We start from the raw sequence: 68524 nt of genomic DNA, 5'->3' as shown, positions 1-68524 counted from the left end.
GAGAGTGATGGTCGCTTACGACTTGGAAAGCGCGGCCATATAAGTACGGGCGGAACTTCGCAACTGCCCGAACGACGGCCAGACACTCCTTCTCCGTTGTTGAGTAGTTGGACTCGGCGCGTGTCAACGTTCTGCTAGCGTAGGCAACCACTCTCTCCACACCATCTTGGCAGTGGACAAGAACAGCACCTAGGCCCACATTGCTGGCGTCTGTATGGATAGCTGTTGGTGCATTCAAGTCGAAGTGAGCGAGGACAGGTGGAGTTTGTAGACGCTGTCGCAGCTCGTTGAATGAACCTTCTTGCTCTTCACCCCATACAAATGCAATGTCTTCCCTTGTAAAGCGGGTGAGTGGAGAGGCGATGTGTGCAAAGCCTGCTATAAATCGCCGGTAGTAGGCGCAAAGACCCAGAAAACGCCTGACCGCTTTCTTATCAACAGGCCTTGCGAACTTTGCGACGGCTGCTGTTTTATCTGGGTCAGGCTTCACACCTTCGCGACTGATCACGTGTCCCAGGAACTGGAGTTCTTCGAAGCCGAAGTGGCATTTTTCCGGTTTGAGTGTGAGTCCAGCGGACCGTATGGCTCGAAGGACTGACAGTAGCCGCTTTAGATGCTCTTCAAACGTGGCCGAAAAAACGATCACGTTGTCGAGGTACACAAGGCATGTTTTCCATTTCAGGCCGGACAGAATGGTATCCATTAGTCTCTGAAACGTGGCTGGGGCTGAGCATAGACCGAAAGGGAGGACTTGGAATTCATAAAGCCCGTCTGGCGTCACGACGGCGGTCTTTTCTCGGTCGCGCTCATCTACTTCTATTTGCCAGTATCCACTTTTAAGGTCCATTGACGAGAAGTAGCGTGCATGCCGTAGCCTGTCCAAAGAGTCATCGATCCGTGGTAATGGATAAACGTCTTTTTTTGTAACATGGTTCAGCTTACGATAATCGATGCAGAAACGCAAGCTGCCGTCTTTCTTTTTCACGAGTACCACTGGCGATGCCCAAGGACTTTTTGATGGTTGGATAACGTCATCTTCTAGCATCTTCTTGACTTGCTGCTGGATTACCTCAAGTTCTTTCTGAGCGACGCGATAAGGGTTCTGTCGGATATGTCTTGCTGTGTCTTCCGTAATTTACGATGCTTAGTCAGAGGCGTTCGACCCACTCGTGATGTCGATGAGAAGCAGTCCTTGAACTGGTCGAGCAGCTCCATAAGACGGCATCTTTCAGTCAGTGTTAGACTCGGACCGATATCAACTGGTGGTGTATGTGGAGGTGATTGAGCTGTGGCTTCCCATTGCATTAGAAGACAGTCGTGAGAGTAGTCCAGCTCTTCGAGGTACGCCACAGCCGTGCCTTTACCGATGTGCCGGCGCTCATTCGTGAAGTTGGTCAGAAGCACGTCTGCGCGCCCATCCACTAAGCTGACAATACCGCGAGCGATGGCGATGCCTTGGTAAAAAAGAAGGTCAGTGATGCGTTCGACTATGGCGTCTTCATTACAGTGCACGGCGCAACACACGGAAACAAGACTACACGTAACACCCTGGGTTCTTGGTCTGGATCAGTGGTCACAGACTTGTCAGCGGCAAATGTGATCACACCATCGCGTATGTTGACCACAGCACCGTACTCTCTTAAGAAGTCCATTCCCAGAATCATAGGTTTGCAGCACTCCGGTAGGATCAGAAATGTGGCTACAAAAGCCACATTCTCAATAGTGAGCCTTGCTGTATATTTTCCCGTGGGAGTCATTATCTGGCCTCCAGCACTTCGGATATAAGGGCCCGTCCATTCCATCCTGACTTTTTTGAGTTCATCTGCCAATCGTTCACTCATTATGAAGAAGTCTGCACCCGTATCGACTAAGGCCGTCACTTCAACGCCGTCAATCGTCACAGCAAGGTTGGCAGTCACAGCTTTTTCGGCGAAGTCTTCATCGTCGTCTCTCACGTGTTTCGGCAGCATTGGCGGTTTTTCGGCAATTCCACGGCTTGCAACCTTCCCCCCAGAGGTCGCTGCTTTCATTTTCCCCGCCGTGGGCTGGGAGACCGACCTCTGACGGCGTCAGCAAAACTACGGCGGCTTGGTGAACCAAAGCGAGCCGGTGATGGTGACCGCGTCCGGAAGGTAGAAGAGCCTTCCCGCCTGCCAGCCTGGTCTTCGTCGATGGGGGCACGGCTTTCGTCGAACTGTCGGCGCGTAGCTGTAGGTGCACTACCGCGGTATTCAGCTCGGCGATGTGGGCAAAAACGGCAAATGTGCCCTGGCTCTCCACAGTTGTAGCAGAGTAGTCGACGATCCGCAGTGCGCCATATGTCGGTCTTCCACATATGGGGTCGCCTGACAGAATCCTGCTGAGCCCAGGCTGCCACAGGATACGGTTCGAGGTACTGCGGCGCTGGCATGGGCGTGGGTCGACGAATAGCGTCTGCATAGCTGTATCCGTTCGGCTGGTACGATACTTCTGGAGCCAACGGACGACGCACAGCATCTGCTTAGGTATACGAGTTTGGACAGTGCGGTGGAGCGGAATATTGCTGAGGAGAGGCAAACGCTTGTCGAAGTACATGGCGAACTATTTCAGCGACGGAGGCTACCGTGGACTCCTGCTGCGGGGGCGCCTGTGACTGCAATGTGTATTTTGCTGTCTACTTCGCGATCTCCTCACGCACGATCTGTCTAATCAGGTGGCGTAGAGCAAACTCGTCGTTTGCGGTAAGTGCGGCGGCGCCTGCAGCTGCGCCGGTGGCCGGGCGATCAGACTGTCGGTACCGTTGCTGTAGCGCACGCTCTATTGCGCTGGCCTCCCTGGTGAACTCGTCCACTGTTGTCGGCGGATTGCGCACAAGACCAACAAATAGCTGCTCTTTGACGCCCCTCATGAGATGTGTTAGCTTTCGAGCCTCGGGCATGTTGTGGTCCGCGCGGTGGCACAGGCGCACCCTATCCTCAGCAAACATGGCGACGCTTTCATGCAGCTGTTGGGTGCGTCCTTCAAGAAGACGTTGTGCGTTTTCGCGTCGGTCCGCGTTACCGAAGGTGTCAAGAAACCGACGACAAAACTCTTCCCATGTCGTCAATGTTGCCTCCCGGTTTATAAACCATGTCTTCGCGCCGTCTTCAAGGGCGAAGAATACGTGGAAGAGCTTTCCATCGAGACTCCAGTAGTTCGATTTAGCTACCCGTTCAAACTGCTCAAGCCAGTCTTGTGCATCTTCGTTCGGCCGGCCATGAAATGGTTCAGGAATGCGCATATTCTGGACCGTCACCTGTGCAGGACTCTTTGCCATTTCTTGAGTAGGGGTGGTTGTCAGAAGTGTTGCTCCCTTTAAAAGGCCAAATTCTGGTTCAAGACCTTGGAGGCGACGGCATGAGCAGTGCACAGGCGTCTCCACGCGTGGCTGTCTCGTAGGGCTGGACTCGGGGCTTCTCACAGGGGTGCTGATCATGAGGTGGTAGTACCCAGCTCCTCCACCAGTGTCGCGGGTTATAAATGACAGGGGGTTTATTTAAAAACACGGATAGTAGGACTTGTAGAGACGCTCTCAGAGAAGGCCGCTAAATTGTCGTCTTCTTCACTCTGCTGCGCTGCGCCTCTCGAGCAAATTCGCGTTCTTCGTTGTCGTCGCTATCTCGCCGCTAAATGCAGCTATGCACGCGGCAATATGGCTAGTCGAACATGTGGTCTTGCATGCATTCACTATCTGCTTTTCATCGATTTCTGATGCCGTCGCCGCATTTGCCGCGTAAAACTCCAGGCCAGTAAACCATCAAGTAACGCTCGCGTTCGCGTCTTCCTTTGCAGGCAGATATTTACGTTTTTTTTCACTTTCACCTTGGTCGCTGATGAAGGGCATTTGGCGACGAAAACAAACGAGCCGACGAAGGCGTTCCCTGTAGACACTTGTAGTGTTGCGTAGCTGTGGCACAAATAAATTTTGTGCAACTTGCCATTGGGTATTCTTTCTCATTTTCAATGACACACGGAACCACATCGAAACTCGCTCAACAATTGCAAAAAAGTATTTCGCTTTAATAATATAGACTGTGACAGATTTACTGTTGGTGCACGTCCGTCCTTCTGTCTGCCTGTTGGTCCTGAACAGTGCCGTATATGTGTATTAAACAAGTCAATTGATGGCCCATAACTCAAATATGCTTTGTGGGAAATTGGTGCTCTGTTGTTATTTTTGTCGTTCCTTTGTTTGATAACCAGTCAAAAAGATGATTAGATATCATGAACTCAGGTTTATTTAGTGCTTGTACAAATAAGATGTATGGACAGCGTATATGTTGTTAAGGCCATGCATGAATTTTCACCTTATTGCTTTGTTGTAGGCTATTGCGAGGACACAAGCTTCCAGCAAAGGAGGTAGGACCGTTTGGAGTAATTAAGGCCAGATTCCATTTGGATCCTGTTTGGAATAAAATCTCACCTGGAGAATCTTCTTTGCTGCTCTTCTCTGCTTTTTTGTAGCGTAATGTATTGGCTTGGGGGGGGGTTCATATTGTTACGCAAGAAAACAGACGCTGTATCGACGAGGCCGAGGATGAAATATATTTCAAATCAGCAGGAGCGGCGTGAGCGGTTCACTAGTCACCGAGTGGATACCACCCTGCGTTCTCTCCGTCCGGCACACACGTGTATCTTCCCACAAAATGTCAACATGCATGTAGCATAATCCGCGGTGGCAGAAGTGCCGTCTCGGCGCATCTAGATGTCAACGTCAGCGGGAGAGTGGTAACGCTTCAAGCATGCTACATGTATAATATCGGTTGTCTGTGGGGCAGTTGAAGGCGATGAGGCAGCAGGGGCGATATCGTATGTCACAGGAGTAACCTCATGAAGGACTCGATATGAACCTGTGTAGCGAGAAAGAAATTTTTCCGACAAGCTGACTTGACGGGCCGGTGACGACAGCAGCACCAATGAGCCGGGCAAAAAGCGCAAGTCGTGGTGGAGTTGATCCTACAAACGCTGCTGGTTCTCTTGAGAGGCTAGAAAGCGAGTGCGGCGATTTCGCATGCGTGGGCAGCCCGATTGATAGCGTCAAGGGCATATTCGCTGGTCGGTGTCATAGTAAACGGAACGACTGTATCTGGGGGTAATGTAGGCTCTTGGCCGAACAACAGAAAAAACGGGGAGTAAGCGGCAGTTTCATGTTAAGAAGAATTATATGCCAATATCACGTATGGCAAAGCAAGGGCCCAGTAAGAGTCGTTGGAAAAACGTACTTCGCAAGCATTTCTGTAAGTGTTTGATTCAGACTCTCCGTAAGTCCGTCTGTCTGCGGGTGGTACGACGTAGTGAGCTTGTGATTCGTTTCCCATGACTGAAGGATATCGGCTGTAAACTTTGATAGAAAGGGGCAGCCAAGGTCTGTAAGCCACTGGCGTGGAGCTCCATGTTGCAAAATCGCGTCCTTGAGGAGGAAGTCGGCCACATCTGTGGTGCAGCTTGTTTGAGGTGCTCTTGTGATGGCGTAGCGCTTGGCGTAGTCTGTGGCCACAGCTCTCTACCTGTTGCCAGAAGAAGACAAGAGAAAAGGGCCCAGGATATCTAAGCCAAGGGGGAAGAAAGGTTCTGGCGAAATGTCGAAAGGTTGAAGGTGCCCCTCGGGAAGCCTTGATAGTGTTTTACGGAGCTGGCATTTATCACAAGCCGCAACATTTCTTCTGACTGAGCGTGAAAGCCCTGGCCAAAAGAAGCGTCGACAAATCCCGTCGCAAGTGCGTGACACACCAAGGTGACCGGCATTTGGAAGGTCATGGAGTTCGCGGAAAACTGCCGAGCTGTGGTGTTTTGGAAGGACAAGCAGCTGGGCTGGTCTATCTGGGTAAAAGTTCTGGTGGTATAGGTGATTCGAGATGTTCGATTATAGCACGAAAGTATGCATCACAACGATGGTCGTCACCGATACGGGTTCGTTGCAGAACGGAAAAGACGCAAGTATCGGAGTTGGTGTCAGAGATGGTGCTCAGTTGATCGAGCGGGTAGCGGTAGAGGCAGTCTGCGTCCTGTTGTGGGCGTCCCGACTTGTACTTGACTGTATATGTGTATTCTTGCAGCCATAGAGCACAGCACCCAAGCCAGCCAAAAGGATCTTTCAGTGACGAAAGCCAACATAGCACATGGTGGTCCGTTGTTACAGAGAAATTTGTGCCATTAAAATATGGGTGGAATTTCATGACTGCCCAAACAAGTGAAAGGCATTAACGTACGATTATTGAATAGTTGTGCTCGGCAGCTGTAAAAAGGCGGCTAGCGTATGCGATAACTCGGTCGTGCCCCAACTAGCGTTGGGCTAGGACGGCTCCAATCCCGTGAGCACTTGCATCAGTTCGGACTTCTGTCGGAGCGGATGGGTCAAAGTGGGCCAATATAGCTGGAGTGGTGAGGAAGGTGATGAGGTGAGAAAAAGCGGCAGCTTGAGTGGAGCCCCACGTAAAAATCACGTTTTTTTCAGAACGTTGGTGAGTGGTCGAGCGATCGTTGCAAAATCTTTCACGAACATTTTAAAATAAGAACAGAGTTTCACAAAGCTCCGGACATCCTTGACAGACCGGGTTACAGAAAAGCACGTGACGGCACGAAATTTCTCCGGGTCAGGCTGCACACCTGATGCGTCGACGAGATGGCCCAACACCGTAGTTTTCTGGTTGCCGAAGTGACATTACGACGAGTTTAGTGAAAGGCCAGCAGTGCGGAAGATGTCGAGAACCACTTACAAATGCTGGAGGTGTGTCTCAAGTGTAGGCGAATCTACAAGGGCATCATCCAGGTAGCACAGGCATGTTGACCACTTGAACCCTTGTAATAGCGAGTCGATCATACGCTCAAACGTGGCTGGGCGTTGGATAGCCCAAACAGCATAACCTTGAATTGGTATATGCCGTCGAGAGTTACAAACGTAGTTCTGCGGAAGTTCTGCGGCAGTAGCAGCAAACATGGCCAACTCAGTGACAGTGGAAGCAGATTGGCTTGTTGTTCGCTGTTCTCCATTCCGTCAGATTGTGAGATCTGGGCAGAAAGTATGGTTCATAAGGGGTGCGTTCGTTGGCATCGGTCTGTAGTCCAGTCGGCAGATGGAGCAGGCGACAGGAAAACGAAGGTTAGTAATTTCTTGCCGGACGACAACTTGAATAACTGACACCACCGGAGGTGTTTGAACGGTGCCTTGGTCGAGTAGAAGTGGATAAAATGGCACCGGACGGACCGCCTCAAACTTGCGCCGAACGATGCATGTAACATTCTAGTGCATGGGTGGTGTGGCACCAAGATTGGTACAGGTTGCCCCGCCGCGGTGGTCTAGTGGCTAAGGTACTAGGCTGCTGACCCGCACTTCGCGGGTTCGAATCCCGGCTGCGGCGGCTGCATTTCCAATGGAGGCGGAAATGTTTGAGGCCCGTGTGCTCAAGTTTGGGTGCACGTTAAAGAACCCCAGGTGGTCAAAATTTCCGGAGCTCTCCACTACGGCGTCTCTCATAATCATATGGTGGTTTTGGGACGTTAAACCCCACATATCAATCAATCATCAAAGATCGGTGCAGGTTGACGTGACAGCCGTATTTGGGAGCAGCGAAAATTGAGGCGATACTCGGCGGTTTTTGGACATTTCGAAGCAGTGGCATTCTTTAATTATGAGATCGACAGTCGAGACATTGTTGTACACGAACAAGTTGAAAGCGTCCGCGATATCATTGAATATGTGGCCTACCTTGTCACTCTCTGTCATTTGCTCGTCCACTTTGCGGCACATCGCGAGCACGTCCTGTATGTACGAGACATACGACTCGGTTGATGACTGTACACGGGTGGCGAGTTCTTGTCGTGCAACCATTTGTCGACCGGACGGCTCCGCTAAGATGTCGGGTAGTCGTTCCTTGAAGATGTCCCAGCTGGTGAGCTCGGCCTACGAGGGTCGAACCATACACGCGGAGTGCAATCCAAGTAAAAGATTACGTTAGCGAGCACCATGGTAGGGTCCAATCGGTGAGACAGGCTAACGCGCTCGTACATACGGAGCCAGTAGTAAACGTCATGGCCAGGCTGGGCGGCGAACATGCCAGGATCACGGGGGTGGGACATCGCATGGTACGTAGAAGCTGGCGCTCCAGCTGAATGCGGTGACGGGTTGTTATCAATGGAAGCCATGGCCGGAGGCTGGACGGTGCAGCCACTTGAAGCTCTGTGGTGAGGACGGGGAACGTTCCACCTTCACCAAATATGTTACGGAAGAAAAGAGACGCCGTATCAACGAGGCTGTGAATGAAATATATTTCAAACCAGCAGCAGCGTCATGACTGGTTCACCAGACACCGAGCGGAGACCAACCTTTGTCCTCTTCGTCCCGTACACACGCGCATCATCCCACAAAATGTCAACATGCATGTAGATATATGATTGAATTCCCTACTATTTTCTGGCAATGCTAACACCTTGTAGGGTTTTTAAGCAGTCCATTCTACAGACTCGTTCTCACAAAGTACACTATCTGCACGAAATTGTATTATGGACAAAAGCAATGTTTAAGGTATGAGAAACAGGCTAGGCTACTTAAGTGGTTTACAGAGAATATCGCGAGCTACCCGGTTGTTTGATCTGGCTTGCCTGTCGCTATAGGTACCGTCATATAATACAGCATTGTCTCGAGCCTTGCACTAAAAAACCTTCGAGGTGTCTGCAGTGATAAGGTGAATTGGCCTCAGGAATGCCGCGCACACACTGAAATCGGTTGACAGTGACATTGAGGTTCTCCTTCTCGCATATATAGGCTACCGAAATATCCTAACTCGGCCAATGCGGTGGGTGTACCAGCGGAAAGAACGAACTGTTTTAAAAGTATTTTAAACCAACTCCAGTCAAGGAACACGCTTTTCCTGTTTTACAAAACGGCGGGTCACTTCAGAAAACAACCCTCCATCTTTCAGAACTTGCTATATATAAAAAAACCTTCTCTTCTCGTTGAAACCCATGCTGCCCTCAACGTGAATCAGCGACCTCCGAAAACCAACATGGCAACCCGTCAAGTATTCGGCCGTTTTAGCCTGTTGAAAGCAACCATGATCGAAGTTGTCACCACCCTAAATAACAGAGACGCACGCACATGAAGGCTCCCTACTTAGGTGTGGGCTGTCGGCACACGATCTCTCTCAGCACCACTGTCAGCGTGTACTCTAATTTGGTAGGAGACCGCCATTAATAGCACTGGCTCTCGGCGCGCTTCCGTTGTCTTCCATCGGACATCACTAATTGCGCGTCGACAACGCTACCCACTTAGAACACAACAGAAGCCTAAGTTGAGGCTCGGAGGTTTCGACATTCGACTGCAAGGCGGGCTCACCATGAAATTATTAGACATACGTGCATTGTGTCACAATATATACTCCGATGAGATCACTCGCTGGGTTCCAGGATAAGGTTGTGATGGTCCCGTCAAGTGAACGTTACAGGCGGAAGTAGACAAAGTTCAGTAGTACTGATGTGACCCACCAGGAGCAAGTGATGTGATCTGAATTCGGGCAATTCCGGCGGTGAAAGGCTGCAGGGCGCCGGAGTGATCGTATCTGGTAATCGCGCCATGGTGATAGGCGCACCAGCATTGCTTGGCTCTATTCGGGTGTCTGGTAGAATCTTCTAGAATGTTATTCCGAACTACGAGAGAGAGAGAGAGAGAGAGAGAGAGATAAATAGAGAGGAAAGGCAGGGAGGTTAACCAAGCTTGGCTCGGTTGGCTGAAGGCAGGTAGAGGAAAAAGGACACTGCTACATCAAATGACAAAGACCAACTGCCTTAGTACACGGCCTGCGTGTACCTCCTCACGCCTGCACGGACTTTGTCTTCGTCACTGTGTAGGCATTGCCGCAAGTGGCTAGACCAAGCTTTTCTCTTGGCGACGGAGATCACGTTCGGTACACTCGGAATAACTGAAAAAGCTCTAGCGTGTTTTGCTTGTGGAAGCAGGAATTTGGGGTGCTTAAGCTGGCAGTGTTTAAAAAACTCGTGAAAATGAAGTCATGCATTGGAGTTTTGCTTGAAACCCGTATGGTCTAGCGTAGTGGGATCATTTTGGACTCTTCGGCTTTTGTTTGCTGATATTTACAGCCTGTTTCACAATTAGCAGAAATATCGGAGCGCATTACACGTGGTGCGGCCAACCATATAGTGGTGTGCAGCTGTAGCGCATGACAAGGTCCAAAAGTACGCCCCTCAAGTGTCTGCGCACGCGTGAGCTGCTGCCGACGTGCGACTGCAGTGCCCGTGGCACACCGTGATGTTATGCAGGCTTAGATTTCCTTTGTGTGAGAAAGACTGTACATTGATTTTCTTGTGAACTGCGAACCATACGGTGATGTGAAAAGCATCAGGGGGCACTTGCTTGAGAATACTCGTCCTTTGTTTCCAGGTTAAGCAAAATAGGCCTACATGGCTGATCTCGGGTCGTTGAAGGTGGTTGTTCATAACTATCACTATGTCAAACTGTTCAGCCACTACCACTTTGATATATAGTATAGTAGTGGCCAAAGAGGTGTGTTTGTGTGCGTGAATATGTCGTGGGTTATGCTGAATTTAGTTTTTTGAAATAATTAGAACAGGATGCTGTCACGACTCCCGAGGATGAAGGAACATTTCTGCAAATGTGCTTTTCATGGTTATGGAAAGCTGAGTTTTTATGGCGTCCTGCAAGGAAAGTGCTTGTTGCCTAAATTACGTGTCATAATCAGCTCAAATTAATATTTCAAAATTATTATAACAGGATCTTGTACATGACTCCCAAGGAGCAAGGAACATGTTTGTATGTGTGCTTGACACGGTTATAGGTAGCTTCTTTTATGGCGCCCTGCAAGGAAAGCGCTTGTTGCCTATTTCATGACGTATTTCTAACCGATCTACAGTTGGTAGGCAACATTTTATTCCAACTTTAGCATCACATTTACCGTGGTTATATTTTGCTCGCATACTGTTGCCATGGTCTAGCCGCGGCTTTGTAGCCGTCACACCAGGCAGTTTGGGCGTGGCAGATGCGCGAAGTGTTATCTTCGGTAGGCGGGGCTTTGCACTAACTTTTTTTCGTTGCTCCTTCTTTGGCGCACGCGCAGTTCGTCAAGGTTGCACCAAATGGTGCACAATGTGGTTTGCTTGCTTGCTAGGAAACAGAGCGACGAGCTTTTATGTAGACAAGGAAGGTTTTGATTCGTTACTTTACATAATCGATGTAATACAAGGTTGTGTTTGTCTATAATGATTAGTTGGTCTTTGATGCCTGTCTCTTGCCTTCTTCTTTTTAAGCGTTTGATCAGTGTATTGAGGGATGTGACAAGTTTTCGTGAGTAATACCAGTAAATAATACTAGCTTTTTTAACTGATCTTGTAACTGTTCAAATATAAATAAAATAAGCATATCATCTAGTTAAGATGGTAAAATACTGGTGGGAAAATGCTAAAATTAAAAAAAGACAATTCAGTGCATTCCGTGAAGTATTAGAGCATGGTTCTAGCTATTTGTGACAAAGCAGCTGAATCACATCTGAAGCATATGGTTTTGAAACGTTAAACCCGAACAATTATTATTGAACATAACTGACGTATTTTCTGAAGTTAAATATAATCATGAACACACATGCGCGGCAAAAAAATGTATAAGTGCATATGTACATATCAAGGAAGCACGCAGATGATAAGAAAATGGTTGCAAATAAATTTATTGAGAAAATGTTCTTGTTAACAACTACTTATGTTGTTTGTAAAGAATGCGTGACGCTGTTTATGCTATTAGAATTAGTTTACCCACACTTGCATGGCAGTCTTCAATGTTGTAGCGTGTAGCGTTCGAAACTTTGCAATGATTTTGAAATTTCTTTGTGCAGAGGTGGACTTCTTCAGGTTTCCTTTCAAAGAACTTGTAATTCACCCATAATTCGCAGACGTTGTTGGGTCCTGTGAAAAGGCATTCACTGATGAAATATTCTCTAACAAATAATCGCGTTGTCGCACTTTATGCTGCGCCTCGGCTAATTGGGAAGCACAGGCAACACTGTATGGTGTATCCGTGTCTTCTACAGCGCACTGTAAACAACAATCTGCTGTGTAGCCCAGTGACTTTCTGTACATTAGGAACATGGGCAGCACAATATTTAAATCGGGGCGGCTGTGTGTAAAACTTTTACACCGTATATTTATTTAGCAAGGTGTCTAGTGAGTTCACTCCCGGCAGAAGTGCGCCAGAAAAATATATAAAAAATTGCACAACCGAACACGAGGAGAGCATTGATATACCCCTTGACAAATCAGGGCACGAAGCAGTGCGATTCAAATTTCTCTGATGTAACGACACTCATAAGGGAGCATTTCTCGCAATGGTGTAATAATCGGTTCATCAATAAAGTTAGAGAGGAATTTTCTGGCTGATTTTTTTTTGGGCATTTGTGTTCTTGGAAAAGAAAAGTATTCAAATCAATCGTTTAACCAGCTTCATTCCTGCAGTATTTTCTTTAATGAAAACATACATTTGTGCGCTGTCTCGTTTTGGTAATATATTTACGATTGTTAATTTGTATAATATGCATCGCGTGCTGCTGGGTTCATCACTTAAGAAATATTTAGACATAATACCATATTTCATGTCTAATTGATTGATTAGTGGAGTTTAACGTCCCAAAACCACCATATAATTATGAGAGACACCGTAGTGGAAGGCTCCGGAAATGTCGACCACCTGGGGTTCTTTAACGTGCATCCAAGTCTGAACCCACGGGTCTATAGCATTTCCGCCTCCATAGAAAATGCAGCTGCCGCAGCCTCAATTCGATCCTGCGACCTGCGGGTCAGCAGCCGAGTACCTTAGCCACTAGACCACCGCGGCGGGGCATTTTCATTTCTAACTTGTAACTAATATATAAGAATAATTCGATGAACATATCTTCACAGATTCTCTAAAGAGCAATGACGTCATTGCTTTTCGTACAAATCACCGCAAAAATGCAATAAATCATTGACAAAACACAAAAGCATCATTATCTGCCTCATATTTGAGATAAGTCTACCCTAGCACTTCAAATATGCACGTGCTGAACAAACATGCATGAATGTAGCCAGGGGGAATTTACCGAGGTGAAGACAAGCGTGCTAACATCCCTCAGTCTTTACGTATTCAGCCTCATATTTGAGCACATGAATAAGCACGTATGATTTTGTTTGAGACAGCTATTCTCAAGACTACATTCCAAGGTTTACGTACAGGGCGGAGCAGTCTTAGCATGCCAGTGTATCGCTATGACAATTGAGGAATACTGTTGAGTATCTGCATATCCATACTAAAATGCACTTGAAATTTTTTGTCTTAGCACTGAAATACTTTTACAATGTATCAATTGAAGTGTGACACTATGCAGGACACAGATATAAGTTTATACTTTATTCGTCTCAATTAATTTGATATCTCTGCTAAAATTCACACTTTTCTTTGGAGGCACCAACGATGGGTTCCCCACTCGCACACAGTGGCTTATGTGGTTGTGCACTCTACGACGTTGACGGCACAATCACAGTAGCAGTATTGTCCATATAAGGGCTGCCATACTTGGCTACTTTACGCCAGACTGGCTACTTTTGAAAGGCCGCGTTGACAGCAAAATGAAGGTTGCAGCTTAGTTACATTTAAAGAGGATAGTCTTTCTTGGCGACCTTCTACTCAAAACTTTTGGTCTGCCTGTATGTCTGTACATTTGTCTGTTTGTCCGCACAGAAGGAGCGATACTTATAGAGTAACTTTTTTTTTTTCACAGACCACACCCAGACGACGTTCTGGGAAGTTGGAAGGAACTCAAGTGACCATTTTGTTTTCTCTCCGAACTATTCTTGTCTGTGTTATTCAATGCAATGAAGCAGATGGTTGCCAAAATGACTTGAACGTTTGGAGATAAATTATCGAGGTATAACGTAATGAAGAAAGCGCAGGTCCATATTCATAGTTGGAATAATAGGAGAGGGCCTTGCCGTGTAGGGGCCTTAGTGAGTCTGATAATGATGATTGCGACAAAACAATGCATTGCGAGATTTTATTTTTATCTAGATTGTGCGGAGGCGGGCTGATGCCAGCTTTTAGAAGGCTAGCACGAGAGCAGTTTTCTGCCTACGACAAAAAAAAAACTTCAACCAAGCAAGTCATTCTGGTTTTGGCGCTTTTCAGTTTTGGCGGAGGATCTATTTCTCTTTCTATTTCACATGCATGACTTCATGTGTGTATGTTAGTAGAGAGAGAAAATGGCTGATCACTCACACTTCGACCCAAATACTATTGGGTAGTTAGAATTTGGGACTCTTCCTCTAATAACTGCATGATTGCTCCTATAGTTCATGTGATAGAGAGAATTGCGCCTCTAGTTGGACGCCTCTCTCACGAAGAATGTGCACCTTTTTAAGAGCTGCTAAAGGAATGTAACCGAAAATAAACCTCCCCTGGAAACTTCAATAACAGTTACAACTTGGCATATGCGGCAACTAAACGTATATGCATAAAAAATACTTGATATGGGTGTTTACGTACCTCGACTTGTATTTGTTTGCTTCTTTATAACAGCGCACTCATCTAGTACGTATGGGAATGTGTACATTGTGTATTCATTTGTTTCTGAAATGCAAAAATTATGATGAAAACTGAGCCGTTGCCACACTGCCTAAATGTCAGGCCAGCATGAGTGATCTAACTGCAGAGGCCAAACAGCAAGGTGCGGGTTCCTGGGTTCTCCGTTTTTCTGCATGGTGCCTATTGATACAAGAACCCACATCCTAACACTCGAGTCAGCTAATGTGTGAAATGAAAAATTTTGTAGTACGCTGTGCCTGCGTAATAGTACGGTTGACATAAACTACTTCATTATGATTTACACAGTTAATAAATTCAGTATACAAGCAATGAAAATTTTTCTACATTGGAAGAAAATATTTTTAAAATATTCCGGTTTTTCTGGGTGTTTGAGATGCTTCACTTTGCACGAAATGCAATATCTAGCTTTAGACCAATCAAGTACGCGTTCTTGCAACACATTTCACAACTATTGTACAAAAATACTTAATACTTGATGAGAGCAGTAATGCTTTTGTAAATAGTCGTTTTACACTTTGTAAGGTTATGAATAGCAAGGCAGCCATTTTGAAAACAGACCTTGAGTTCTTATAGAATTCCTTTTAAACAACTATTGCGAACTCTCGTTATTTAAAACTCGATGATGCTAAATAACTGGTACAAATTTTTACCAATAGAGTGTAGTTTGAACTAGCAGATAGGTGCTACAATGAACAGAACTCGCATCACTGCGAGTGCAGAAGCCAAAAAAAAACGACTTATGGCTCTCTAACGTGTAATAGGTTCTGCTACAGGTTGACAGCGTGGTGCACTCCCAGGCAGCTGGACTCGACTTGTTCAAAATAAACCACGTTGTAGTACATGTAGTGTGGCCGGAACGCCGAGAGGGGTCTGCGCTGAACTCGAATAGAACTAGCCATCTCTTGCAAATGCCTTGTATAACTCATTATCGCTTTGCACCACTTTGTATAAACAGGGCCAGCTAAGAAGCGATCAGCTCCTCTGTCCGTAAATCTTTGCGCCGCTAATGGAAGGGGCCCTCGCATTTTTTTTCACTTTAAGTTGAGTGTAGAAATTGCAATGCAATAATACAGATAGCCTTGTGCGAGCACTCCGCAATATAGGTTGACCTTGGCGTCATACTAAATTTCATTTGATGCTTCGTTTAGCACCACTTTTTTACGTGAACAATAGACATGCCTTCCTACGGCTGTAGAGAGACTATTGCCCTATCACATATAATCATATGGTGATTGAGCATTCATCGTTTAAAGTAAGTATTCTAGCTGTCATACTTTGAGTAATTCCAATCTGAATAAATTGCAAACTTGCCTTAGCCCACTTATGTTTTAACGTAGTTGTTAAGTTATGTTTTCTTTAGCATGCTGTCAGCTTTTATAGTTGGCATATAGCTTATTAGGTACTTACGTTATGCCACGCTTTCATTCAGGTTGGCCTACATTTATTTTTATTTATTTATTATTTATTTGGGCATAACACATACAGGGTTTGCCCGCGAGGTAAGGCAAAAGGAAGACTTAAACCCCCTCACTAGGCCGTACCTCGCTGGGGCAGCAGAGACAGCGGATTCGAAAGTTGCAATTTCACAAGAACACAATAAGTCAACATGAACATAATCACTAGTACAATAAGAGGATGCTCGCTAATTACAGTAAGAACGTAATGAATGTAATGATATAATAACAGCAAGAACATAATCACTAAGCAACAAGAACATAACAATGCGGTGACCAGTAATGCTTACTTACAGTAACACTTATTGCCAATGCTGATGCAGTAACCAAAGATATTAACATTTACACAACACATCCAATTCCCAAGCAAGAAACATGTTCATTATTGACTGTTTAAATTCATGAATTATTCTACAACTTCTTGCTAATTTAACAACATTAGAATACATCTTACATAAAGACATAGTTTCATACTCAATAGTTTGCATAGTATAGTTTGTCCTGGCCTTCTTCATTACTATTGATGTGCGGCGTAAACTGTACCCTGTGTCTCAACTGAGGTACCGGTTTGAAAATGTCTCAAAGTAGCTAGAAACTTTTTTAAACAGCCGAATGCAAATCTTCGATCTGTAAGAGTTTCTAATGTCAAGGATATTGTAGCGCATCATTAATTTAGAAGACCCCATGTATTGATTTGAAGAGTTAAGCAAACGAACAGCTCGACGCTGTAGTACTGCTAGTTTTTCTATATCGGTTTTGTTTCCGTTCCCCCATACTAATAAGCCATAGCTAAGATGCGAGTGTACAAGTGAAAAGTACAGTTGTCTGATGAACTTGACAGGCAGATAGCATCGGATCCGTCGTAGTAGACCAACAGAGCGTGCTACCTTGGTGCGGACCTTATTTATGTGCTCTGGCCAGCTTAAATTTTTATGAAATATAACACCTAGAAAACAATGGCTTGTCACATGCTCTAGTTGTGATCCACACTATAAAAGTTTTACATCGTAGCTCATTTCTTTATTCTTTGAACAAAAAACCGTAAACTTTGTTTTCTTCGCAATTAGGTTTGGCTGATTTACATAGAGCCATTGGTGAAGCTCTTTTAACCAAGAATTTACAGTAACTTCTAGTTCCTGAAGGTCAGCACCAGAAAAAAAAACACATTAGTGTCATCCGCGTACAAGATCAATTCATCTGTGAGTGGAATGTTTACTATATCATTTATATACGTGATAAGCAATAATGGCCCTAAAAGTGAACCTTGTGGTACCCCATATTTAATCGAGCTTTTGTCTGAACTGTAATCCTGCAGGGAAGTATACTGCAATTGAGAATCAAGGTAACTATTCATAAGTTCTAAGGCTGCGCCGCGAATGCCATATACGTGGAGCTTGTTAAGCAATATTTCATGTTTTATAGAATCGAAGGCCTTTCGGAAGTCTAAAATTATACCAATGGTGAGTTTTTTTCTTCAATATTACTTATAATTGTATCTCTAATTCTTAATAATGCCATTTCAGCTGACTTATTCTTTTGAAAGCCATATTGTTTATCCGAAATAATACCTTTATCCAGTAGAAAGCTATTAAGGCACTTATATATAATACGCTCAGCTATTTTTGAAAATAATGGGAGTACCTAAATCGGTCTGTAGTTGTTTAAGTCATTGTGATTCCCACCCTTAAAGATTACTGAAACACAAGCTAGCTTCATTTTTTTCAGGGAAAATACCAGTGGAGAGTATACTGTTGCAAATATGTTCCAATGAACCGCATATTATGTGAGCAACTGCTCTAATAGGTTGAGCTTTGATGCCATCCTCTCCAGCGGCTGACTTGTTACTCAAGGAGATAATAATGGAAGAATCTCACTTTCAGATGTAGGCGTAAGAAATATTCTCTCGCCAACACGATTACCAATGTAACTTTCATAACTTCGATTTTGGCAAAAACCAAATATAGAGGTTGGAGCACCAGCATTGATAAAATGATTATTAAAGAGATGAGCTGCATCATTACCGCACTACTTAACATAATTTACAACAACCTCTGTCGGCGCATTTTGCGAACAGGAACCTATTAGCTCGCGGTATATGTTCCACATTATACGACCATCACTCATAGAAGTTTCAAATTTACGTGTACAGTATTCAGATTTTGCTTTCTTCAGATCACTGTTGAGTTTGTTTTGGACTTGTTTGAATTTTTTTAATATTTGGGGGTCTCTTGTCTTTAAAAAGTGACTGAATATATTGTCTCTGTGTTGAATTCTTTTATATAGTTCATGATTTACCCATTCTTTTCTAGCTCTTTTAGGCCGGACCACAGAGGAGAAAGAAAATGCTACATTGTATATTTCTTTCCCTTTGGACACAAATAGATCATACGATGCTGAGGGATTTGCTTCCGCATAAACATCAGACCAATCTCCAATGGAAAGTAACGTTTGAAATAACTGTATACTTCGTCTATTTATAACACGCTTGAAGTTGTGATTTCTATCAATGTGCATAGAGAATTGTAACGCAGCAAATATCGGCAAATGATCACACATGCCAGAGCTTAGCCCTCCAGAAGATGTTTCGTTTTTTCGTGAAAGAAGTAAAACATAAATCAATCAATGTTTTTGAACTCGGGATTATCCGCGTAGGAAGTTCTATAAGGTTTTCACGACTATTTGTTAACATAGTTTCAGTAAGTTGCATACTTTCATTAGTTTTCGAAAGTAAGTCATCATTGAAATCACCAACAATAATCGAATGAAATTTCTTCATGTTCTCAGTGCTAGCAAGTTCAAGCACTGAGTCCATATAATGAAGTAATCCTGTTAGCGCACCTTGCGGTGGGTGGTAGACAGCAACAATCAGAATGTTTCTATAAATTACAGCAACACATTTAAAATCATCGGTCACACACGTGAATTCAGGCAAGATTTCGCAATCATGGCATTCGCGAGCAAACAGAGAAACGCCACCGCCTCGTTTTCTGGAGCGATAAACGGAAATGTGCTTATAACCCGAAAATGTATGACTTCATGCTCAGCCACGTACCACGTCTCTGAAAAAGCTAGGAAGTCGAAGCAACAATTTAGTTGCGATAGGTATGTCTCCATGTCAACTTGCTTATTTCTTAAGGTTTGCGTATTCACATAGAACAGTGTAAGCCCTTTGTCACAAAAGCAACTATTCTTCGCTACCAAGTTGTTAAAAGATGCAGCACTGTGATAGGATTCCATAATTGTGGAAGTAGGCGGCGTTTTATAGTCATAAACAATTTTTTCTAAGTCACCTTCCGTGGCGAGCCTATTGCGCGAGCATTCGTCTGCTTGCGCACATAGATAGTTCCCTGTGAACTCCAAACGAATTGATAGTTCCATTCCCTTGCCCGGTTTCTCGCAAGCCATAGTAACCGCTTGTTTGTAGGAGTCAGGTTATCCAAGAATTTATTACCTTGTGTTTTGCTCCCGAGATTTTTTTCTTTTCGAACCACGCAGTTTTTAATGTTCTTGTGGCAAAGCGCACAAGAACGACAGGGTCCCTACGCTCTTTTGCTCGCAGACGGTGCATTCCGTCAATATCTTTTTCAGATAGTGACGGCAGGTCAAGCTGCACGGCAATCTTATTTATTTCTGTTAGCAGGTACTCTCCTTCTCGTTGAGCTAGACCGTGAATTTCTATGTTCTGTCTGCGGCTGTACTGCTCCAGAGTGTCCATTTGTTCTTTTAATTTTGAAAGCAATGTCACGTCTTGCGACTGTTCAACAGCCTCTATTCAGTGGCGTAATTCACCCATACCTTGTTCCTGCCGATTTACAGCATCTTTAAGGTGATCGTAGGTATCAGACAAATGCTGCACTGACCTTTCGATGCTCTGCACCGTTTCTTGCAAGCAAATCAGTTTATCCAACTTTGCTCCTAGCGCTTGCATTTGCGACAGCTTTTTGTTTATTTCAGCAAGCTCAGTTTGAAGGTTCACAGATTGGCCTGCTGTGTCAGTGTTCCCTTGAGCAATTTTACATGTAGGACATCTAAGTGACTTTTTAGTCGCATCTTTCATCGTCTTAAACGACCTAGCTGTGATGCCACTACATGTCCCGTTGAAGTCACCGCTGCAGTCAACATATCGCATGATGACACCATTATCGCTGAACGCTGTTTTACAAAAGAAACAAGCCTTTGCAGTCATTTTTGCTCGAGGGAAGTGATACACATGTGAAGACAATTAAAACAGTTTTCAGGACAGAAGCAGCAGCGGAAGTGGTGAGTGATAAATAAGAATGCAAAATAATATTGCAGACACTTTCTACTAACCTGCAAGAATATCAGGCGTGCGTTTAGACGGGATCCACCTACGTCAAACGCTACCGCTGCTGCCCGAGTGAGTCCCTTGGCCAGATTTCGATCCTTTTAAGGGCTCCATCAGTGGTAAGGTCACGTATTTCGGTAAGGGTCGCGTGCCTCGGCAATTCGTAGTGGCAGCAGTCTGTTGCGATGCAATTCGATCTGGTAGCGCAAAAACATCCAGCGATAATCACCTGCAAGAACATCAGGCGTGCGTTTAGACGGGATACACCTACGTCAAACGCTACCGCTGCTGCCCGAGTGAGTCCCTTGGCCAGATTTCGATCCTTTTAAGGGCTCCATCAGTGGTAATGTCACGTATTTCGGTAAGGGTCGCGTGCCTCGGCAATTCGTAGTGGCAGCAGTCTGTTGCGATGTAATTCGATCTGGTAGCGCAAAAACGTCCAGCGATAATCACCTGCAAGAATATCAGGCGTGCGTTTAGACGGGATACACCTACACCAACCGCTACCGCTGCTGCCCGAGTGAGTCCGTTCGCCAGATGTCGATCCTTTTGTAGACTCTGTCAGTGGTAAGGTCACGTGTCTCGGTGAGGGTCATGTGCCTCGGCGATCCGTAGTAGCAGCAGTTTATTGCGATGCAATTTGATCCGGTAGCGCAAAAACGTCCAGCGATAATCGTCTGCAAGAATATCAGGCGTGCGTTTAGACGGGATCCACCTACGCCAACCACTACCGTTGCTGCCCGAGTGAGTCCGTTGGTCAGATGTCGATCCTTTTGTAGGCTCCGTCAGTGGTAAGGTCACGTGTCTCTGTAAGAGTCACGTGCTTCGGCGATCCGTAGTGGCAGCAGTTTGTTGCGACGCAATTTGATCTGGTAGCGGAAAAACGTCCAGCGATAATCGTCTGCAACAATATCTGGCATGCGTTTAGACGGTATCCACCTACGCCAACCGCTACCGCTGCTGCCCCAGTGAGTCCGTTGGTCAGATGTCGATCCTTAGTAGGCTCCGTCAGTGGTGAGGTCACGTGTCTCGGTAAGGGTCACGTGCATCGGCGATCCGTAGTGGCAGCAGTTTGTTGCGACGCAATTTGATCCGATAGCGGAAAAACGTCCAGCGATAATCGTCTGCAAGAATATCAGGCGTGCGTTTAGACGGGATCCACCTACGCCAAACGCTACCGCTGCTGCCCAAGTGAGTCCCTTGGCCAGATTTCGATCGTTTTGTGGGCTCCATCAGTGGTAAGGTCACGTATTTCGGTAAGGGTCGCGTGCCTCGGCAATCCGTAGTAGCAGCAGTTTGTTGCGATGCAATTTGATCTGGTAGCGCAAAAACGTCCAGCGATAATCACCTGCAAGAATATCAGGCGTGCGTTTAGACGGGATACACCTACGCGAACCGCTACCGCTGCTGCCCGAGTGAATCCGTTCGCCGGATGTCGATCCTTTTGTAGACTCTGTCAGTGGTAAGGTCACGTGTCTCGGTAAGGGTCACGTGCCTCGGCAATTCGTAGTGGCAGCAGTCTGTTGCGATGCAATTCGATCTGGTAGCGCAAAAACGTCCAGCGATAATCACCTGCAAGAATATCAGGCGTGCGTTTAGACGGGATACACCTACGCCAACCGCTACCGCTGCTGCCCGAGTGAGTCCGTTGGTCAGATATCGATCCTTTTGTAGGCTCCGTCAGTAGTAAGGTCACGTGTCTCGGTAAGGCTCACGTGCCTCGGCAATCCATCGTGGAAGCAGTTTGTTGCGATGCAATTTCATCCGGTGGCGCAAAAACTTCCTGCGATAATAGTCTGCAAGAATATCAGGCGTGCGTTTAGACGGGATCAACCTACGCCAACCGCTACCGCTGCTGCCCGAGTGACTCTGTTGGCCAGATGTCGATCCTTTTGTAGGCTCCGTCAGTGGTAAGGTCACGTGTCTCGGTAAGGCTCACGTGCCTCGGCAATTCATGTGGAAGCAGTTTGTTGCGATGCAATTTCATCCGGTGGCGCAAAAACTTCCTGCGATAATCGTCTGCAAGAATATCAGGCGTGCGTTTAGACGGGATACACCTACGCCAACCGCTACCGCTGCTGCCCGAGTGAGTCCGTTCGCCAGATGTCGATCGTTTTGTAGACTCTTTCAGTGGTAAGGTCACGTGTCTCGGTAAGGGTCACGTGCCTCGGCGATCCGTAGTAGCAGAAGTTTGTTGCGATGCAATTTGATCCGGTAGCGGAAAAACGTCCAGCGATAATCGTCTGCAACAATATCAGGCATGCGTTTAGACGGGATCCACCTACGCCAACTGCTACCGCTGCTGCCCGAGTGAGTTCGTTGGTCAGATATCGATCCTTTCGTAGGATCCGTCAGTGGTAAGGTCACGTGTCTCGGCGATCCATAGTGGCAGCAGTTTGTTGCGATGCAACTTGATCCGGTAGCGCAAAAACGTCCAGCAATAATCTTATGCAAGAATATCAGGCGTGCGTTTAGAGGGGATCAATCTAAGCCAACGGCTACCGCTGCTGCCCGAGTGAGTCTGTTGGCCAGATGTCGATCCTTTTGTAGGCTCCGTCAGTGGTAAGGTCACGTGTCTCGGTAAGGCTCACGTGCCTCGGCAATCCATAGTGGAAGCAGTTTGTGGCGATGCAATTTCATCCGGTGGCGCAAAAACTTCCTGCGATAATTGTCTGCGAGAATATCAGGCGTGGGTTTAGACGGGATCCACCTACGCCAACCACTACCGCTGCTGCCCGAGTGAGTCCGTTGGCCAGATGTAGATCCTTTTCTAGGCTCCGTCAGTGGTAAGGTCACGTGTCTCGGTAAAGGTCGCGTGCGTCGGCAATCCGTAGTGGCAGCAGTTTGTTGCGAAGCAATATGATCCGGTAGCGCAAAATCGTCCAGCGATAATAGTCTGCAAGAATATCAGGCGTGCGTTTAGACGGGATCCACCTACGCCAACCGCTACTGCTGCTGCCCGAGTGAGTCCGTTGGTCAGATGTAGATCCTTTTGTAAGCTCTGTCAGTGGTAAGGTCACGTGTCTCGGTAAGGGTGACGTGCTTCGGCGATCCGTAGTGGCAGCAGTTTGTTGCGACGCAATTTGATCCGGTAGCAGAAAAACGTCCAGCGATAATCGTCTGCAACAATATCAGGCATGCGTTTAGACGGGATGCACCTACGCCAACCGCTACCGCTGCTGCCCGAGTGAGTCCGTTGGTCAGATATCGATCCTTTTGTAGGCTTCGTCAGTGGTAAGGTCACGTGCCGCGGCGATCCGTAGTGGCAGCAGTTTGTTGCGATGCAACTTGATCCGGTAGCGCATAAACGTCCAGCGATAATCTTCTGCAAGATTATCAGGCGTGCGTTTAGACGGGATCCATTTACGCCAACCACTACCGCTGCTGCCCGAGTGAGTCCGTTGGCCAGATGTACATCCTTTTCTAGGCTCCGTCAGTGGTAAGGTCACGTGTCTCGGTAAGGGTCACGTGCCTCGGCAATCCGTAGTGGCAGCAGTTTGTTGCGAAGCAATTTGATCCGGTAGCGCAAAATCGTTCAGCGATTATAGTCTGCAAGAATATCAGGCGTGCGTTTAGACGGGATCCACCTACGCCAACCACTACCGCTGCGGCCCGAGTGAGTCCGTTGGTGAGATATCGATCCTTTTGTAGGCTCCGTCAGTGGTAAGGTCACGTGCCTCGGCGATCCGTAGTGGCAGCAGTTTGTTGCGATGCAACTTGATCTGGTAGCGCAAAAACGTCCAGCGATAATCTTCTGCAAGAATATCAGGCGTGCGTTTAGACGGGATCAGCCTACGCCAACCGCTACCGCTGCTGCCCGAGTGCCTGGGTTTTGCCTGGGTTATTCGTCGTGAGCCTTTTTTGTGATTTTTATTTAGAAGTTTGAGGTTGAAATGACTTTTTGTAGTGAGAAATAAAATTCGTACAATGCCTGCATCATTCCTACATGATGAAAATACGGAATAAGCTTTGGAATTAAGGTACTTATACGTTTCGCTCAGTCACTTCTTGCTAGGAGCTTTCCACGTTTGTTTTATACATTCCATTGAGACTGTATATATTTTACTTCTGCTATGGTTACTTGAGCCTTTGTATAGATTTCTGGATGAAAAGTTCAAGAACGCACACCACACATATATTCATGGAACAAGTCGGCGGTAGCTTGACTTTTAAGCAGTGTGTGGAACGGTATAAATTTATTGAAAACCTCCACACGGCTATGCTCTACGTTAATGCTCTGGATATTTTACGACACTCATTCAACATGCTGTATGCATCGTAAGAAAAGCGCGCCTGCAGCAGGTATCCTCTTCCGCTGATACCTTGAACAGCAAATTCAAAGCGACTGTGTACCGTCCTTCACGGCTTTCCTGTTTTGTGTCGCAATAACAAGCGTACGATATAAAGTGTATAATCTTGCAGGGGTTTCTCTGAAAAGTTAGTGGAAATTAATAAAACCGAATCTTGCTATCTGAGTTAGGTCACCCTTCATCGGTGGGATGAATGCCCTGAACACTGATCGGTGGAGGTGATGACAATTGTACTGCACGTAAAAGTAAAAAGCTTGTACCGTATGCGGCCATTGCATGCTTCATCGAGTTTTGTTTACTAATAAAACAAATACTTTAGTGGTAATTCAAGGCATGCACACACTTTTTGTTTTTGTTATTTGCGGCGGCGGAGGCCGTGCTCACGTTTCGCCGCCGTTTGAATGCAGGGAAGTGAATCCACCGCTGGCAGTGCCAACAGACCCCTATTTGAACGCTGAGAAAAAAAACAAATACTTGTCTCCGTCGCAGCCTAGCCGCTTTGGGTGCGTAAAATACTAGTTCAGGTTATGCATGTTTGTTTTTAAGCAAAATAGGTCTGCTTGCTAGGATTTCTTGTCCTACCAGTAGATTGCGCCACATCGCTGTTGAGTGACGCTAGCAGTCTTTTTCGTCGAATTGCGGCATTAAGTTGAAATTACAGCTTCTTTTGTAAAACAAAAGCACGCTCGTTGCCGCCGATGTGATGAACGATCTTCTCATTAGTGTCACATTTTGAAAAACAATTTTTTGAGCGGTAGAAAGTCTTTTAAGTCTATTCGATTGCATTGAAGTGGAGAGCAGTACCTATCCAGCCTGCTAATTCGGGTATGCTATTCCGTGATTTTAGTGTAGTAATACGATGACTCTCAATTCTTTGCCAGTTCTCGTGCAATTCTCACTCAAGAAGCTCGGGAAGGCAGGCGCTTCGAATATAGCTTCATTGCTTATCAGTTTTACTCAGATACGTTTTGAATACAAATGAATGCATAAATAAATGAATGCAAGAGAATAGCAGAACCCATTATTTGTAGCATTGAGTCAGCGCTTCAAACCCCTATTAATACTGGCCCCACAGAAGCAGGAACGTTATATTGCCACATTGAATATGCAGCACGAAGAGAACAACGAAGAACACGCGCAGCGAGTGAAGAAGACGAGGTTCTCTTCCGATCAGTTTGCCAGTATTCTAATACAATAAAAGTGAGTTTCCTGGATTCGACTGCTGCTGTTTCTGCATTGTGACACTGGTGGAGGCGCTGGGTACATGTTCGGGACGCCTGACAACAGCCCCGCATCTGGTCAAGAAAGACTTCCGCGCATCGACACCCCCGTTCACCGCGGCAGCCGGCGCCTGTTAGGCCTCAGCCCGGAGCTTGGTCCATTTTCGGAAAGCGTGACTGTGCCAGAATGCATGACGACGCCTGCAAGCACTGGCCCCAACATGTCCAGCCCAAGCACGACCCAGGTAACTGTTTTGAACCCTCGACTTCCGGTTGACTTCCACGGAAACGCATATGAGGATGCACATGACTGGCTCGAGGAATTCGAGCACACAGCGAATGTTAACGGTTGGAACACCACACAGAAATTGGGCTACGTTTATTTTCCGCTTCAAGACGGAGCCCGAACGTAGTTCACGAATCTCGTGTGATCGTCTTGGGACGAGTTCCGGCAGAAGTTCCTCGACACGTTCGCGAGCACTGAAAGACGAGAAATCGCACAGCGTCTCCTCGAGTCACGGATTCAGAAACCAAATGAATCCGTTACGATGTTTGTTGAGGACATGGCGCGGCTATTTCGTCGAGCAGATCCTAATATGCCCGAAGCCAAAAAGGTTAGCCACCTCATGCGGGGCGTTAAGGAGCAGCTGTTCGCTGGCCTCGTACGAAACCCGCCTACAAGTGTGGATGAATTCTCCAAGGAGGCGACATCTATCGAACGCGCACTGCATCTACGTTATCGCCAGTATGACCGCCCAACCCACAGTGCACCGATCAGCGTGGCAGCCTCTACCACAGCAACAACACCCGACGAAGGTTCTTTGCGCCAACTAATACGAGAAATCGTACAAGAAGAGGTCAAGAAACTCGTCGCCAAACCGAATGACTGCGCGATCGCCTCAGTAACGGAAGTTGTACGCCAGGAGACCAGGCAAGCGCTCTCGCTTCCTGAGCCGAACACGAGCACTCCCAGGGCAAGCTATGCAGACGTAGTCCACCGACAGCCAGCGAACGTGCCGACACCACATCAGTACCACCAGCAACATCAGCCGACAGCGCCTTGGTACTACAGAGAAACTTCGATGCCTAGGCGGCCACCACTTCGCAAAACTGACATCTGGCGTACCCCTGATCATAGGCCCCTGTGCTTTCACTGTGGGGAAGCAGGCCACATCGTTCGGTATTGCCCGTATCGCGCCGCAGGGTACCAAGGGTTTCCTTCTACGGTTCCTCGGCGCCATTTCAACGGAACATCTGACGTCGACACGAGTGTCATGACCCCGCGGGATGTTCCTCCTGGGTTTCGGTCACGCTCACCCTCTCCTGGGCGTTATTCTCCATCCTCTAGACGGAGCATCACTGACATGCCAAGAGGGAGATCTCCTAGTCCACGCCGGGGAAACTAAAAGCAGCGACCTCAGGGGGGAAGGTTGCGAATCGTCGAAGTGCTGAAAATCCCCCATTACTGCCGAGCGAAGAGAGACACATTTTCAATGAATTGACGAAAGATGGGGTTGTTACTGCCGAAGTTGCAATTACGATTGACGGACATGACGTCATGGCATTGGTCGACACTGGCGCGGACTTCTCAATAATGAGTGAGAGTCTGGCAGACACGCTCAGGAAGGTTAGAATGGAATGGACAGGACCGCAGATTAGAGGAGCTGGAGGGCAGCTACTCACACCTACCGGAAAGTGCACCGCAAGAATGAAGATAGGGGATGCATCCTTCGTCGCAACTTTTGTTATCCTTTCTGAGTGTTCCAAACAGGCAATCTTGGGGATGGATTTCTTGCGGGAATATGGTGCCATCATCAATATTCCGGACGGTGTACTGACCTTTTCAGCGGATCAAAGCGCAGCGCTACACCGAAAATCCCTACGAGTCATTGACGATGTGACCGTACCTCCGTTATCGTGCCGCCTTGTTTCAGTCACGTGCAGCGAGCAGAATACTGGAGAAGGAATCGCTGAACAAGTATTGACGCTCCTACTATCTCGCGGTGTTGCAATTGCCAGAAGTATCGTCAACGTTGTGTGCGGTGAAGCAGAGGTTCTGTTAACGAATTTTACCAACGAGCGACGACACATTACACAAAGCACTACAGTCGCCTACTTCGACGAGATCACCGAAATCCGCGAGTGCTGTGTAGTACAGCAGGACGAGTCGCAAGCCACGTCAGCCCCACCACCTATTTACGTAATCTCGGATTTGTCACCAGCGCAGAGACAGCGTCTAGTAGATCTTCTTCACCAGTTCAAAGACTGTTTTTCATCGACCTCGAGGGTCAGTCAAACGCCACTGACGAAGCATCGGATAATAACGGAGGAGAAGGCAAGGCCAATACGACAGAACCCATACCGCGTAGCACCGAAAGAGCGTGAAGCAATCCAGGAACAAGTGAAGAAAATGCTCGATGATGACGTCATCCAGCCGTCAAGAAGTCCTTGGGCATCGCCGGTAGTGCTGGTTAAAAAGAAAGACGGAAGCTTGCGATTTTGTGTCGACTACCGCAAGCTGAACCGTGTGACAAAGAAAGACGTGTACCCATTACCGCGCATCGATGATTCACTCGACAGGCTGAGGTATGCACGCTACTTTTCGTCAATGGACCTCAAAAGTGGGTATTGGCAAATTGAGGTCGACGAGCGAGATATAGAAAAAACGGCTTTTGTAACGCCTGACGGGCTTTATGAATTTAAAGTCTTGCCATTCGGATTGTGCTCAGCCCCCGCAACATTTCAGAGACTGATGGATACCGTTCTGTCAGGCCTTAAGTGGCAGACATGTCTGGTCTATCTGGACGACGTCATTGTTTTTTCAAAAACATTTGAGGAACACCTGAGCAGGCAGCTATCGGTATTCAGGGCAATAAGGTCTGCCGGCCTGACACTGAAACCCGAGAAGTGTCATTTCGGTTTCAAGGAGCTTCAATTTTTAGGCCATGTGGTGAGCCATGAAGGTGTTCGACCTGATCCCGATAAGATTGCGGCCGTCAGAAAATTTCCGGTACCAAAAGACAAGAAAGCAGTCAGGCGTTTCCTTGGCCTATGCGCATACTACCGAAGGTTTATTGCCAATTTCTCCCACATAGCCTCGCCGTTAACACGACTCACAAGAGAAGACGTTTCGTTCACATGGGGCGACGATCAACAGGTGGCATTTGACGATCTCCGACAACGCCTGCAGACTCCGCCTGTGCTTGCTCACTTTGATGAGGATGCTCCTACCACGGTCCATACAGATGCCAGCAACGTGGGTTTAGGCGCTGTACTCGTCCAGTGGCAAGACTCAGCCGAGCGTGTGATCGCATATGCTAGTAGGACGCTTTCCCGCGCCGAGTCCAACTACTCCACAACGGAAAAAGAGTGTCTTTCTGTCGTATGGGCGGTTATGAAGTTTCGTCCGTACCTCTATGGTCGTTCATTCCACGTAGTCAGCGACCATCATTCCCTCTGCTGGCTGACCAACTTGAAAGACCCGCCTGGTCGGCTCGCACGGTGGAGCTTACGCCTCCAAGAGTTTGATATTGCCACATGGTTTGCTTGGGTGAGATCGAAGAGTGAAAGAAGACAAAGACGATCTCTCTGAGCCGCTGCTTGAGTAGTCGACTAAACGAGCCCATTTTTTATCAAGTTTGTCGAGAGTAACGTGACAAGACTGGTGGAGTTGCTGGGTACAACGTCTCGCAATCCACCCGATGCCCAAGACCCCGTCCAGCAGCCGGAACACAAGCCCTGCACCCGTGGACACTCCTGTTCATAGAGTAAGCCGCCGCCAACGAGGCCTACCGCCTGAGACACCAACCACTGACGCAGCGACTATGACTTCGACACAAGATCCCATGCAAGCTCCGACACCTTCCACGCCGATCTACTGCACCGTCCAGAACCCGCTCATGCCTAGCCCCTTTCACGGAGCGCAGCATGAAGATGTTGACGACTGGCTGAGTGAGTTCGAACGTGTCGCAGCGATCAATTACTGGGATGATGCCGCGAAGCTCCGGAACGTGTACACGTGCCTAAAAGACGGTGCCAAGACGTGGTTTTTGAACAGGGATGATGTTCTGACATCTTGGTGCGAGTTCCAGCGTCGCCTCCTGGAGACCTACAGGAGTCCCGACCGCCGCGAACGGGCGGAGCGTGCACTTCAATCACGCATCCAGATGCCCAACGAGACCGTCTCGATGTACGTCGAGGACATGACACGGCTTTTCAAGCGAGCGGATCCTGCTATGGCAGAAGAAAAAAAGTTGCGCCACCTCATGCGTGGTGTGAAGGAACAACTTTTTGCTGGTTTGGTGCGTAGTCCCCCCAAAAGTGTTGCTGAGTTCCTTACTGAAGCGGCAACAATGGAGCGAGTACTGCACCAACGGTCTGCCCAGTTTGACCGTCAAGTGAATGCTGCCTCAACTCCCGAGATTTTCGCCACCCCTGGGAGCAAGAGCCCCGAATGGATTCGCGAGATCATTCGATCTGTCGTCCGGGAAGAAATGGAAAAGATGTACGGGACAAGGCAAATCGATGTTGGGTCTATCACCAGTGTCATCCGCGACGAGGTCCAGCAGGTGCTGCACGCCCATCGTTTTCCGCCCACGTCGGTTGATCTGGAAACGGCTCCTGTGTCTACTGACAGTCGCCGTCGTACGTACGCGGAAGCCTTGCGATCTGCCACTCCTCTTTCGGGTCAAGGAGTCCCGATCCAGCCAGTGCCGCACGTCCCGATCCAGACAGTGCCGCACGTCCCGATCCAGACAATGCCATACGTCCCGATCCAGACAATGATGCCGTCAGTCGCGATTCAGTCAGCGCACGCTGATTTGAACATCGGTAGTCGCCGTACAGCGACGCGCAAGTCTGATCTCTGGCGTACGCCAGGCAGACGACCCCTCTGCTATCATTGCGGTGAGGCTGGTCACATTTACCGCGAATGCCCATACCGGCAACTTGGACTGCGCGGATTTTCCGTCAATTCCCCTCGTCCCCGAATTGGTCAAAGGCCAACGGATATCGAAGAATATCTCGCGCAACAGCGTGCACCCTTTACACGACGGCAATCGCGGTCACCATCTCCGAGGAGACCCGCAGCCACTGGGCCACGTTTCGGGGTGACGGCACGGGAACGCTCCCCGAGCCCTCGTCGGGAAAACTGAAGGCAGCGGCCTTCGGGGGCAAGGTCGCTGGGACTCAAAGTGCGGAAGACCTCCCATCGATGCTTGCACGCAGCGCCGAAGGCATTTCGTCAGAGAATAATCGCAGTGCCGAAGAAACGCCGACATCCGCATCTGAACTTAGTGACCGCGTGTCGCTCGACATACCTGTGCTGGTTGACGGTCTTCTGGTCAGTGCATTGGTAGACACTGGTGCAGACTATTCGATCATCAGCGGGAGGCTAGCGAAAGATCTCAGAAAAGTGATCACGCCGTGGAATGGAACGCGAATTCGAACAGCTGGAGGACACGTTGTAACACCGCTGGGTCGCTGTACCGCAAGAGTGAAAATTCGTGCGTCAACGTTTGTGCTCAGCTGCCTCGTTCTCCCCGACTGTTCGCGTCAGCTGATTATCGGCATGGACTTCCTTCGGGAATACGGTGCCATCATAAATCTCCGTGAGCGCATCGTGACCTTCTCGACTCAAGGCGCAACAGATCGAGACGCCGATAACTGCCGTAGACTTGCGCTGCGTGTTGCTGACGACAGTGTGACGCTGCCACCTCGAGCAACTGTTCCCATCGAAGTCACTTGTGAAGACTTCCAAGACGGCGACGTGGTGGCTGAAAGCAACTTATCACTTCTGCTGCTCCAAGGTGTATGCGCCGCCCGAAGTGTAGTGCGCGTCCGTGACGGACAGTCAACGATACTAGCTACGAACTTCAATTACGAGCACCGGCATCTTTTCCGTGGAACCACCCTAGCCTATGGAGAACCTGTTGCCGACGTCACGGAGTGCTTCGCGTCCGAGGAAACGCATGAGGATAAGGAATTTCTAGACCACATCGACATCAATTCGACGCTGTCAGACGAGAGAAAGGCTGCACTTCACGACCTTTTAAGGGAGTTTAGATCTTGCTTCGCCTCTTCTTCTAAAGTCCGTCAAACTCACCTCACGAAGCATCGAATTATTACCGACGATGACGTCCGCCCCATCCGGCAGCAGCCTTATCGCGTTTCTGCCAAAGAACGCGAGGCTATTCAGACACAAGTAAAAGAGATGCTCGATGACGGGATTATTCAACCATCCAGCAGCGCTTGGTCCTCGCCAGTCGTTCTAGTAAAGAAAAAAGACGGAACGCTGCGATTCTGTATTGACTACAGGAAGCTTAATAGCGTCACAAAAAAGGACGTCTACCCGCTTCCACGAGTAGACGACTCCCTCGACAGGTTACGACGTGCGAAGTATTTTTCGTCCATCGATCTAAAGAGTGGCTATTGGCAAATTGAAGTGGATGAACGAGACCGAGAAAAAACCGCGTTTGTGACTCCAGACGGACTTTACGAATTCCGAGTTCTTCCCTTCGGCCTCTGTTCTGCACCAGCCACTTTTCAGAGGATGATGGACACAGTTCTCGCTGGCTTGAAGTGGCAAAGCTGCCTTGTCTACCTCGATGATGTGGTCATCTTTTCCGAGAGCTTTGAAGAACATCTGAAGCGTCTGAGAAAGGTTCTGGAAGCCATTCGCACAGCTGAACTTACGCTGAAACCCCAAAAATGCCATTTCGGCTATGAAGAGCTGAAATTTCTGGGACATGTCATTAGTGCAGATGGAGTGCGACCTGATCCAGACAAAACTGCTGCTGTCGCCGCCTTCCCTGTCCCATCAGATAAAAGAGCAGTACGCCGTTTCCTCGGCTTGTGCGCGTATTATCGCCGATTTATCGCCAACTTCTCTAAGATAGCTGAACCTCTTACGCGACTCACCCGAGATGACGTACCCTTTACTTGGGCCGTAGAACAAGATACAGCGTTCACAGAGTTACGACAGAGAATGCAAACAGCCCCTGTTCTTGCCCATTTTGATGAGGACGCTGCTACAGAAATTCATACAGATGCCAGCAACGTCGGACTTGGTGCTGTCCTTGTACAACGACACGGCGGCGTTGAGCATGTGATAGCTTACGCCAGTCGTACTCTTTCTCGAGCTGAGACCAACTATTCTACGTCAGAAAAAGAATGCCTCGCAGTCGTGTGGGCGACGACCAAATTTCGGCCTTACCTCTACGGTCGTCCCTTCAAAGTGGTGACTGACCACCACTCGCTCTGCTGGCTGGCAAATCTCAGAGATCCATCCGGCCGTCTCGCACGGTGGAGTTTGCGTTTGCAGGAGTTTGACATTACGATTGTGTACAGGTCAGGGCGCAAACACGAAGACGCCGACGCGCTTTCTAGAGCACCTGTGGGGAACGCTGTCAGGGGCTCCGAAGATGAAGATGCCTTTCTCGGAGCAGTTAGTGACTCCGAATTTATGTCAAAGCAGCGGGCAGACGATGAATTACGCCCAGTCATTGATTCCCTGGAAGGCCGCAACTCTAAGGTCCCTCAACACATTGCTCGCGAACTGTCCTCTTTTTGTCTAAAAAGAGGCATTCTTTACAAGAAAAACGCCCGTGGTAGCGACAAGGCTTTCCTACTCGTTGTTCCTACCGACATGCGTGATGAAATCCTTCTGGCGTGCCACGACGAGCCCACGTCAGGACATTTGGGCTATTCGCGAACTCTCGCCCGAGTACGCCAACAGTATTACTGGCCGCGACTATCAACTAGTGTACATCGATATGTGAAAGGCTGCCGTGAGTGCCAGCGCCGCAAGACTCCGCCTGTGAGACCCGCGGGCCTGCTCCAGCCGATCGCACCACCACGGACACCGTTTGACCTCGTGGGAATGGACCTTCTCGGGCCCTTCCCTTTGTCGTCCTCTGGGAACAAGTGGATTATAGTTGCGACAGATTATCTCAGGCGTTATGCTGAAACAAAAGCGTTACCCCGTGGCACGGCCTCTGAAGTCGCGCAGTTCTTCGTGCACCAAATCGTCCTACGGCATGGTGCCCCGTCATGCGTGATTACGGACAGAGGGACGTCGTTTACAGCACGAATGATGGAGGACATTTTTAAACTGAGCTGCACAAGTCATCGAAAAACAACGGCTTATCATCCGCAATCCAATGGACTGACAGAGAGGCTTAACAAGACCATAGTGGACATGCTGTCAATGTACGTGGACGTACAACATAAAACCTGGGACGAGATTCTTCCATACATCACGTTTGCTTATAATACGGCAACGCAAGAAACAACGCGATTTCCACCTTTCCGACTTGTTTACGGACGCAACGTGCGAACCATGCTCGATGCTATGCTTCCGTGCGACGAAAGCAATGAACTTGCTCAAGATGCTGAGCAATACACTCAATACGCCGAAGAAGCTCGTCAGCTAGCTCGCATAAACACCAGGCACCAACAAGATGCAGACGCGCGACGTTACAACCTCCGCCATCGAAATGTCACCTACCACCCTGGGGACCGAGTGTGGGTGTGGATCCCTGTCCGGCGACCAGGCTTATCCGAAAAACTCCTAAGCCGTTATTTTGGACCGTACAAGGTTCTTAGACGAATCACAGATCTTACCTACGAGGTATTTCCGGACGGCGCAGCGTCTTCTCGTCGACAGCTTCGGCCCGAAACCGTGCATGTCCTTCGGCTGAAGCCCTACTTCACACAGTAGCCCTTGTGGTTTGACGTGCTACGACATGCCGTGACATTGCGTTGCCGCTGCTGTTTGTGTTCTCGTGTGTTTTTGTGCCCTTTCTTTTTGCGCTTGGCGGAAGCGTTGGCGAAACTTCCTCATTTGCGCTGCGAGTAGTGGCACTCTCCCTCTTTTGGTTCTCTATATCTGCGTGTGTATACCTTCATTTTTTTTTTATTTACGAGCATCGAGTCGATGCTTTCAAAGGGGGGGACTATTGCCACATGGTTTGCTTGGGTGAGATCGAAGAGTGAAAGAAGACAAAGACGATCTCTCTGAGCCGCTGCTTGAGTAGTCGACTAAACGAGCCCATTTTTTATCAAGTTTGTCGAGAGTAACGTGACAATATGACGGTCGTGTATAAGTCCGGACGGCAGCACGCCGACGCCGATTGCTTATGAAGGTCACCGATAAAGCGCGACGATGACACAGAAGATGACAGCATGGCGTTTGTAGGAGTCGTTGACACCACTACGATTTCGTGCAAGCAGAAAGAAGACAGTGAGTTGCTTCCTCTTATTGAATTTTTGAATGGCCGGACAACAACCGTCCCTAGAAGATTTGCAAGGAGCCTGCCGTCATTCTGCTTACGTAGTAGTGTTCTCTATAAGAAGAACTTTTCTCAGAGAGGAAGCACCCACCTACTGGTCGTTCCGACGTCACTTCGTGAGGAGATACTTTGTGCTTGCCACGATGAGCCAACGTCTGGTCATCTCGGATACACACGCACATTGGCCAGAATCCAACAGAAGTACTACTGGCCAAGACTTCCAGCTATTGTGAAGCATTATGTGCGCACGTGCCTCGATTGCCAACGACGAAAATCGCCACCGTTAAAACCAGCTGGACTATTACAACCAATTCAAGTGCCCATGGTACCTTTTGCCAAATTGGAATGGATCTCCTTGGACCATATCCGACTTCCCATGCTGGCAACAAGTGGGTAATAGTCGCCACTGATTATCTTACGCGCTATGCCGAAACAAAGGCTTTGTCAAGTGGCACAGCCATTGAAACCGCACGATTCTTCGTAGAAAATATCGTCCTGAGGCACGGTGCTCCAACAATCATAATAACGGATCGAGGTGCCGCTTTCACAGCCGCGCTCCTGAAGACAGTGCTTGAGCTCAGTGGAACCGCCCATCGGAAAGCCACTTCCTATCATCCACAAACCAACGGCTTAACAGAACGCCTCAATAAGACTATTGCCGACATGTTGAGTATGTACGTTGACGTGGATCACAAGAACTGGGACGACATTCTACCGTACATCACGTTCGCCTATAATACAGCGCAGCAAGAAACTACACGAAGAACGCCGTTCAGTCTCCTTCATGGCCTTGAAGTGACGACGATGCTTGACGCCATGTTACTGCACGACTGCAATGACATCGATTTGGACGCTGCATCTTTTATCCAACGAGCAGAAGAAGCGAGGCAGCTTGCGCGCGTCCGAATCACCCAGCAGCAAAATTATGACGCCCAACGTTATAATCTGCGACACCGACATGTCGTCTATCGGGCCGGCGACAAAGTCTGGGTATGGAGTCCTATCCGCCACAGGGGACTGTCCGAAAAATCGCTGAAGAAGTATTTTGGCCCCTACACAGTTTTACAACGCCTGAGCGACGTTAATTACGTGGTCGTTCCTGACAACCTCTCGACAACTCGCCAGCAAAAACCAGAAATCGTGCACGTTGTGCAAATGAAGCCCTACTTTTCGGACTGATTTACACCATACATCTACTACTCCGTCTTTTGTACAAGAGCATCGGGACGCTGCTCTCTGGAGGGGGGCAAATGCCACATTGAATATGCAGCACGAAGAGAACAACGAAGAACACGCGCAGCGAGTGAAGAAGACGAGGTTCTCTTCCGATCAGTTTGCCAGTATTCTAATACAATTAAAGTGAGTTTCCTGGATTCGACTGCTGCTGTTTCTGCATGGTGACAATATGACGTTGTCTGCGAATAGACCTATCTTTCAGCCCTTCCCTAGGAGCAACAAGGTGGAGGCACCTGGCTGTGCATATATTGTGCTGAATAAACAAGGTGCGGCCTTGAGAAGAAGGAGTGCCTCTGCTTAGTATTTGGGTCAAGCAACCTTTTCTTTTGTCTGGAGTTTTGACCACAAAGGCAACCCTAAGAATTTGTAAGTTTGAGATGCATATACAGATTGACCAATAAGTTATTTTGATGTCAAGCATCGTTTATAAAATGCTGACAGCTAATAATTGCAGAACGATACCACACGGAGCAAAAAAATCCAGCGTCAGTTTCGTATGTACATGCAGGAGTTTTGGTGTTTATTTCAACATTACATCTCTGCGTCCTAAATTGCTTCACCTATAGGTACACAAAGCCTACACGTTAAAGGGTCAAGAACCATTCAACCTCAACTTGTAGAGACTAGAGTACTACACGCAATATTTATTTTATATAGCATGCTCATCACAAAATCATCAAGGTATTTTCTATAAGTTATGTTTATGGTGACGTCTTCTAGTAGAGGAACATACGGCAGCTGTATTTTTGGCCTTACTTTCAATTTATTTTGTTCAATTTATTAAAATTTTCCCATTGTTGAATATTAACACCTACAGGAAACATTGTAGAAGAAATGCTGTAAAATTTCCCTAACGGATATATCAAAGAATAGCGCAGCCACGAGTCTGCAGTTCACGGTCTTATGTGACTGCTAGCTCTAATCTGCCCATAAACAAGGACAGCAAAATTTCCTGCACTGTCTTTCCATACGAATTTATTGATCATGATTTCAAGTGAACTTGGTGAGCGATAGGGTGAGCGATAGGTTGATAACCACGAAATATTGCTTCAGTTACCGTAACTAAAGATAGAAGTACAAATTGTACATTCGACCTCAAACTCTACATACACCAGATTACTACGCCAGCAAACTTCGTTGAATAAACGTCTGAAATTAGAAATGACGTAAATTTAGATAACATACCGTTGTTCACCGATGTGAATCTTTTCACCGGTGTATTGTTTCTCCGTATTTGTGTGTAATCCACACGTTTATAATCCCTTGATCAGGAGAAAAAACAAAATTCATGGTCATGTTATGTTACTTGCCACTTAACTTTAAAATCTATTTGGAAAATAACAAGCATACTTGCGCTAATGCCATACGTTCGGAATAATTAAAAAAGCATACTTGCGCACGACTGCCATACGCATGAAGTTCATTTGTAATTATCAACTCATAAAGCAGGACTACACAGCACCCTGTACTGGAAAAAACATTTTTTTCTTGCGCTTCCTTTTTCAAGTGTATCAGCGGATACGCGATTATTGGTAGAAGCTTACAGAATGCCTGGCTGGTGTTACATTTCAACCCATCAATTTATTGTGTGCCGAATGCAATTACCTTTCTTTATGCATGCACAGCCTTTCTATCACATACGCCAAAGATCTCCTTGTTTAATATATAGCATGGTGCAGTGTTTGATTCAAAATGTGCGTAGACTGTTACACCGCCCAAATAAATAAAGGTCAATCTTTCGAAAACTGTTAGTAAACGACGCTATGACAACACAATGCAGTCACGCACTTCTTCGACTTGTCTTGTCTCAGCGTGAACGCGTTAGCAAGAAATGTAACCCGTGATTTTCGTGTTTTCTGCATCAGTCAACATACTGGGCCCTACTCGACACAATGAATCTGACTTGTTCTTGAAAGACATGATGTTTTCGTGAAAGTACGTCTGCACTTCTGCTTTTAATCACAGCTAACAGCGCACACAAATCCGCTTCACGAGCTTTTCCCGTAGCTACGTAGTTGAAACGTGATCATCTGACTTGTTCAGTAAAAACTGAACATTTTATAAAAAAGTAAATATGAATAATGAGAACAGTAACAATAATAATATTTAAAAAAGAATGATAGTAATAGTTAAAATAATATCATTATTATCAACAACAGCTACAATAACAACAACAATCTTTTACTGACACTGCGAGAGAGCTGTATTGCAATACACAAAATTTAACTGCCAAAGACTCCTGTGTTTGAAAGGCAGAGCTGACAGATGTCAGACAAAAATAAATTATTCATGGTAGACTACGCATATGCGGATATTTCTTTTCTTTCGCATGTACATGCTAAATATGAACGCGAGTAGACAGCCAGGCACGAAGAAATAAAAGGTCCCCTAGCCTTACATTTGCTCATGCAATCGCAAAAACACAGTGATAGGACACAATCAAATTTTGTTGACTAAGAAAAAAAGTGGGGCAACCAAGATAACAATTTGCATGACAACACCTTATTTCGTCATTCATACACGAAATAAAATAAAGAAAATTTATTATATTCTTTTTTCTCTGGTAAACTAAGAACTATGCGTAGCCTTATGCACATTGAAGCCTTAATGTTCTGATACTGCAGAAGAATTTACTGAAAGAAGAGAACAGATACCAAGAAAGAAAAAATATTAACGAGACGAAGGAGTACCTTCAGTCTGAATTTTTTCTTTTGAACGAAAGACCATTGAGGTTAGTTAACTAACGCAAGCCGGTGCATATCGCACATTTCAGTGTTCTTGAAGGAAATGAATTCCATAACACCGTACGTGGAAACTTTTGTGGGCTCGTAATGTGCGCTTCTATAACTGAACAATGCCGGACTGACAATGCCCTAAATAGGGCGCTTTGCCCACTACCATCAAAGCACCGCAATGTATCCTGCGAGAGAAGTTTATTGATTCTAGGGTGTTCCTTCTCCATGATAGACGTACAGCGAACGACCTGTGTGCGGTCTCGCGCCTACGTAAAGGTCAGTGCTACACCACCTGTCTTTGCGCATTTTAGTAAGTGGCAGCACACTGCAGGCGATTTGCTTGTTGACCAATTTCAGACCTGATTGCCCATCACACGACTTCGAGGACTCTATTAGGTTACTATACTGTGCTATGCAAGACTAATATGGTGTACATGTGTCTTCCTGTCTGCACCGCATACATAATGTGAGCGCGACAAGCGAATGACTCTTTATTCTCTTTGATAACATCATTGTCTGTAGATCTTCTTCATCTGTAAATATTATCACCAGCGTGATTTCGCTCGATCCTGGCTGAATAAATCGGTTCCTCACAAAATATGGATAAGCCTTCTTCTACGATTGCATCCGATGTTTGCGGCACCGATAAAAATAACGAAAACCTGCTGCGCCACTGTCCTCCATTTGACTCAGACAGACAAGTACTTGCTAACGCATTGTGGCTACTGGATGATCGAACATTTTCTGAACAGGTGCTTTTATAGCATTTTTCATATCTCTCGACAGGGACAGCCCTTTTGTGTTTGTGGACGACGGGTTCGTTTGAACGCCTCTCATTTATGGTGTGGTCGTACACGCTGCAGTGAATTTACTATTTGTTTCTTCCCGTTATTTTCTTTCTCTTTCCACTTGCTCAAATTTGTGGTTCTCTTCCCTAAACTATTGGCGGAGGTTACCCAACTGGATGTCTTTCTGGTTAATTCCCTTGCGTTCTCTCTTTGTCACCTTCCTTCCTTCTTTCAAACCATCTGCGTCCTTTTGCTCTTCCTTACATTCAAATCATTCCTCCTTCTCCCCACTTATCTTTTCCGCACTCTTGCCGTACTGTGCAATACATGGCAATGTCATAATTAGGAAGCCTAAATGTCACTAGCCGAGTTAGTCGAGAGCCCGATGTTTAGGAACACTCTTTGTCAAGGAAGTGTCACCTCGCGTCTTTTTCTTTTACAGGCGTGTTGCTGCGTCGCAGTTCAATCTGCCTGACGTCGTTTTTATGATGGCGTATTTCCTTCAGAAAACACGTGTCTTCGCCTATGTAGCTGGCAGCACGCACTAGCAGGACTACTCGTGGACTACGCTTTGGCATTGCGCCTTAGAAGGCCAATTCTTCAGCCGTGGTGGCCAGTGGGTGAGCGAAGATGCAGGTTGTGAACCATGGTGACTAACAATTTTCCGGAAATCCTGACGAGTTTAAATGATTCTCGGTGCACGAGAGATGACAATGCGCAGGACCAGCTTCTTCGATTCTATTGTTGGCGGTGAGGTGGCAATGAAGGAACCGGTTGGCGTAGTCTGTGTTTCGCAGGTACCTCGCATCGACACGGTTGTCGCCCTCTCAATACATGGCGCCACACCCAGTGCTCGAACTTTTCCATGTATCTCTGCTTTAGTGGCTCGGCAATGTTTATCTACTTTCTCTCTTTTTTCAAGTGAGAAATATTTTTGCCTGTTAAACGAGCACTGAAACCACATAATCTTTGTGGGCAGTTCGATAGCACGACGTCAAGTGCAAATACGCACAGGTGCGCGTTCACACCGAGAAAAGTCATACACTCACCCGGTCGTTTGAATTTAGACCATTAATAATTGACTGGATTAGGAAGCAGCACTGCTTCCAAAGTGTTCTGAGAACGCGGTGCACGGAATCACGGCCTACCAGACACATTTTTAATTCGCGAGGACCTTTAGAGAGACGAAAATATTACGAAGAAGCCTTGAGACCAAACGAGTGGCACACGTTGCGGAAGGCAAGAACATCTTGGAAGAAACTGCAAGGTGCCTGCCCACTGCGTGATTGAAACAAACTCTGAACAACAAGTAGCCCTTGAAAGCAAGCTTTAAACCCTTCAATGAGTTGAATTCACCGCAGACTTGACTGACTCTCTTCGCCGTATTGTGATGCTTGGTAGGCCTGGCCTCAACCTCAATTTAAAGTATGGCCTGTTTTGTGATGATGTTGCACATAAATATTTAAGCTCACAAGGCTGATATAGTGCAGTTTTAATCATTTATTGTGATGTGTTGCGAAGGTGGAGATTCTGCTGCGTAGAATCTACGTAACTGACAATTTTAGGTACGGGTTCGTGCAACTTTTAAAAACAATAGTCTTTCTTGGGGACCTTGGACACAAAAATTTCGGTCTGTCTATCTCTCTCTCTGTCTGTTTGTAAATTTGTGTGTTTGTCCAACCTAACGATACCTCAAACGGCACCAAACGGCCAACCCCATCCGCAGCGCTCACCAATATTGCTCAAGGTTTAGCGTTAATAGTTGTGCGATCGTCAATTAAAAAGCAATTATTGCGCATATCTGAGGCGCCACAACAACGCCTCGATGTTTTCTATGTCTGCCTTTACACTAGAAAAGGCCCACGCATGTAACTTTAAGGAATGTAGCGTTTATTTGCGCTGCGCTGACAGTGCAACGCAATGCTCAAAAAGGTGTTTTCAACGCTTTGCTACGACGTCACATTGGTGGCACCTACTCGTCGCTTTGCGTTCTACAGCTTATCACCTCCGAGACTAGCGCGTATCTTTCTGCGCGGGCTGCACGACTTCGTTTTCGAAGATAACTGCCAGATGGCACTTGTGTCTAATGTGCCTAGATGCGCTCGTTCGCCTCCACCACACCCTAGAGTCACTCAAACACAGTGCCTGCAGAATACTATTCACCAATTTTCTTTTGCAGAACATAAAACAAACGTTTTGTTCACTCTCTTCAGACGCAAGACTATCGTCTTTCGACAGCATTTACAGTGTAACATGTAGATTCGGGCCAATTGTTTGAAGTGCAAAGCGTCAGATAACTTTTCAGAAAAACAAAATACCTGCACTTCTCTATAAAAAATGCGAAACACAATACAAATTTCTGACACATCATAAAATTGAAGGTAAATTATATCGAAATTAAATAATGATATTTAAACATAGTCGCTTCTAGGTACAAATGTGACAACACTTCATACCAGGAGTGCATCACTAAAAACTTAGAAATATGGTAGCTTAGATATCGCTTTACATTAAACAAAACGAAAGCACCACTCCACTTAAAAAGAGTGGTTTTATAATCTGTAGAGGCGTTGGTTAACAAGGAATAGCATTACTGTCGGTGATGACATAACTGTTTTTCTGGTAAGTGCAGCAGGAGCAATGCGCAAAACAAAAATGTTGTTGCTCCTCCCACGGGAGTGCACAGCAAATGTGGGCGAGGAAACCAACCTCCTCATCTCCGGCATCTTTGGCAACGTTGCGGTGTACTCCTACCGATCGCTCACGTCACCTAATGATGCTAAATATGGGAGCATTGTTCATGTACCTGATCTTAAAGTTAAAATTCAGCAGAGTCAACGTAACTCAAGAATCGATGTTATTAGAAGCATGATGCTGAAGATAAAGTGACTCTGTTACATTTGTTATTGAGCTACACGTTACAAAATTGAGCTAAAATTTACAGATCCCACGTAGAGTGGAAATTGATGATATCAGAAGCATGAATGAGGAAGGTTGATAGGTCACTCTAAAAATGGGCGCAATGCTATGAAGCGAACGCAAAATATGCCAGACATGACAAGCATGTCATGATTATCCTGTTTGGACGTGAAATTTACCTTTGTCATCCGCTAGCATCTAGTAATACCGAATTGGGAATATTTAAAGCTAGCGAAATGGCCACGAGCGCATCATGAGCATGGTACGTAGTTATGTTGTTACATGACACGCATCTCATGATTATTATGTTTGCACCAGTCACATACCTTTGTTATCTAATCACGTCCCATAATACAATATCTGTATATGTGAAGCTGGTGGAACAGCCACGAGCGCATCATGAGCGTGGCATGTAGTCATGTTTGAGATGATACGCATCTCTTGACTACCATGTTTGCACCAGTCACATGCCTTCGTGATTCTTTCATGTCACGTAATATCACATTTGGTAATACCACTTGCCGGGCAGTCCAGATGTTTGTGGGATGCATTTTCTGCAGCATCAGTAAGAAATTCTGTGAAAGTACTGCACAGCTTGATCTACGTCAAACCCACCTATGTCAGTCCAACTTAAACGAGTAGTGGTCTGAAACTGTTCTCAGTTAGGTTTATTTGTAAGCCATTTGGTAACACCTGGAGCACTTTCATATGATGTTGGTGCACTCAAAACTACAAGCAAATGGTCACTTCTATATGGATTGTTTATAATTTTTCATTTCAGTAGGGGTAGAAGTGAAGGAGATACAGTACTGAGGCCTATAGACTCTTAAGGTTTGTTGGTGAGGCTATAATACGTTGGTTCTTTCTTATTCAACAGACATGCATTAGAAGAGAACAAAAACTGTTCAATTAAGCCACTTCGCGCATCAGAGTGAGTACCAACCCGCAGACTGCTATGTGCGTCCAGGTCCCCAAAAACTAAGTAGGGTTCTGGCAATTCATCTATTAGGGACAGGAAGTCATGTTCTTCAAGGCGGTACTGAGGAGGTATTTAAAGAGAGCTGATGGTGGGAGGATTGTTCAAAAGAAATGCTCAAACAGCCACTGCCTCAAGGGATGTTTGTAGTGGTAAATGAGTATATGCTACGCCTTGACTAACTATAATACGACACCACCGAATAACGTCGCAGCATCGTCCCGGTACTTTCTGATTACAGCATTTTTGATTAGAAAATTGGTGGTATTGGATTTTAAGTGTGTTGTACACGCAGCGCTTTTGGTGAGTGCTTGTGTAAAATTTCTTGGACATCGTCAAGGTTTTTGAAAAGGCCCCTGACATTAGATTGTATAATTTCTGTGTTCATTATGAAAGTATTGCACTGCTGTGTGTACGAATAGGAAGTGACTGTTTAGACAGCGAGTGGCAATTCAAATAACAGGAACGTTGTCGGCCCCCTTTATCTGCTTTTTTTTTTTACTTTGGGCACTCGAACGAGCCGCGCCAAGTTTTCGACACCAAGGGTACCACCGCGTCAAAAGCTTCCTTGGAGGCACTGTAGGCCCGCAAGTGCGAGCTGGTCATTGGCCTCGCTTGGTGAAGTGAGGCCTTCAGATCTGAGGACCCTGGTGTCTCCGGTCTTTGTTCGCTAGTAGGCGGAGTAGGCTCAACTACTGCCGCCACTGGAGTAGGCGCCACACCCAACGGCTCACTCTGCGCAGGCCGAAGGAGTAAGTGGGGAGGGCTGGTGCGACGCTGCCCTCTTTCGCCCCGTATCAGCATATGTTGTTGGGTCATGGAATAATGAAACCCTTCTTCTTGTTTTTTGAATGTATATCCTGCTACACCTTCATTGTGATGATGTATTTTTTTCCACAAGTAACATGACTGAATATGCGGCAAGATTTCCATCACAGTTGACGCAGTGCACTAGTTCTTTGCCAACTCCAGACTGCGCACAATTTGTCGGCCACGACAGCTTTGCGAGCCATGGCAACATCTTTAAAATATGAAGCATTGTCTGGAATTCGGTATGTATGTTCACACACGGAGCTTTGTGTACCAAGTTGCAACTGTCTCAGGAAAAATGCTGTAACGAAAGGTAATCAGTATATCTTTTTGGAATATTTTTGCGATCTCACTTCATTCTCATCCTCTGCATGTTGATTACGTTTTCTTCTTGTCAGCCGTCAAGAAGTTCAACGTCTGTCAAGTGAACTAGGTCTTCCTTCGACACTACTCCTTAGACAGTGTTCATCGAACGATGTGCTGATTCGATGTTGTGGGCGTCGCCGAAATTCTTGAAGCTGGGTAGTTTTCATAATGTTTCTTGTCTCGAACTTCAATGAGGAGGTCTCCACTGGCCATTTTCTGTGCTTTGTAACTTGTTCCAAGCGTGTCTATTAGACATCTTGAAACTGAGAACAGAGAGAGCTTTATGACTGATTTTGCTGGTGTGCTACTATGAATGACATGATAGCGTGGGAGGTTGTTTTTGTTTGGTTGGAGAAGCTGCGAGCTTGCTTCAGTGTGCACGCTCTTCATTGAATGATGAAAAAAGAGTTGGAAGTTTTTAGTCATAAAATATAGATTGTGTTCGGTAGCGGTGGCAGCCACCCACCACCGAGCCAAACGAGGGGACGCTGCAAGACAAATAAATGGCTTGGAAATGCCAGCTGTCCACCGCTACTGTAACCTAATGTGGCGCATCCCAAGGTGGAGTGAACACACGAGGTTAACCCTTCCCGCCATGAAGAATCGGAAGTAAACACAAGAGAGAAGCAGACAGGACGGATAAAAAGTGAGAGATAAAGACGATGTAGGGAGAGGGAGATGGGAAAAGGCGTTGGCCTATTTCCACAGGGGGGGGGGGTCAGCTTAGGGGTGCCGTCCACGTGAAGCCGGGGCAAAAGGGTCGTGTTGCCTTTGCTTGGAGCTTTAAAGGTTCGATCACCCTACGTCGGCTCAACGCCCAAGATCCGCTTTTCCCTGGACACGGCAAAGCCGCACATGGCTAGGCGTGGGAGAGAAAATTTCGGTCTGGCTATCTCTCTCTCTGTCTGTTTGTACATTTGTCTGTTTGTCCAACCTAACGATACCTCAAACGGCACCAAACGGCCAATCCCATCCGAAGCGCTCACCAATATTGCTCAAGGTTTAGCGTTCATAGTTGTGCGATCGTCAATCAAAAAGCAATTATTGCGCATATCTGAGGTGCCACAACAACGCCTCGATGTTTTCTATGTCTGCCTTTATACTAGAAAAGGCTCACGCATGTAACTATAAGGAATGCAGCATTTATTTGCGCTGCGCTGACAGTGCAACGCAATGGTCAAAAAGGCGTTTCCAACGCTTTGCTACGACGTCACATTGGTGGCACCTACTCGTTGCTTTGCGTTCTACAGCTTGTCACCTCCGAGACTAGCGCGCATCTTTCTCCGCGGGCTGCACGACTTCGTTTTCGAAGATAACTGCCAGATGGCACTTGTGTCTAATGTGCCTAGATGCGCTCGTTCGCCTCCACCACACGCTAGAGTCACTCTAACACAGCGCCTGCAGAATACTATTCACCGATTTTCTTGTGCAGAACATAAAACAAACGTTTTGTTCGCTTCAGAGTTTGCAGTCTGCCATGCGTAGGATGAGCCATGACCAACTGGTACAAGAAATAAGACATTGCCATCATGAAGCTCTAGCACGAGGGCATGATATTATATATCAATGGCTGCCTGGACATATCGGTATTACCGGAAATCAATTAGCCGATGATGCAGCCCGCTCAGCCCATGAAGAAACCCGTGTAGTCCCGATTCCTCTATCAAGGAATGATGCAGCAAGACAACTTTACCTGCTGGCTCGAGACCTCACACGCACGTTCTGGTCGTCTACCAGCTTCCAAAGGTGTCAATTTTATGAACTGGATCCTTCGCTCAAGCTAAAGCTACCATCACAACTTTCCCGCTCCGATGCGTCACTGTTATGCCGCCTTTGGTTGGGTGTTGCATTCACAAAGGTGTACTCCTTTCGCATTGGTATGGCAGACACTCCTACATGCGACTACTGCGGAGCTGAAGAGACCATCGAACACGTCCTGTGCAGCTGCGCTTGCTACGACACACAGCGATGCCAGCTACGGATGGTTTTGACTCGACTTGACCCCAGACCATTTTGTGTGCAGAAGATACTAGGACCTTGGGCATCTGCCTCAGTTGCGCAGAAAGCAACTAAAGCACTGCTACTTTACCTTAAGTCAACACACCTAAGCGACCGCCTGTAGACTGTGTGTGCTCCCCGAGTGTGCTCGTGATTGTGTGTACCTTCTGATATTTCTGCAACCTCTTTTCTCCCCTTTATCCCTTCCCCAGTGCAGGGTAGCAAACCGGATGTGCGTCTGGTTAACCTTCCTGCCTTTCCTTGCATCTTTATCTCTCTCTCTCTCTGTTCACTCTCTTCAGACGCAAGGCTATCGTCTTTCGACAGCATTTACAGTGTAACATGTAAATTCGGGCCAATTTTTTGAAGTGCAAAGCATCAGATAACTTTTCAGAAAAAGAAATTTCTGTTTATTGTGTTTCGCATCTCTATAAGAGATGCGAAACACAATACAAATGTATGACACATCATAAACTTGAAGGTAAAATATATCGAAATTAAATTAATAATATTTAAACATAGTCGCTTCTAGGTACAAATAGGAAAACACTTCATACGAGGAGTGCATCACTAAAACTTAGAAATATGGTAGCTTAAATATCACTTTACACTAAACAAAACGAAAGCACCACTCCACTTAAAAAGAGTGGTTTTATAATCTGTAGCGGCGTTGGTTAACAAGGAATAGCATTACTGTTGGTGATGACATAACTGTTTTTTGGTAAGTGCAGCAGGAGCAATACGCAAAACAAAAATGTTGTTGCTCCTCTCACGGGAGTGCACAGCAAATGTGGGCGTGGAAACCAACCTCGTCATCTCCGGCATCTTTGGCAACGTTGCGGTCTACTCCTACCGATAGCTCACGTCACACAAAGATGCTAATTGTGGGAGTATTGTTCATGTACCTGATCCTAAAGTTAAAGTTCAGCAGAGTCGACGTAACTTAAAAATTGATGTTATTAGAAGCATGATGCTGAAGATAAAATGACTCTGTTACATTTGTTATTCAGCTACACGTTACAAAATCGAGCTAAAGTTGACAGAACCCAGGTACAGTGGAAATTGATGATATCAGAAGCGTGAAGGAGGAAGGTTGACAGGTCGCTCTAAAAATGGGCGCAATGCTACGAAGCGAACGCGAAATATGCCAGACATGACACGCATGTCATGATTATTCTGTTTGGACGTGAAATATACCTTTGTCATCCGCTAGCATTTAGTAATACCGAATTTGGAATACTTGAAGCTAGCGAAATGGCCACGAGCGCATCATGAGCATGGTACGTAGTTATGTTGTTACATGACACGCATCTCATGATTATTATGTTTGCACCAGTCACATACCTTTGTTATCTATTCACGTCCCATTATATCAAATCTGTATATGTGAAGCTGGCGGAACAGCCACGAGCGCATCATGAGCATGGCATGTAGTCATGTTTGAGATGATACGGATCTCTTGACTACCATGTTTGCACCAGTCACATGCCTTCGTGATCCTTTCATGTCACGTAATACCACATTTGGTATATGTTAAGCTAGCAACCGCGAGTGCATAATGAGCGTGGCATATAGCCTCACTCTAACATGAAAAGCATCTCATGAATATCAGGTTTGCATCCCTCATATACCTTCGTCATGCACACACGTCCCGTAATATTTGGTATATGCGAAGCTAGCGAAACGACCGCGAGCGCACCATGAATGTGGTGTGTAGTCATGACACACATAACATACTTGTCATGATTTCCGCGTTAGGGTCTGTCACTTGTGTTCATCAAGGGTCATGTCATACCATACCAGTTTTTCAACATGCCATGTAAACGAAACCGCCGCAATAGAAGCAGGATCGTGAAATGTAAATCATGACGTTTAGGAAATACATGTCATGATAATCATGTTATGGCTAGTCATGATCCTCATACAGTCATGTTATGCCACACCAAGTTTGGTATCGATGCCATTAACGAAACAGTTAGGAGAGCTAAAAGACGTTGACAACTAGATAGATAGATAGATAGATAGATAGATAGATAGATAGATAGATAGATAGATAGATAGATAGATAGATAGATAGATAGATACGCTCTAAGTCGCCGAAGTTCGCTAAGAAATGCTTCGCATTTAATATCACATGAGCGACACGTTACGCCTTGAAGATAAATTTGTATAAATTATTGGAAGTTTGCTCGAGTGGCCTCTGGTGAGACAGCAAAGTTAATAAGTGTAAACCGAATAGATGCGCGTCAACTCAATATCGCAAAGTCGGACTTCGTGTTAGAGCATTTTCCTCTGAACTCTAAGACGCCATTCGGCTAGTTCAAACAATGTTTCGTGGCCAAGGCATTCATGCCATTAGGTGACGTCCTCTTATCCATCCATGTGTCCCGCCATTCGTACCCAGACATGATATGCACGAGCAATTGCGTCACTGGTTTCACTTGAATAATTTGGGTGTCCTCAGGTGAATTTCGCTCAGCATGGTGTCATTGCTGATCTGGCAAACATGATAATATTGACAGTAGCAACGAACAAATATTCACAAATATGTGCAATGCTTTATGTAGCGAAAAAAATTGGCAAATCTCACGTACAGTGGGAATTGATAATATGCTAAGCACGAATGTGAAAGGGTAATATGCCACGTTGAAATCAACACAATGTTACGAGGTTGAGGTAAATGATGCCGTACATGACTTCGTGTCATGACTATCAAGTTTGGATGTGTCTTTTACCTTCGTCATCTATACACGTCCTGTTATGCCAAATTTAGTATATGCAGAGCTAGCGAAACAGCCGCAAGCACGCTATGAGTGTGGTATGTTGTCATGTTCTTACATGACACGCTTGTCAGAATTATCCAGTTCGCACCAGTCATGCACTTTCTTCATCCATCGACGTCACGTAATACAAAATTTGGTACATGTGGAGCAAGCCAAACGGCCGCAAGCGCATCATGAAGGGCCTAATATACTCCGATGTAGCATTAACGTGCACGCATGCTGGGCACAGCAACGCTACGCTAGCAAAACAAGAGCACTCTATAATCTGACGCCAGGCGCGGCTGGCATCCGTCTGCGCAGCCCGACGGCAATGGGCGCAAAATGTGACATGCTGTTTTTCACGCCGATGCGTTGCCCAGACAACATTGCGTCTCCCTCTTTTCATGACGGAGGGACGCCAGACGCGATGAAACGCGCATGCAGCAACGCAGCGCGGCGCGCGCCTGCGAGCATATGGCAGGGGCGCCTGGCGTTGCAACACCGACGGGACGCGACGAAATGAACGCCGGCGAGCACGTGCACCACGTCACGTCAAAATGTATTGGCGCCTTGACTGGGGCATGTAGTCATGTTCTCACATGACACGCATTTCACGATTATCATCTTTGCACCAGTCACATACCTTCGTCATCCATTGACGTCACGTATATAAAATTTGGTATACGTGAAGCTAGCGAAACGGCCACTGGCGGATCATGAGCGTGGCACGTAGTCATGTTATTACATGACACGCATCTCACGATTATCATGTTTGCACCAGTCACATACCTTTGTCATCCATTCAGTACCGTAATACCCAATATGTGACGCTAGCGAAACGGCCGCGAGCGCTTCAGAAGCGTGGCAAGTAATCATGTTACATGACATGCATGTCATGAATCTAATGTTATGGTCTGTCGCTTGTGTTCGCCATGCAATCTTGTCATGCCATACCAGTTTTCCAACATGCCATATGAACAAAACCACCACGAAAGCTGCAGGACCATGAAATGAAAATCATGACATTCATGTCATTTATGTCATGATTTTCATGTTATGACTAAACAAATTTGTTCTTCATACAGTCTTGTTATGCCACGACAAGTTTGGCAACGATATCATTATCGAAACACCCTGGAGAGCAAAAAGTCATAGGCAGCTAGATAGATAGATAGATAGATAGATAGATAGATAGATAGATAGATAGATAGATAGATAGATAGATAGATAGATAGATAGATAGATAGATACGCTCTAAGTCGCTGAAGTTCGCTAAGAAATGCTTCGCATTTATTAGTGAATGTGGTTTCAGTGGAAACTAGGTCGCGTTTTTCACAGGAGAAAAGCAGGCGTGCCATTGTTTCTTAGGAGGAGCTTCCATTTGCTACTTTGCCAGGCTTCTCGTTGCAACAGTGGAGACAGTCGCACGTTTACGGAGAGGTACAAAGATGATTCCACGTGAAGCAGTTCTGAGGAAGGCCCGAACAATGTGGACTCCCCAGATACCAAAAATATGCCGATTGCTATACATCGAAATAAGAAAAAAAAGGCATAGTCAGTGAAATATCCGCAGGCTCACGCCAACACAATTTCAAATTTATTAATTGTCCTTCAATAATGTTTGTTCTCTTGCGTAGTAAGGTGTGCTGGCGCGCCTTGGAAAGCCCAGATTATGCTTCAACGTTTGTTCTAGATTGATTGCTTGAACAATGTGATTTGATGCTAATGGAGAAGGAAGCACGTCCATACCACAACGTTGTATGAGTGAAGGATGAACTTCAAAGTTCAGACACTTTAACCTAATGCATTATTTTTGGCTAGAACGTTCGCACATATTATTGTAGGATTAAACTGGTGATTGAAGAGCCTTCTTCTGTGAATTCAGTATATAGGCATTGCCACCACACGCATTGCTGTTTTCCCACAGTTGCAAAAAAACGGAGTACATTATCCCATTAACATGAACAAGGTCTACATTTATTCTGAGCGTGATCTTCAGCTTTTGAGCATTAAAGGTATACAATAAGAAAAAATTTAAAATTCATACGGTGCCTAGACCCGAGTTAAGTAACGCAGGATTGCAGACTGCAAAGTAGAGTCGGTGTAAAGCCGCCAATTTCTGCATTAGTATTGGTTTCATGGGTAGTCAGTGAAGCTTCACTAGTGGTCAAATCATGCTTTACTCCAGCGTAATCGTCACACTAGCAAGCGGACATTCAAATAACCAATCTGTTCATACTGTAGTGAGAAGTGGCATACTGTGGCGTATGCCAGCCGCACATTAACGAAGACAGAAAGAAACTTCTCTTTCAGATAAAAGGAATGTTTAGCCGTCATTTGAACTCTCGTCAAATTTTGTACATATGTATACCTATATGGTCGTCTTTTTGACGACCACTACGCCCTTTTCTGGCTGTCCTCGTTAAAAAAACCATCAGGCTGCCTCAAAGAAAGGGCGCTTCGCTTACAGGAGCATGACAACTCCGTTGTCTACAGATCAGACAAGAAGCACGCTGACGTTGATGCACTTTCCCGATTGCCGATACCTTTCGATGTGGTTTCCACATCAATGTCCTTAGCATCTCTGTTGCCCACCGACGCAGCCAAAATGGCTGTCGAGCAGCGCAAGGCTCCCACCTTTTCAGCTCTACTCAACTCACTCGAGGATCCAACCCTTTCACTTTCTCGTACGCTTTGTCGCCAAGCCGCTACCATTTTCGTGCCCAACAGTGTCCTTTATTGACGAAACTATTCACCCGTTGGTCTCCAGTTGCTACTCGTAATTCCCGGACACATGCGTTTTAAAATGTGTGAACAATTTCCTGCTGCTCCTCATAACGTTCATGCCAGTGTTCTCAAAACGAATACTTGACTACGGCAAGGCTTCTACTGGCCTAGAATGTATTCCTCCACCGTCAGTGCATTCGTGCCTGCATGTAACGCCAGCGACGAAAAGTTCGCCAGCGGCCTTCTGCCAAATCGCAAAGTTTGCCTCGTCCAGCTGGTTCTTTGGATCGCGTTGGCATAGACGTATATGGCCCGCTTGCCTGCAGCTCTTCCGGTGACCAACCGATATGCCGTTGTAGGAGTCGGTCATCCGACGCGTTGCGCCGACACTGCTGCACTTCTGGCCGCTACAGCACACAAAGTCCATGCATTCTTCATTTTGCGGACCTTTGTTCTTCGGCGCTGAGAAGCACGGGAGCTGCTTAGCGACTGAGGACGCGTGTTCCTTTCCTAATTAATACAATACCTCGTCTCTGCATGCAGAATCGTCTATCGCAAGTCAACAGCCCACCATCTGCAAACTAACGGCTTGTCGGAGAGGTTCAACCACACTCTCGGCGACATGTTGCCTATGTATTATGTCCGAACATAACAACTGGGACACTGTTTTGCCATCCGTAACATACGCTTACAACGCAGCCATACAAGCTACCACTGGCTTTTCACCGTTATTTTCGCAGTACGGCAGAGAACTGTCTTGCATTATGGATACATTGCTTCTGAACCGACGCGACACTTTCGAGTGCACGACGGTGTCTGAAGCGGCCGAATACGGGGAGGAGTGCAGGCAGCTTCCACGTACACTCATGAGCAACGCCCATGGTCGTGAAAAGCTCCGAGATGACAGTGACGTTGCTGCAAACATTTCGTGACGAGTTCACTCGCCTGGTTGTCCGTCCCACCACAGTTCTGGACTTTCAACGAAGCTTGTTCCCCCTTATGACGGCCCCTACCAAATTAATGACCGCACGTCCTCTCTCAACTACTTCTTTGGACGCTATCCCGCAACCCGAGCCATTGCAGTCGTGAAACGGTGCATTTTTTTCTTTATTGCCTTCTTGACTACAGGTCAAGCTAATATGACAATCAGTATCACACGTGTTTCATGCGTGATAACGCGTAAAACAAAGATATTACATCTTCAACACAGTTGGTAGTCTTATACACATCTCGCACTTTTATAACAGCTTACACGAAACACTCATTAAAGGATAGAACTCTCACATCACAGTGTCTGTACGATAGCATACTACGCCAAACCGAATGAAGACCAAGTAAAAATATAACATCCAAATTTTGCACAGAACTATCGCAAGGCAAAACGAATTCCATATGAAGTAAGAGGTAAATCTTTCTTTAAAGTCCTCTGTAAAATGTCCCAAAAGAAACTAGCGTTCTTACAATCAATAAACACATGTTCAATGGTCTCAGGTTTGTTACACAGGAGACAGCTGCTTCCCCATGGTACATACATCCCTCTCTCTTCAAGTCACGTTTTTACTGGCAAGGTTCCCGAATGAAGTTTAAAAAAGAAGGTTTTCACATTTGGTGGTATACACATGTTTTTCACTCGCTTTAGTACGTCATGAACATATGATTTTTCATACCTTGAACGGTACAGGGGCACAGAAAAAACATTCTGTATTAGGCCTTTCTTAAGGTCTTTCTTTTCACATTAGCTAGGTAATCTATCGAAAACCTCGCCCTTAAGAAACGATATGAGAACACAACTTCGCGCAAGAACGGTGACAAGGTGTGTCGTTCTCGCCTGTCTGAAGATACGTACTCAGCTAGCATGAAGAGTATATTGTGTGAAACCATGTCGAAAGCCTTGGCTAGATCAATTTGCAACATAGCTACTTTTAGAAGCGCCGCGTCACAATACTCCGAAATGCTCCTGGCAACATGAATATTCGTGAATATGCTCCTACGCTTGATGCCGCAAGTCTGATGTGACCCGACCAACTTGTATATAACTCCTTGCAACCTCCTAGCCAGAACTTTCATAAACAACTTATAATCTACGTTTGTTAGCGTGATTGGCCTGTATCCTGTCACTTTGCGTAAAACATGTTGCTCTTTCCCTTTAGGAATCAGCACGGAGTGTGCTCGATTAAACGATGGAGGCAGAGTTTCGCGATCTAAAGACTCTGAAAAAACCTCATGCAATGCGGCGGCCATATCCTCCTTGAACGCCTTGTAAAAGGCGGCATTAATGCCATCTGGACCAGGTGATTTGCCCATGCCAAGATCATCGATAGCCTTCTCAATTTCCCCTATACTAATAGACATTTCTAAATAATTTGTGTCCTCAGCATTGAGTGTCGGCATTTCTATCAAGAACTCATCTACAAAACCCGGCTCCTTTGGTTCGCGATAAGCAAACAAGTCCTGATAATAATTTTCAAAAGCTTTCATAATATCTTTATGTTCTTTCAATATTTTACCATTCCATTCTATCTCTAGTAGGTCGTGAGCTCGCGCATATGCCTTTTCATCTGACAAGGCTCGCTTTGTCGGGGCTTCACCCACGAGGAATCTCTCAGCTCTTGCTCGTATAAATGCGCCTTTATATTTATCTTATTCAAGATATTCAGTTTTGTTTTTGACAACCTGCAGTTGATGTGTGAATGAGCCCGGGTTTTCTGCTTCAATATTCACCAAATCATTTAGCTCTGCCCGTAGCTCACGTTCCTGTTTCCGAGATTGATACTGCATGTAGCAACCACACTCTATTGCGTTCATTTTTATCCTTTGCTTAAATAAGTCCCATCTTTCCGCGGCACTCTTTTCTGCGTTTTTGAAAAAATTCTCGATTTCCTCCTTTGTCTTATCTACAAACCTTTCGTGCGTAATTATCTTAGTATTCAGTTTCCATGTTTCCCATACAACCTTCTTTTTGCACTTTCTACCTATCTCAAACGAAACTAAGCAATAATCACTAAAGGAAACAGCATAAACGTCATAGTTCTGACATAAAGGTACTATCTCAGAACAAACATATGCTCGATCTAGTCGTTCGTGACTCGAACCTTGAAAATGTGTGAAGTGTTGGCGACTACCACCCATCGCAAACAGAGCTACGTCATGTAAAAAGTACTTATTAAGGCTGTCTCTAAGCAAACCAACGCTTTCATCACCTAATTTAGCAGTATACGTGCAATCTTCTTGGGTCAAAACACAATTGAAGTCACCCAACAGAATCACGCATTTCTGACATTCTAAGTACGCTTGCATTTCCCGAAAAAACAAACATCTGTCTCTCGAATTTGTAGGTGCGTATACACAGATAACTCTGAATTTAGTGTTCCCGTAACAAAAGTCACACAAAACAAAACGCCCATATAGGCAACTTTTGACCTCTTCCACTACAATACCAAGAGAGTTCTTGACAAAAATAATACATCCGGCTGATGGTCCCGCTGCATAGCTCACACACGCATTGTACCGCAATAAAAATCCTGCTACCAAGCTCTCGGTCGCGTCCTCAGTACTAACTTTAGTCTCCTGGACCGCGAGCAAGTCAAGGTCTTTTTCTTGCATCAAGCGTTTCAACTGGTACTGTTTGCGACGCGTTCCTAGACCACGTACATACAGCGTACCAATGCGTAAAGGCGCAGTTACGCTAGCCATGTTGATGACAAAGATGAAAACTACAATGATGCGCTTACCGTGTCTCGTATACCGTGCAGTGGGAAAACCGGGGTCTTACGCGTCTCGATCCTGTCCCTGAACCAAGTCGTGAAACGGTGCATGTTAGCCGGCTCAAGGTTCATTATCAGCCTTTATTTCTACCCAGGCCTTAGTCGCCTCGATGGCTGCTGTTCACTCCCGGGGGCTTTTGTAGGGAAGAACAGGAAGGCCAGTAACGTATGCTGTTGGACTAGTTAGTGTATAGCTCTGTAAAACATCGTAGGCGTAAACTTAAAAAAAAACAAAAAAATACATAGAAAAGCGCACACTCACAACTTACTTTTATTAAACCGTAGCTCTGAAACCATCAGGCATGCATGCAAGCACACAAAAAGCTCCAAAAACTATCATCGCAACCTATCATATAAAAAAACTAATTATCAAATTCATACAAAGGAGGGACACTGACAATGTTCACCAAGATACTTACTATACATAGCCTTTGCCGATTCCCGTGTCACTTTGTCTTTGCTTCTTCGTAAAATTCTCGTGCTGTTAGCGACGTTTCACGCGAGCACTTGTTGCAATGACAGAGGACGAGAAAGTGGACGAATTCTTTGTGGCTGCGGCTATGCACGAAATCTGCGTTTCTGTCAGATTGGCGATACTGCAACTGGAAATTATTACTACGTTTCCAATGAAATGTCTCACGACAATACCTTTAGCGCTGAAACAAAGAGCACCGGGCACAGGGCAGAGAAAGAACAGAGGAGAGCACAAAACTAACAACCGAATGTATCCGTCGGTCGTTGTTTCTCCATCCTCTCTTCCGCGATAATTACTTCCGCCTTAATCATGTACCGCTTGCGCTCTCTCCTGTTCTTCATAACATCAAAGAAGCTGGGTAATATAAAGATAGTGAGAGCTTATTTATTGAATGAAATTCGATATCAGAAACAAAATTAACATATCTAAGCGTGAGAGTAACTGAAACAATATCAGTAATATGAAACTCAGTAATCTTAAAGTACTGGTTTCACTTGTTTCTATAGGCATAGGCGAACCAATTTTACAAAATAACTGTCACGTGGTTGTGTTGGTTTATACTTTAATGATGACCAACACTAAGGAGAACTCATACTTAATATGAAAAATGGACCAGGTGCTACTGGTACCTCTTATACACAAAACAAGTATAATTCATCCTTAAAGGGACACTAAAGTCTAATAACAATTAGGGTCAGAGGGAAAGCTCACTGTATGACAACATCTAAATCGACAATATACGCCGAATGCCTTCACCTGCAGTATCACAGAAAGTAAGATTGCTTGTGTTAGTCAAATGTCCATTTGTTATCTGATTCTGAGGTTGCTTCTTCAAGAAAACGTGAAAATGGTGTTTCTTTCATGTTTGTTCTTCTCTCATTTTGAGAGTATGTACAGTTTAGATCTCTTCTTAGTTTGTTTTGCGATCATGTGGGTGATCTTGGAATTATAGGAGAGCATTGTTTTCCAAGTCAAACTTTGCGTGTCGACATACCACGTTCTTCTCAAGTGTTCTTTCCCTGTAGCACATTGCCATAATACGTATTGCAGGCTGGAGAATCCCGTGTTACTGAGAAGACTCAGCAGTTTTGACGAAATTATTCTGCTAGAAAGCGAAATTACGTGACCTCATTGATTGTAGGGCCAAACACAAGAGTAGGCTTCACAAGTGCCGGTGGGAATAGCGACAGGATTTTTCGGGCAAAGTTCATGGCGCTGATACGACACGCTTTGGGTCCTTCAGCTTTATTTTCGTGTATTTTTTACAATGTTACAATCAAAATTCTGGTCAGAGTCTTGCATTTTATTTATGGATGCCAGTGCACATACTATCAACCAGAGACTTCTCTACTGGAAAAGTGCAATGCTTATCCAAATAGAAACGGTGAACATTATAAGACTTCTGTTTTTCTTGAATGTTTGCACTGGATAAGTATAGCACTGAAGTGTATTGAAATACTTCGTAAGAAATGAGGATTAGCATGAATGTAGCTGTGTTGACTCACCAGGCATCACGGTATCTGATTCCTATGTCCTGAGAAAAGGTTCTGGCAGTAGCATTCAACTCTGTTCTCATTGCTGCTTTGCACAATATTCCAGATGTGTTCATCGTAGTCAAGTTTAGGTAAATGACACCAGTATTCATGAACTGAAGAAAACGACAAGACAACAAGAAATGTATTTCTTAGCGATATCATCAATGCATGGCGAAAAGGCGTCTACGCATACAATATCGACTAAATGGTTGGTTTTATCTTTGGGCAAGTTGTCACCTCAAAATTTGACAGCTTTGATGACCGTTAGAGCCTGCTAAAATGCACTCACTCAAATAAAATCCGACAAATCAGCATTTTCTAAGAGATATACTCAATCCTAAAAACTCTGCATTCTCTTTTGGTGACGTGACTTTTCTTAATCCGTAATTAACTTTACACCCTTAAAAGGGGTTCGTCATGTCTAAAACAAACACCCTTATGCCATTTTAAACTGGCGTTTTCACGTATGAAAACTTACGCAACAGGGTATTTCCAGTGGCCAAAACGCTCTTGTAAATAAAAAAAATGTGAGTGAATATATCTACTAGTTAGGAATGGTAAAGTAATCGTTTTCATTTCAATTATAACCTTGCCATGAAATGCTATATTTGTGCGCGAAGTAGTTTATAGGAAAGTGGTGCAAGCAGGAAAAAGAAGCGGTGCGCTAAGCAATACATCCTACTGTTGCAGAATGAAACGCAAAGAAAGCAATTGTTCATAAAAGCGTAGAAGCACTCTAGGCGTTTTGCTGTTGTCTTCTTTATTCTTGCTAGATTGTCTTTGACACACAGACTTCCATTTGAGCAGATTGGTTGAAACGAAGCCTATAACCTGGGCGCATCCTAAACATGGCACCTGCCAGCCTGGGTGGGTTCGAAAAGCCAGGTGGCTCGAGTGCGCAAGCGCACCTCATCATTTTAGTGGATCCTGTGTACTCGCAAAGCATGCCGTCTGGCTTTATTACCATACACAAGTTGACAAATACGGCCGCAATTCTCTATTTCGTGTAGTTATCCTCTAAATTTACAGACAACTCTCATATATTTTCACTGTTATGCTATGAATGGTAGCAGTTTTATAAGCAAAATATATGAACATTAAAGTGAGAGTGCTTGACTGCAACGCATGCAACACGGAGTTTACGCTTACACGAAGCAGTTCGGTGCTGATAATAATTTATGCAGACGGGAAAAGTTCATGCCAAGCTTTTAAGTATAGCTTCATATGTCTTCTCACTGGTAATTCATGGGAAACCACCGCTTACTACTGGTTACTCACTTCTTCGCAAAGAAGGCTTAGTTGAACCATATGTGTGCAGTAACAGCGTGGACACTTTCGCATTGCTTTTTGATTTTTCGAAGTTCTGGTTTTTGCCACAACACGGCACTGCATATTTAATGACCTACACATTATCTAAGACGTATTCAGCCTTTAGAACACAAACATAGTGCCATTAGGGTTCATAGGATAAATAGTAGAAGGAGCACATAAACCCAAAAATGTAGGTCATACTTGTTTCACCTCGAAGCAGCCATATGCGATGAAATTTGACAACTTTGGATGTAGAATTCGATGTGCGCTTGTGGTGAATACGCCCACAGCTTTTGCATCTGCATTTCTTGACTTTCATAGAGAAATCGCATTGCACCTAACACCTTCCTGCCAAACTTGGTGTATTTCAGATACAGTTGAATGCTCAGGTGTCACTACAAATAGGTGCCTTAAAACACGCTCCAATTGGAAGCCTACCGTTGTGGCATTCAGTACGAACTTGGTGACCTGTTCCTCGGCAGTGTCCACCACTTTAGTAACATTGGCACAATTTTTTCACGTTATTAGGCATAATTGGGCCAGTTCGTTTTCATGTCTTACCTTCCATGGGCCTGTCCTCTTCTGTGGAGCACTTGTTTTCTGCAAAACAAAGAAATAATTCAGCTCTACGGCGACCCGCTAAACTTCTAAAAGTGATTTATCCGAAAAACAATTCACTGGCCAACCTAGGTCGTTTCGCTAGCTTCACATATGCCAAAGTTGGTATCACGTGATGCCATGAAGGACGAAGATATGGACTTGAGCGAACATGATCATGAGATGTGTGTCATGTGGGAACATGACTACATGCCACAGTGAAGGCGCCAATACATTTAGACTCGACGCGGTGCGCGCACTCGCCGGCGTACATTTCGTCCTTTCACGCCAGCGTTGCCACGCCAGGCGCCGGTCCTGCCTTATAATCAGATGTACCCGCCGCGCTGCGTTGCTTTGACGCATGCGTGTTTTGAGCGCGTCCGGCGTCCCTCCGTCACGAAAAGAGGGAGACGTAGTGTTGTCTGGATAACGCCTAAGCTCAAAATGCAGCTTGTCGCATTTCGCGCCGGTTACCGTCGAGCTGCGCCGACGGACGCTGGTCGCGACTGGCGTCACCCTATACAGTGCATGCTCACGTTTTGCTAACATAGCGTCACTGTGCCCAACGTGCGCGCGTGTCAACGATACATTGCAGTGTATGGGCCCTTCATTATGTGCTCGCGGCCGTCTTGCTAGCTCCACATAAACGAAATTTTGGGTTACGTGACATCAATAAATGACGAGATATATGACTGGTAAAAACATGATAATCCTGGCGCGCGTGTGACGTAAGAACATGACAACATACCCCGCTCATAGCGTGCTCACGGCCATTTCACCAGCTTCACATATACTAAATTTGGTATCACGTGACATGAATAGATGACCAAGGTAAACGAAATATCCAAACACAATAATCATGACACAGAAGTCATGTACGGCCTCATTTACTTCCAACTCGTAACATTGTGCTAATCCACCTCGTAACGCTGTGCTGACATTTGTCATTCGTGCTTCGCATATGATCAATTCCCACGGTACGTGAGACCTGGCAATTTTTTTTAGCGGAACATGACTGAATGGCGTTACGTTATTTTACTTCGAGCGCCAAGAGCATCCAAAGGCTAAACGGCGTGCTCAGGGGCATATGAGTTATTGGTAGTATTTGACGGGTTAAACGAGCTCCTAGGCCGCGTCTGAGGCTGAGTGACAACGATCGAGCAGCAATTCTATGAAGCCTGGCTGGCTTGCAATGGCTTCACTTGCTTTTCTTAGCTTACATCGTGCAACGCCTTCGTGTGAATTCTTCTTCTTCCGTGTTGTGCCTCGTCGGGGGATTTGTCAGGAAGTTGTGAGGGCGAATCTGATTATTTTAACCTACGATCATCGCCAATAAGTAACACGCACGCAGTGTTCATATGCCTTACTAGCCTGCGTGGCCCAAGCGTTCGTCTGCAGCTGCCTTGCTGTTGTTCGATCCGGCATCGATTTTAGAATCACTGCTCACTAGAGGATCACACCGAAATTGATTCGTCGTGCCGCGAACCACCGCGATTGTGTATTCCTCAGTGTCTACATCGTTTTTTGTGGGTGCTGACGACGGCGGCGGTAATGACGGGGATGGCGAAGCCTATCTCACCAAATATCAACCAAAATTCACGTCCCCAATTTGTGTGAGTACGTGAAGAAATGCGGCGTGACCGCGGGACGTTGCCACTCGGCAGCGCTAGAAATTTGCGGGCTTTGGATGCCTCTTGAATTGGGTTTGATGCTGGTAGTACAAATTTGTATTACAATTATCATCTCGTCTCTCTGTTGCATTGACACTACCGAATCTTTACTAGGTGATTAATAACTACACGTTGATGCAAAAAACGCGACACGCATAAAGTTTGTGTGACTGCTCCTTCAAATGCGCACGTTTGTTAGCTATCCCATTAAGCATACTCAATATAAATAACATCTCCAACATATATCAGGTTCATTAAGCTTAGCGGTTGTTCAGCTGAGACGCGAAGAGGCACGACTGCGGCAATTGAAATGATAAACCATGGGTGAACAATGTAGGGAGCCATTATAGCCGCGGCACAATAATCGTTCCGGAAATTTTGTATCTTACAAAGTTCTAAACCCTGTTATCGAAACTCTTTATATCCGCTGCAATACAGTGTTGACGTCAGAAAGCTGAAGTTCACTTGGAAGTTAACGGAACAACTCACAAAGCACTCGTTAAAGATTTATCGAAGAGAAAGCTTTGTCAATATTAGAGCACGTGCTCAGGACGAGTTCATTGCTACTTTGCCCTTTGTCTACTACAATGCCGTAGCCATCCTGGTTGAGTTTTTTCATCTGTGTCATTTACATTTTTAACTTTTTTTCCTTCGGCTCTCACCACCTTCACATTAGATGACAATGCCCCCGCTCACTGCCCAACCTTCAAATGTACGAATCAACCTTGAATATTTTACTTGACTCGTTGTTAATAATTTTTAAACACCATAATATTACGTACAGCGCGCAATACGATGGGGAGAGCAAGCACCCGTGGCTTTGCAATGAGAAGACTGGAACGGCTTCACATCAATTTTTTTCACTACTATGTGTTTAAAGTTACTGCTTGAAATAATTTGAAGCCTATGAATATCAGTATAACTATGTTTCCTTTTCTACTCTGAGAACTGACGCCGTCGTTTGATGCAAGATGAAGAATATCTAATTGTATAAATGGAATTATAACAAAAAGTTCGCAGCTTTGCCCGAAAGGCAAAGGAACGAACGTGATAGCAACAACTTGGATGGTACCGCGCAGAAAGGCAAGCAGATCGAAGCGTGTTCCACGTTTCGCACGCAGAAATGACGCACGAAACGTACTAACAGGTACAGATGAACGTGAATAAGCACCTCAGTTGTTACTTCGCTGTGTCTGAAAAGCGCGCGTTTTTCACAAATGGAGGCTGTGCAACGATTGCAGTGACCTTTGCGTACCTCGTAACTACAACATCAATCATTCCAGTGCAAGCCCAACGCCAGCCAATATCCTCCCAACCGGGAGATAACGGTTCGTGAGAGATCGTCCAATCCCCTCTTCTCCGCGGGCCAAAGTACGCGTGAGAGATTAGAGCCGCCACATGCCCATTGCGACTTATTTCTGATAATGCTGAAAACACAATTAGTACACCCCCACCCCCGAGATGCCCACCAACAGTGGTAGATATGATTAGGTTGCCATTTCAACGGTGACGGAGGTACCCTTCAGTGGCTCAAGGGTTAACACCTCGCAATCCCGACGCCGAGGTCCCAAGTTCGAGTGCACACGCCAGACTCTTTCTTCTGGATTTTTCCTTTGTTGCGCTTTAATATAAATAGGTACGTATACATATACTGTGCATGACATCGATGCCGACAGACACATCAACACCAACATGGGTGGCGAAATCCAGTCGAGAATGTCCATATAATTGCTATCACAATAAAACATCACCGAAAGCTAAGAGCACACCGGAATGCCACGAGCGACGCGAAAGTACATAGAAATCGGTCGATCTTGTGTTCCCATGCTTCATAACATCCAACTAATTTCTGAATAATGTCCTGTATTTGCTTTGCGAAGATTTTCATGTAAATTTGAATTCGTCAGCAAACCCTGCAAAAAGGCTTGGAACGCCGCGAAGATTCAATTCTTTAATTTCACTCATGGAACACTCATTTGAGCATTCGTGACATGCGCGTTAGCTGATAGTATGCGTTCGAGTGTTAGAGATGCCACGTAGTTTATTTGCGTATAGACCTACTGGAAGGCCATGGAACGCCAGAAGAGCGAGGAACGTCAACAGGCCGAAAATACGAAACAAGCGCAAGCTCGGGTCGCGCGTGTGCACCAACGCTGTGGCTTGCCGTTTCTTGCTGCTTCGTCGTCGTTCGCATAGTTCCCTACATCGGCCCCCGGTGAATAGCGCAGCCAACCTGGCGACTTAAGGCGTAGTCACTATAGCGGGGTCGTAATACGGCTTCACGCGACTCACATGCACAATTTCTCGGCCACAACGGCGTAAGTCATGAGACTGGTCAAAGGCTCAATCTCATAATTGACTGGTGGCGTACGGGCGAGAATGCGGTAGGGCCCGTGGTTTCGTGCCAGCAAATTCGAGGAAAGGTCAGGAGTGCTCGGTGGAATCCAGAGCCAAACGAGAGCACCAGTCGCGAAAGTAGAGAGATGTCGGTCGGTGTCATACCATAGCTTCTGGTGTCCTTGGTCCTCGGTTGTCAGTGAACGGGCCAATCGTCTGCAATCTTCTGCGTAACTGGCAACACCAGAAATGGCAGAAATTGCGGGCGTGTATAGCAGGATAGTGTCCAGCGTGCACGATGGTTCGCGTCCCAACAACAGAAAGGGGAAAACCCTGTTGTCGCGTGCGTAGCGGTGGTATACGCATACGTGACGAGTGGAAGGACAGCGTCCCTATTGGTCTGGTCTGAAGCTTTGTGCATCGTCAACATATCACCGAGAGTGCGAATAAATTGTTCTGTGAGGCCATTCGTCTGCGGGTGATATGCTGTCGTCATACGATGAACCATGTTGTACTGAGCGAGCAAGGCTTGAATGGCGTCAGACAAGAAAACATGCCCCCAGTCGCTCAAAAGTTCGCGGGCAGCACCATGGCGAAGCAGGAATTTGCGCAAGATGAAAAACGCAACTTCCCTCGCGGTTGCTGCGGGTAGTGCTGCCGTGTCCGCGAAACGCGTGAGGTGGTCCACGCCGACAATTATCCACCTATTTCCAGAAGACGACGTCGGAAGTGGTCCGTATAAGTCGATACCGACGCGGTCAAATGGACGCGCTGGACAAGGCAGAGGCTGGAGTGTACTGGCATGGCATTGAGGTGGTGCTTTACGTCGCTGGAATGCAGTACAAGCACGTACGTACTTGCGAACAAATCTATACATGCCGTGCCAGTGGTACCGCAGACGTAGACGGCTGTACGTTTTGAGAGCACCGGCCTAAGCGCTTTGCGGGTCGTTGTTGAAAACTGTACAGATCTCCGAGCGCATGTGGTTGGGTATCACTAACACCCACCTCCGACCTTCAGACGTGTAATTCCACCAATAGAGGAGGTCGTCTCGAAAAGTGCTTGTGGCCGGATTGGTATACAACACGAATGTCGTATTTCTGTAGGCGAAGCGCCCAACGACCAAGGCGGCCCGATGGGTCTTCGAGCGATGATAGCCAGCATAGAGCGTGGTGGTCCGTAACGACTTCGAAAGGGCGGCCATGAAGGTACGGGGGAACTTCGTCAAAGCCCAGACAATTGCGAGGCACTCTTTCTCCGTGACGAAATAATTACACTCGGCTTTCTTGAGGGTTCGACTCGCGTAGGCGACCACGTATTCTTGGTTTCCTGGTTTTCGTTGAGCCAATACAGCACCAAGACAGACACCACTGGCTTTGGTGTGGACCTCCGTAGGCGCATCGGGGTCCATATGACGTAGTATTGGAGGTGATAATAATAACCGCCGAAGCACAGTGAAGGATTCGTCGCACTCTTTTGTCCAAGCAGAAATGCCTTTGGAAGTTGTCAGCAGGTTGGTAAAAGGCGCAATGATGGAAGAGAAGTTCCGCACGAATCGACGAAAGTATGAGCGCAGGCCGATAAAACGACCAAGGGCTCTCCGATGGCTGGATGACACCACGCTTGAGCATATCGTCGACTTGTTCGTTGATAATACGGCGCCTTTGCGTTGAAAAAGGGAGCACGAGTACCGGTGTCAATGTGGTGCGTGATGTTTGCTGTGCGACCCAAAGATGGTTGAGCGCAATCGAACGCAGAACGGAACTCTCTACGAAGGGACAAGAGTTCACCTCTTTGTGTCGGCGATAGTTCAGAGGCAACAGAGGGCTGGAATGAGTCTGGCGCGGGCAGTGTGGCCACAGGTGGCGTCATAGCATTGAGCTGGAGGTGAGGTGGGTGTTCGGAAACTCCAGAGGACGCAAGAGGTCAACGTCTGGTATGTTACCCAAAGATTCTCCGCGAAGTAAGGTAGCGCGCCAGCTGTCACTGCTGCCACTGACACGAGCCCGCGCAAGCTTTCGCACCGGACCTCCAACACGCCATTCGAACCCAAGTCGCTGAGGCCCTGCCACCGATGCATAAGCAACCACCTGTCACTACGCCTCTCACGTACGCCGCCGTGCGTACGAAAAAGACAATGCTGTTCTCGCACACCCCAAAAATGGCTTTTTAAGGACTCCATCCCTATATTAAAATGCAGTGACTACGCAAGATTGTGAGGAATGAGGTAAAGGTGGGTTTCATAAATTTCGACCGCGTGGTGTTCTTTACAATTAGCTTTTTTGTATTCAAAACTGAACGTGTTTTTACGACTTGGTCCACCAACATTTCGCTGACGTTAATTCTGTTGTTTAATTATCCCCACAGAGAACACTCCTAATAACCTATTTACTGAGGAAACGAGCGAGCCACTAGGTGGGCGTGCACAGTGCCTCGCAAGTGTTCGCACATCTCGTGGTACTGTGACGCATGAATCTCATGCACTTGCACGGACTAGGAGACTGGCCTCCGAGTTGTTTATAAACTAGACACGTGTGTGAAACACTTAGCCTAATCGTGCGTTGTTTCATACCTACGAATCATTGCTTGCGTGTTCCCTCTTGCAAAAATTGCAACAATCTGTCTGCACGGACACATAAAAAATAAAAAGAAAAAGTGTCAGGTAGCTTTCGGTGTAGTCCTCAAGCCTTCACAATAACCACTTACGTTACTGTGACGAGTTTAAACTTTTCTCTCAGCCAAGGCATCAATGGCAGCAGTGTCCGAGTAAGCACGTTAAGTTTCCTGCATTGAATAGTTTTAGGGTGGCTTGCAAGAGAAGTGTGCGACATGCGTGCCAAATTTTGCAGTTTTTTAGTTCTCATTTGTTATGGCAGGTGTCACTGTTTGTTGTGTGCAGGCGCGTAGCCAGAAATGTTTTTCGAGCGGTGTGAGGGTGGGGGGGGGGGGGGGGAGCACCACTTTGATTTTGGGAAGAGCGCCACCTTTTAATGGCCATTTTTCTCTCTCCATGCTTTGGCAAAATATTTGGGGGGTGCGGTGGCACGTGCCCTGTGTGCCACCAACTGGCTGCTCCCCTGGTCGTGTGCCACGAGTGCTCCCTGGTTGTTTCCCTCTTCAGTAGAGGCAAGGAAGGCGTCAGTAGGTGGATCAATGAAAAATTTGGTAACCTGGTGGCACTCAAGCAGGTTTGAAAACGCTGGAGTGATATTAGGCTCATTATTTCTGCAGTGTTATTTTATTATTGTAACTCTGTTGAATAAGTTAAATCCGTGTTTGAGCATCGCTTGCCTTGAAATAGGCCTCCATTGTCCGCTTGGTTGTGGGGGCGATTGCGGCAAATGACGTCAACGAAGGAACGAGAAACTGTGAGTGCAGTGGTCGGTTACGCAGTTACTGGGGAACGCACACCAACTCACGTTTCTGCTCCTTGTATGTTAACCTTATGTAATGCTGCCTGGGCGTTTAGGTTATCCTAGTAAAAAAAAGACGCCTGCGTGAGTTGACATTGTTACGCGGTCGTGATATAGACAAAGCGAGCAGACCGGAGGTCTAAGATGCAACTGTTTACACTGCTGAACTTGTGGATGGTGAACGGCAAGGGAAATCACAGCAACACACACTGGCACTGATAGCGCGCGGCTGACTGATCGTCGGCCTTCAATCAACTGACAAGCGGCGAAGCGCCACGGCATTTATGCAGGTACCGTCGAATATTCCAACCTCATCACAGGTTTTCGTGCAAGCTCCGAAATGGTCTAGAGAGTTTTATGTTATACCGAGTCACCGTGTTGTTATAGACAGTGTTTGTCTTATGGAAGCTTTCCTATTTCTGTCGAAGAAAAAAAAGAAACTGGATTGATGGAAGCACTGTGGCGATGAGGGGGTTCTAAAATGAGCTTCGCAAAACGCACAGGACAATATTAAGGTTGAAGAGTTTCACAGTCGGTTTGAACTGAGGGAAAAAATGATGAGGAACGCGTCGCATGCTACCGACGGTCTAAAAGTCACAGAAACTATTCTGCAAAATATTTCAAGGCTAATTTTCTTTTATGCCAAACCATTTTAGGTAGGGGGGGCGAGGAGGAACAGCACCTGACGTCATCGGTATAGCTAGCATTGCATTGTCTGCGTTCAGTCGTTGATCACGTGTACGGCTTCACCGTCATTGTTTTTGTGGATTCATTGACGCTTTCACTTCAAGTATCTAAACGCCGAATCAAGCGCTAGGTCATCAACATTTCGGTATTATAAAAGCACAATGTTGCTAATTTGTTCCTCGATCACTAGCTGAGTTTGAGCAAGGTAAATGAGCTGATAAGCTCAT

The 68524-nt window shown here is 46.2% G+C and overlaps 1 protein-coding gene across 1 annotated transcript; it reads right to left on the bottom strand.

The window, feature by feature from the left end:
- Positions 1–11689: 11689 nt before the first annotated feature.
- LOC142761790 (uncharacterized) lies at positions 11690–60190 on the bottom strand. The gene is made up of 5 exons (XM_075870685.1): positions 60155–60190; positions 58253–58395; positions 37613–37689; positions 14552–14635; positions 11690–11943 (listed from the first exon to the last, which is right to left on the bottom strand). The coding sequence occupies exons 2-5, from the start codon at positions 58390–58392 to the stop codon at positions 11771–11773; spliced, it is 474 nt and encodes a 157-aa protein (XP_075726800.1). The 5' UTR covers positions 58393–58395; positions 60155–60190; the 3' UTR covers positions 11690–11770.
- Positions 60191–68524: the final 8334 nt, after the last annotated feature.

This window comes from Rhipicephalus microplus, chromosome 8 (assembly GCF_043290135.1).
Source record: "Rhipicephalus microplus isolate Deutch F79 chromosome 8, USDA_Rmic, whole genome shotgun sequence".
NCBI lineage: Eukaryota > Metazoa > Arthropoda > Arachnida > Ixodida > Ixodidae > Rhipicephalus > Rhipicephalus microplus.
The sequence above is the reverse complement of the archived record's forward strand: the minus strand, read 5'-3'. Positions and strand labels throughout refer to the sequence as shown.

Excerpts from the sequence above, each read along its gene's own strand:
- LOC142761790 (XM_075870685.1), bottom strand. The coding sequence starts at position 58,392 with ATGAATACTGGTGTCATTTACCTAAACTTGACTACGATGAACACATCT. Across the intron at positions 14,636-37,612 it reads ATTCACATCGGTGAACAACG|AAACAAATGAATACACAATG; the intron begins GTATGTTATCTA and ends TTTGCATTTCAG. Across the intron at positions 11,944-14,551 it reads GCAAACAAATACAAGTCGAG|GACCCAACAACGTCTGCGAA; the intron begins GTACGTAAACAC and ends GCCTTTTCACAG.